This window comes from Rattus norvegicus, chromosome 17 (genome assembly GCF_036323735.1).
Source record: "Rattus norvegicus strain BN/NHsdMcwi chromosome 17, GRCr8, whole genome shotgun sequence".
NCBI lineage: Eukaryota > Metazoa > Chordata > Mammalia > Rodentia > Muridae > Rattus > Rattus norvegicus.
This window is the reverse complement of record NC_086035.1, coordinates 68,170,747-68,242,835: the sequence shown is the minus strand read 5'-3', so window position 1 is coordinate 68,242,835 and position 72,089 is coordinate 68,170,747. Positions and strand designations below refer to the sequence as shown.

Genomic DNA, 72,089 nt, shown 5'->3' with positions numbered 1-72,089 from the left:
GCATCTGTGGCTCACAGCAGAAGCTTACATTTCTCTAACTGCTTGTCTGGTGTTTCTACCAATATACTGAAAAATGTATTCATGTGTCACGTTCTTTGTTACTATACAAATCCAATATACTATACGCATACACTAAATGGCTATTTAAGAGTCTAGAGATAGCCCAAGGTAATTGCTCTCTAATCTGCAACATTTCAGCTCCTCACAATAACAGATTTAATCAGTCAATCAGCCTTGTATAAAGTAGAGCATAGAAGCTGCATAGGGATCAGGATGGGGGTGGGGATGGGACTTAAGTTGACTAAAGTAAGGAACAATCTTAAAAAGTTACAGCACTGGACTATGGTGTTTGTGGTAACCTGACCCTGTGTTCCAGGGCCATGTCATTTATTTGGCTTCAGAATAAAATATCTCCTAATTCCTTTGAGGGGAGAGATGTGGTTTTACATCATCAAAGCTCAAGGCATGACAAAATGACCTTTCTGTACATTTCTTGAGCTAAGCTCAAGGCTGTATACTTAATGCTATTTTAGTTTTGACAATTCACCATAACTTCAGGCTATGGATTAGTTTCTAGGCCTATTAACTCTGACTAGAATGTCTTGGGTTCACTTGGAAATAGAAATAGAGTATCTATCCTGCTTCTCTGAGAGATCCCTGAGTACCAGCGAAGGTTGTTCCCGTCAGATTTATGTTTCACCCATTCAAAAAATAGTTAAGATGTTTTGATTCTTCTCTGTGCAGGGGAGTAACAAAATGAAAGGGAATCATTGGCCTTCGTGAAATATCTGCACAGTGGGGGAGAATGGCCTTTCAAAGAGAAACAAACACACCACGATACAGGAATGAATACAGTCCCTTTCCTCAGAGTGAGGCAGTGAGCAAGGACTCCAGAAGAGGTTATAACTCACATAAATGTGACAGATGAGGCACAGTATTGACAAGAAGGGCAAGTGAGACTTCTAAGTAAAACAATGATCATGGAGTTTCAGGAGTATGACTTCTCCCTAAGCCGCTGCAGGATCAGCTTCCGGTGTAGCTGACTGCCATCTTAATGAGTGCCTTGTGCAAAGGAAGAGGGATGGGGTTTGGGTGGTCCTTATGGACCATTAAATGTTGTGTTCCTTATAGAGATAGGGGTTAGGTTTCTGAATTTTAAAGGAAGGGAAGAGAAAATGATTGAGTACCCACAATTGGAATATGGCAAGACAATTTAACCAATGAGTGGGGCGTTGGGGGGAAAAGAAAAACAATAACAATCATCCCACGAAGACCCACCTTTTATGTGTAGTGAGAAGAATGTTTGCATATGATAATGCCATCATGACTCCTCTATTCCTCATCAAAGATAATAAACTCACTTCTTTATAGATTTTTGAGAAGTTGTATAGTTGTTTGTTTGTTTGTCTGTCCTGGGCTTAAGATTTGTTAAGAGAATACATTTATTTTGACTCCTTAGAGGTAAAAGGCAGAGAGATACCTATCTACTCAGTCTTGGGTCACTAGATGAAACATTTAGTAGTCCATCAGCTTCTAGGGAATCTTACCTACTCGTCCTCGGTCAGTATAAAGAAGCTTGTGCAGGAAAAGATATGTGGAAATGAAGTTAATGTCAGTTTTCTCAAATATCAAATGTAGAGGTTATGTCCTTCACCTTGGAGAATAGTTTGAATGATTCAGTTAAGTTGTTCAAATGAGATACTGATCTGACTTGGGAAAAACTCAATGGAAGTTGCTAGTGGTTATAATGTCACTCTTACAGAAGACTATAACCAAAAGCAAAGAAATTCATATAAATTAATATTTTTGTCTTAAAAACATAATCAACTGAAACACCATGGATTTTTCCAATTGTTCTATCAGGAAGACATTTGTTGAGCTTGAGCTTTAGAAAAGGTCTCTAACACAATGGAGTAAGTTCATGAAATGTTTTCAACAAACCACTAGGAAGGGAATGAATAAAAGAAAAAAGAAGGAGAGAGGTCAGTGGTTGATTGAAGGTAGCATTTTTCATGTCAAAAATAAAGAGTTCAGGGACTTTGATCCTATGCCTTATGAGTTTATCAAAATTCTCAGTGAGCTTTTAGCATCTTAAGAAATCTCAAGGAACTGTCTGTGGGAAATCACCAGGAAGCTGCATTCTGTGTTAGGGGGTATCAGGTTCAGTGACTGCCCACTGACACATTCAGAGCAGGCTGTCACATCTAAGGGAACAGTGTTCAAAGTGGCGGTATAAGAACGACAGGGATTTGCAGTCATGATCCTTTGTATGGTGGATATTAGTGAAACAAACATCTTCCAGTCTCCATCTCTTCTTGATACCTCTGACTGGAGAATATGTTGGTAAATTCCGCACGAGTGATTCACTTTGAATTTTCTCATTTTTGTCATCTTTAAAAAGCTAAGAGAACAACCTGAGAGATGGTTCAGTGGTTTTAAAGTGCGTGTTGCTCTTACTGAGGACCCGCAAACATCTTCAGCAGCTCACAACTGCCTGTAACTCTAGCTCCAGAGGATCTGACCCCCTCTTTTGGCTTCCATGAGGATCAGTACTTACATACAAATACCCTCACACCCCATACTCACATCCATAATCTGAAATAAAATACATCTTTAAATGATTTTTTTAAAATGTAGGCTGAATTTTTATAGAAGAAACACGATAAGATCTACAGCAAGATTAGAAATGTACATGTTTTTTGTTGTAAATATTTAATCTCAAGTCAGGGTTTCTACCCCACCTTTGATCATTCAGTTCCCAGATAAAAAACACACGTATTTATAATGAGCCTTAATCAGCACTAGACTTGGGCAGATATCTATTCACTAAGTTATTAGGATCTACTTCCCCTTCAACAACCCTCAATTATAACGTTACAACGTGCTATGTTCTGTTCTGGGCTGCTCTTAATTTCTTCTTTTTTTTATTAACTTGAGTATTTCATTTATTTATTTATTTATTTATTTATTTATTTATTTATTATTAACTCGAGTATTTCTTATATACATTTCGAGTGTTATTCCCTTTCCCGGTTTCCGGGCAAACATCCCCCTCTCCCCTCCCCTTCTATATGGGTGTTCCCATCCCCATCCTCCCCCCCTTGCCGCCCTCCCCCCAACAATCTAGTTCACTGGGGGTTCAGTCTTAGCAGGACCCAGGGCTTCCCCTTCCACTGGTGCTCTTACTAGGATATTCATTGCTACCTATGAGGTCAGAGTCCAGGGTCAGTCCATGTATAGTCTTTAGGTAGTGGCTTAGTCCCTGGAAGCTCTGGTTGCTTGGCATTGTTGTACATATGGGTCACGAGCCCCTTCAAGCTCTTCCAGTTCTTTCTCTGATTCCTTCAACGGGGGTCCTATTCTCAATTCGGTGGTTTGCTGCTGGCATACGCCAACTTGAGTATTTCTTATATACATTTCGAGTGTTATTCCCTTTCCCGGTTTCCGGGCAATCATCCCCCTGCCCCCTCCCCTTTATTATGGGTGTTCCCCTCCCCATCCTCCCCCCCTTGTTGCCCTCCCCCCAACAATCTAGTTCACTACCTAAAGACTATACATGGACTGACCCTGGACTCTGACCTCATAGGTAGCAATGAATATCCTAGTAAGTGCTCTTAATTTCAATTGGCCAACCCTCATGTCATATATTCATAACTCAGCCCATAGCATCTATCCTTTCTACATATTTTTCTCTTCTCTTTCCTCATGCTTTCCTCAGACCCCAAGCACAGGAACCCAAAAATCTCTTCTGTCCAGCTATTGGCTGTATGCATCACTATTCACTTCTCCAACCAGGAATAAACTTGTTGGGGCAAGGTTATATAGTGTCACTTGTGTATCAGCAGATTTCTTCATCCATGGGACCAACCAGGCCTTGGGGGACAGTATTTAGCATTAACACTGTACTACATAGTAAAAGACCAAACTTCAACAAATGTTTATGTGTTTTTATATTTAATATGTTTGACAAGTTATTCTTACTTAAAATCTCAACCCTGTATTAGCTTTATCTGTTTGAGTCTCAAGTTTCAAAGAGGACACCATAAGTTTCTCATGGGCATCTGATAAACAGAAATGCCTAAGTAGACGCAGAACCCAGGTATTTACAGGACAGTGCCACCCCCCACCCCCCGTTGCTTGACCCCTGATTCTTTCTCTCACAGTTACTTTTTTCTTTTCTTTGAAAAATAAGTCACTAAAAGAAGACTTTATCCTTAGAGGCTTCTCTAGTGGGTGTCTTAGCTTGGGTTTTATTGCTGTGAAGAGATACCATAACCAAGGCAACTTTTATAAAGGAAAATGTTTAATTGAGGATGGCTTATAGTTTTAGAGGTTCAGTTTATTATCATCATGGTGGAAGCATGGCTGCCTGTAGGAAGACAATGGTGCTGGAGAAGGAGCTGAGAGGTCTACATGCTGATCTGAAGACAGCCAGGAGACTGTCCCTGCAGGCAGCCAGGAGAAGGTTCTCTTCCGTAGTGGGCAGAGCTTGAGTGCTAGGAGACCTCAAAACCTGTCTACATAGTGACACACTTTCTCTGACAAGGCCACACCTATTCCATGAAGGCGACACCTCCTAATAGTGCCACATCCCATGGGCCAACCATGTGCAAACCACCACCATGGTACATTGTATTTGGCTATACTTTTGTCAGGTTTTATCATGTGACAGTACTAATGCAGACATGTTCACTCTTTTTCAGTTGACCAATACTTATATAACTGACTACTTTGTGTCAGCCACTTGTTTTGTGACCAACAGCTGATTTCAAACAAAAAGTAAGAGTTGCACTAAAGTTACACTTAGTTAATCACTCCATTTCCCACACTGTGTAATTCTGCAGAGGGCCTCTCGGTCCAGGCCAATTTCAGGACATGCTTGAATACAGTATAAAAGAACAGACTTTGCTGTGGGATTATTTTGAGTAAATGTGAGATTGTTTGAGCATACCTAAGAGTTTCTGACATAGGAAACCACTAATATTATAAGGAAACATTTTTTAAGCATTTTAAAAAACGTAATCAGAACCCTGAAGGAAGGGGGTCCTGATTCTAGTATCCATTATAAACGATAATACTTCAAAAACTCTGGCTAGTATGACACAGTAAGTTTGCTGTGAAAGGAGTGATAAAGACATTAATGAGTTAGTGATTTCCTCTTAAGGCTAATAAGCTTTGAGATGCGGCTAACATCTCATAAAATTTCCTATGTTCTAATAACCTTATTGTAGCCTATGACTAAGTCATGTTGTTAAAAAGGCCTCGGGAAAAATCTTTTGATGGGAAAATATGCAATTAATACTCTGAGAGGTCCCATACCACTGGAAACATATTTGCAAAGTCCTTAGACAGAGTTCAAAGGTAGAAATAAATTGTGATACTCACTTCTCTGAAAAATTATAGACAATGAGTCAATTTAGCTTGTATTTTAAGTCAGCTTTATTCTTAGTAATGAAAATCTCTTATCAAATACCTTACATAGAATTGGAAAGATTTAGCAAAAACTTTTCTTTCCTTTTTTAAAAACCATCACATTATCTTCCTTGGAACTGTAGCTAAGACAAATTTAAGGCTACTTGTAGTTTTCATTAGTCTAATAATGAGGTTTTTCCTTGCATTTTAGAGCAGAGGGTTTTATAGCATGATGTGCCAAACAGAATTTCAATGTTCTTAGTGAGTCTAATGATAATGTCACATTTAGAAGCAGAGAGTGACTGACTGGATTCTAAGCAGAGCAATTTTCAAACCTAAATTTTAAGTCGAACCTCACATTGCAATCTTTTGCTCTGCTCTAAAGCAACTTACTTGCATCTAAATCTAGCCTTGCTGGTTTTCCTGGCCATATCTGCAGAAGGATAGATCTTTTTTCCATAAACACATCTTCTGGTAAATTGTTCTGACTCCCAGCTTTTCTTTTAAGGGGAAGTGTCAAGTGGTCAAATTGATGCTATTTTGACCCCCTTTACAATGATTGACATAAAGACAAGTCACTCAAAGAAAGCGGATGTGGACCATTTATCGAATTCGAGAACTGTAACTTTAAATATATGTCAAGATGCTTAGATATGTTAGGAGGACAAGGTCACCCTTCCTTGAGATTTCCATGCTAATTATTTTGGGCACTATATGACCGCGAGGAAGCAGAAAGTTGGAAGACTGCAAATACTGACAGAGAACCAGAGACAAGGGTCTTCATTGAGAGAAGTTAACACAAAGAGGCTATGCCTGTCTGGGGGCATCTTGGAAGTCCCCAGACCAGTCTTCCTTCAAACCCTGTTGTGCCTCTCTGTGAGGTACACACACACACACACACACATACACACATACCACACACAAACACACATGCATACACACACACACATGTGTGCACGTGCACTACATTATTGATTGTGCTTTTTTTTAATATAATATTTTTTATTGATTGGGAATTTTACATTATGAATCCTGATCACAATCACTACCTAGTCATGCAGGTCTACTCCATCTCCCACCCACATGCAAGAAGAAGAAGAGGAGGAGGAGGAGGAGGAGGAGGAGGAGGAGGAGGAGGAGGAGAAGAAGAAGAAGAAGAAGAAGAAGAAGAAGAAGAAGAAGAAGAAGAAGAAGAAGAAGAAGAAGAAGAAGAAGAAGAGGAAGAAGAAAGGGAGGACAAGTTGGAAGAAGAGGAGGAGGAGGAGAAGGAGCAGGAGAAAGGAAGAAAGGAACAAAGGAACAAAGGAAGAAAAAAGAAACAAAGAAAGAAGTCCAATTGATGTCACTAGAGCATGGCTAAACTCCCAGTGGCGAGACCCTCCAAAGAAAACTAAGTCCTTCCCCATCCCTACTTCTGTCAATAACCAACAGTCGTGGAGACCTACATTTTATCATCCTTATCACAACTTTTTATTGGATTTTTAAACTTACATTTCAAATGTTATCCCCTTATCACAATTTTTAAAGTTCTCATGCGTGGCTTTCTGTCTAGGCTGTTAATGTTTTTTAGGGTGGGGGGCTGGGGTAGGGTGGAGGTAGGGACTGTCACAGAAGTCTTCAATGTCCCTCTTTCTTAGCTGAGAGTCATAGATACTTCTGCAAAAGTCACTTTCCCGCCCTTGCCAGTGAGCAGAAGCACAAATCGTGGACTTCCACATGGTTTCTGGTGGCAGCACAGACCACAAACTCCCATGTGGTCTCCTACATCAGCATGTGCCATGGACCTCAGTAGGATCTCTGGTGGCAGTACAGACCATGAACATCAACAATACTATCTATTACAGCGTGGGCTTCAGACATCATTGTAGCCCTTGGAGGGAGCATAGGCCCAAAACATCAACATGACTTCAAGTGGCAGTACAGGCCACTCACATCAACACGCTCCACCTCCTCCCAACCCCGACCCCAGCAGCATGGACATCTACAGCATAGCTTCAGGCAGTAGGAAGACCAGAAACATCAAAATGGAATTCCATGATAACATGGACCATGGACATCAACGAGGTCCTTGACCGAGGCATGGTCCTCAGTGACAACATGGCCCATGGACATTCACATGGCCTCAGGTGGCTGCACAGGCCACTAATATTGGGCTTCAACATGGCCTGAAACTGCTGACCACAGATACCAACAGGGCCTCTCAAGGCAGCATGGATCCTAGAGGCCTTTTGAGGAGATCTAATCCAGAAAATTAGCCTTTTCTTCATCTCAGACATCCTGTGGCTCAGAATCAGGGCAATTTTTCAACTGAGAAGCATGGTTCACAGCTGACTCAGAGCAAGCTCCAGGCTGCTACACACCACCCTCTTGGTTCTACTTAGCAAGAGGATTTTTCCCTTCAGTCTTCTCTCACATCTGGAACTACTATGGCACCACTAGTTCCGTCTCTCTCCACTGCAGTCACCATTTCATTCAGCCATCTTCCCTACCTCTCTATTGCATATGTGTTTGTCATAGTGACATTAGAAACTGCACTGTGTCACAAAGTATACATCTATGGCCCAAACAGCTCTATTGCGTATATTCCCTGCAACATGCATACATTTATCACAACAGTTCATTGGTCTGGTTCAATGTTTCTGGTTTCTGAAGCACTGTAAATACTGTATCATTGCCAAGAGTCGCCTCGGATATCCTGTTGTTGCCCAGAGATAAAACGATGTTGTAGCTAAGCAGGGTTTCTAGGGGCAGATTCTGTGTGAGCTACTGGCTAGTACATACATACATCCTACCCTCTCCCTTGACATCTGCTGTCCCAAGGCTCACCTGGCTGGACCTTTGTGCTTGTAGACTGTGAATAGTGCTGCTGCTCCACATTCTCCATCTCCCAGCAGGACAAGCATCTCATAGCAGTGGTGGCTCCATCCTGGGGCCTACTGGGCCCAAGGCTCTCCAGGCAGTTGCACATTTCCCTGTCAGAGATGTAAGCAACACAGGGCTCATTAGGTGTGACCTTGTGCTTGTAGAGTGCTGGCTGACATGCTGCTCCAAATAGTATAGATTCGTCATTATTCAAGAACTGTTCTGTTCTACCATAGTAATTCCAGATGTGAGAGAAGGCTGCAGTGGATGGGGACATATCCACTTGCTAAGTAGAGCCAACAGGGTGGTGTGCAGCAACCTGGAGTTTTGTGAGTCCACGTCTTAGAAACATCTTCCCCTAAGATGAGTCAGCTGTGAACCATGCTTCTCAGTTGAACAGTTGCCCTGATTCTGAGCAACAGGATGTCTGAGATGAAGAAAAGGCTAATTTTCTGGATTGGACCTCCTCAAAAGGCCTCTAGGATCCATGCTGCCCTGGAGGCCATGTTAGTATCTGAGATCAACAGTTTCAGGCCATCCCTCAATCCCCACCTTAGTTGTTCCGGAGTTATTGCAGGCTCTGCAGACTCCTTTTCTGCTGCCACACCATCCTTTAGAGCCTATATGGATCTCTTAGACTCCTCCGAGCTCCATCTGCTGCAGCCACCACCATCTTTGTTTTCTCCCTGATTGCGCTGTTCTTATCCTTAAAAATTGTGAAAGAACCTATTTTTAAGTGGTAGTTTATCTGTCTGTCCTTTTGTTTTTCTGTCCATCTGTCTGTCCATCTACCCACCCATGCATCCATCCATCCATCCACCCATCCATGCATCCATCCATCCATCCATCCATCCATCCATCCATCCATCCATCCATCCATCCATTCTTTTCAGGAGGTGCTTCAAGAGGTATTTGCATTTGATAACCAAGCACTACCAGAAAGGTTAGTATAACTATGTAAATGGTGAACTTATGCTAGAGAGATAGCATTTTCTACCACTAAGACAAAAAATAAAAAGCAATTGCACCTCACAGTATCAGTCATTTATTTGCAATTTCATTTTGCAGTTTATTCAGCAGCTGGAATCTGGGCATACAATACAAACCTCTAGTAACATTAACCTTCTGTGAATACCAGGCTTGGTGAAGTGGGACTAAAACAATTAGTGACTTTGGTCTTGATAAGAGGTAAACCCTTTTTCTCTTTGGGGAAAAATTATAAGCACCGATGAAGGACTAGCAAAACAGGAATGCTAAGATAATTCTGGACGTAATAAAAATTGCAACTATGTTGCTTAGTTTAGTTGAAAAAAAGTTCTCTATATAAACCAGAAGCTGCAACACCTTTAATATTGTTGGACCAAGAGGACTTTATTTATATAGGTCGATACAAGAAGGTATTCTGAAGTTTAGAATACAAATTATATACCAGTTTTTTTAATGGAATCATTTGGTGCAGTAGCCAGGAAAATCTCTCCTACAAAACATCATATACCCTGGGCGCTTGCAATGGTCCACTCAGAAGGAAGATTGCTGTGAATTCCAGGTGAACTTAGGTTACAAGGGATGCTGAGGCTTGCCAGGGTGTGTGATATCCTGCCACAGCAACAATAACACAAAAAAGGAAACAAAAAACAAAAACGTAGAATTGTGAAATCAAAGAAATGATTGCACATTAGGCAACTTGAAATGGCCACTTGGGAAAATTTGTAAATTACATGCTTATAATTACAAATGTCTCATAAATAGCACCCCCACTGACAATAGTGTTAGTACAGGACATTCCTCCAAGGGGTGATTTTCAGTTATCTCTGATTTGTAGTTTAAAAGAATACATTCATTTTCATATACATGCATATATACCATACATGCATACATACATACATACATACATACATACATACATACACATATACAAGATACACACCCATGCTTTTATTTACATTTCTATAGAATGTGTTATTTTACACATGAAAATATGCACTTGATTCCTTATCTTCACACATATACATATCATTCTTACCATTAATATGAAACTCCATTTATTCAAACATAAAAGTAGGAACACAAGAAGTATAAAAAAGATTTTTATGAAAAAAAATTGCCCTTGTCTCTAGTTTCTCCTGAAATAATTTGTGCACCAGGATACTAAAAGCATTGTCTGAACAAAGGCAAGAGTCCAGCTTGCCCCTGGCAGTCACTACTGCTCATTAGAAACTCCAAATATTTGCAATGAAAACTTCTTCTTCCAGTTCAGCATAACCTTTTTTTTCTAACCAGCTTGGTCAAGACATCAGCAAAGACCTTGAGTTTTTGAGAGATATCCTCAGGGTGAATTTTCAATGTTCTAAGTAAGTAAGATTTCAGATAAAATTATCAAGAAGTTGGGAGTGTTTGGTGCTATTCTAGTTTGTTTTTCTTTTATTATTATTTTAGAAGTCTATACTTTAATGAGAGGGGAGGGAGGGAGGAAGAGAGAGGTGGGTTTGAATGGCTGGGGAATATTGAGTGAAAGAATTTATTTTCAATAAAAAAGAGGTTGGGGCATATTGTCTTAGATTCCTAAAGAAGTATTTCTTCTCTAGTTATAGTAGTGTACGTAGTTCATAGTTTATTAAGTAAGTGCTTTGGGAGAAATGATTTTACCATCTTCATCTTAGGATTTTGTTTTGAGGAATTCCTGCATTTTGCCTTTTAATTGTTCTTTAAATTGAGAACAGTTACCCTCTCTAAGGGGCAAGTTGACCATTTCTAAGTACAAAACAGGTGCATTGAGTTCGAAGGGGCATAATGTTTCTATCTTTTGGCTGTTCCCTAAAGTAAAACAAAACAAACAAACAAAAAACAAAAACAACCACGCAAAGCCTAATTATTTTGACAATGGTTCAGAAAATGTGCTGTGGACACTCTTATAAATAAACAGTGTACTAAGGCTAGGGTACACTTAAAGCTTAGGGTGTATTATGCTGGACTTGCACTCACGGAGTGCTGGGTTCAAATTTCAACATTGCAAAAGGAAAAAATAAAAGAATTTGCCAGAGGACAGAAGAGTACCTACATGAGAATACAGCTTATCCCTTCCAAAGAACTTGTATTATGAGTTTGAATTGTCTTTCTAGTTTAGAGCCAAGCAGCAGCATCTGCAGGAGTGGTAGGGTGATATTACAAATGTCTTTTCGAAAAGTTGTCTGGCTTTAGATCAATAACTAAAAACATCACAACTCTTTAGCATGCTGGAAGGCATTGGGTATATATATTACATTATACTTTTTCTTCTACCTAAATAGGTATGGTCGCCATGGGCAATGTGCTCGTCCTCCTCAACACCCATTTTTCAGACTCCTCTTTTGGTACTGGTTGGATATTTGAATAATGATTAAGTCTCATATACACACTCCCACTCTTGTTTGCCTGGCAAGCATCCTGGGATACGTATGAATTCATAAATAAGATGGCAAATTACTTTTACTACTTCATTTTTTTTTTACTTGTGATGTATTTCTCCAGTAGAGCATCAACTGTCAAAGTTGTTTCTTTCCTTAAAACAAGCTCACAAATGCTCCCCTCCTTTCCTTTTCTCTATATACACGAACGCACAGAATAATGAGGCTTTGTTGTCACAGAAATCTACTTAATCACACAGTTCTCATTTCTTAGGTTAAGGAAAAGAACATAGAAGTGTCAGGGGGAAAATTGAATTAAAAACCCTGGGAGCATATTGTCTGATTATTAGAACCCAGAGCTTCTAAGACTGCATTTCTTACGAGAAGTTGGGAGACAGTTCTGAAGAATTTTCATAGATCTTCCAGGCAGAATTCTTATTTTGCCTGAAGTCTGAAATTGCAAATTGTTCTGCAATGTAATGTCATTGACTGCATATTGCTTCATGAGAGTTCCTTGAAAAATATGACTGGGAACCAGAGGGGCTATGAGTTCTGCCTAAATTACCATTGTAACTCTGTCATGATCTTTCAGAAACTTGTACTGCTTATAAAGAGACCTCTGAAATATACAGGAGACCACTGAGGAACTTCCCATGCCATAGGCATATGTAGGAGATGGAAGTTTAAAATATCTGTAAATTATTTGATATAGCTATTTTCAAAGTGATTGCACACGTACAGGGTATCCATAGCAACTGGTGTAACAAGTGAGATATATGTAAGAAAGTCTTAACAAGGTAAAAGCCGTTCTGTAATCAGCAGATCTCACTAGCCCTAAGACCCCTGCTGGCCTCAAAGTAAAAAAGAATTGACGATACAACACTGGGAAAAACCTGGCAAAGTATATTTATTTCTCTTTTGATTCTCCTGATAATGCCAACTCTGTTATGATCATAATCTCAACTGGAGAAAAATGCTGCTGAGTATTTAAATTTCTCTTAGTATTTTTCTACTCCTCTGATGTTGCCAAGTTTTCATATGTCATGAGCCCTTTTCCTTACCCTGTCAAACACAAACAGGCATACAAAAGCACACAATCGGCATTATAATAATTTGTTGAAGAAGAGGTGGAAACATACACACGACTATGCATCATTTAATTTTATTCTTAGTTAAATCTATAGGATCCAATCATTTATTTTCCACATTCTTCAAGTCCATGAGAATAGACAACTCATTTTTTAAATACTCACAAGATATTTGTACATATATTTACTTTACTATTACAAATATATATATATATATATATGTATATACCTTAAATTTACGTGTGTGTACATACCATGTCATTCATGTAGAGATCAGAGGACAACTTACAAGAATGAGCTCACTTCTACCTTGTGAGCCCTGGGGATCAACCTCAGGCACTTAGGCACTGTAGTAAAGTGCCTTTACCTTCTTGCTGGCCCACCATTGCACTTACAAGAGATGTACAGATGTTATAATACACATCTGTATACTTTTGTACCTCTATCTTTTTTAATTCCTTTGCTTTTATGTAAAATATTCTATCAAGAGTGGAATTGGTTAATCGGGGGCTCACTTGCATCTTTATAATATATAGTTTGAGATGACTTCCTTAAAAATTTTGTCTTAATGTCTCCCTTGATTAGTCAAATATGAAAAGATAGCTTTTGCTTTTGTTTTTATTTTTATTCTTTTGCCTCCACTGGAGATTATGGTACTTAAAAGGTAAACATTTGTTACCTGTCATGAAAATTTATTTCTCAGGATGAGTTCTATTGGTTTGATAAATTAAAGTGTTAATCATTTACTTTATTTGTAGTGGTGTTGTAATGTCATCTTTTCATTCAATTACTTAGTTTTTCTCCTTGGACAATCATTCCTGCCTTCTGTTTTCTTTTGTAGCTTTTTTGAATTATTGCTCATTAAAATCTAATATTGGAATTTTTAAACTTTCAGGAACATAGAGTTTGCAAAAGACAGGCTACATTAAGTCCATGTGCAACATGTTTTCAATACATACAGCAATAGTTTTATATAGTTTCTTTCTAAAGTTACCAATAGGAATTATATTTATTATTAAGTTTTTTTGGTGAATTCAAACCACATCAATCAATTCTCTCTCCTAAGCGCATTTTCTCTCTCTCTCTCTCTCTCTCTCTCTCTCTCTCTCTCTCTCTGTGTGTGTGTGTGTGTCTTTGTCTTTCTCTGTCTCTGTCTATCTTTGTGTATCTCTCTGTGTCTCTCTCTGCCTCTCTCTTTTTCTCTCTATCTCCTCCTTCAAATATATTTGATGTTTGATTGTCATCATTGCTATCCACAGTTCAAGTTACAGTCAATGTATAAACACACAACCGTGTGCCTAAGAAGGTCCCCTGATGGTAGCTGCACTGTCTTCCCCGCTTCAGGTTGGCCATAGTGCGATGTCCTCATGCTCCTGAAGCCTCGTCCTGAAGTCAGTTGTACAGTACACCAGTGTTAGAACATGTGCATCTTATGCTGTACCCACTCCCACCTACATGTGCATCACTGAGTTGCCGGGGGGCGGGTACTGTGGCCACCCCCACCTCCTTGTGCAGATGTCTTGCTCAGCAAACTTGCAGAATCTATGAATAACAGTTCAGCCAAAGATGCTGTTTTGCATATGTTGTGCCAGTGCCTTACTTAGGTTTTATATAACAATGATAAAACACCATGACCGAAAGCCATATGGAGAGGAATGTAGTTATTTCAGCTTACGGTCCATTATAAAGGGAAATCAGGGCAGGAATTCAAAGCAGGGCCTGGAGGTGGACAGGACCTGAAGCAGAAGCCACGGAGGAATGCTGCTTACTGGCTTGCACCCCATGGATTGCTCAGTTTGCTTTCTTATATTTTTGGTTGTGAGCCTAGCCTTTAATGGCTGAGCCATCTCTCCACCCCCCAGTTTGCTTTCTCAAGTACCCCAGCACTACCTGTCCAGAGATAGCATACCCACAATATCAGGGCTTTTTTATATTAATCATCAATCAGGAGAATGTCCTACCAGACTGCCTACAGACAAATCTCACAGAAGCATTTTCTCAATTGAGGGTTGCTTTCCCCCATTTTGAGTCTTGTGATAAGTTGATATCAAACTGACACAGCTGGCGTGGGACTTCAGGGCTGCAGCCTTCCTCTTATCTAAGCTTCTAGCCTTGATTGTTGCATTATTCTCCAGAGGAAATGAAGGAGGGAATTAGCAGGCAACACATCACCATTCTTTCTTGACTCTTATATGACCTATGGGAGACACTGTCCCAACGAAGTGATGGCCAATGCTATGGACAGCCCATACATCAGTCATGGGGCTACTGTGGTTTATGTTATCTTTGGAGAAGTAGTCACAGACAGGAGCAGAAGTGCCCTTGGTATATATGTTTAGCTCTTCACTCAATACACATTGCTTGTACTAATTTACTTCTCAGAATAATCTTCCATAACTAGAGATCATCACTAACCCCTTATGGACAGTTGAGGCCCAGAGCTACGGTATCCCCAGTGGCAGGGACTGGGACTAGGATTCAAAGCCAAGCAGCGTCGTTTCAGTGCTGGATCTGGGTCAGGATGTGACACTGGTCCATCTGGGGGCTAGTTGACTGCAAATGTTGGGAGGTGATTTGTGTTTCATTCGATTTATTCTTCCATCCCACAACCAATTAGTCTACTTCAGTAACAAGCACAGAGCTGGGTTTCCTTGCAGAATACATAGCTAAGTGGATTGTCATAAGCAGTGGTGGCGACTGCAGGAAGGCAGTATCAAGATGAATGTGTTTTCTTGCAATCAGGCACTTTTAGGTAATTGCTAATAGTAACTCCAGGGTGTGTATGTGCACTAAGGTTTTGCATCAGCATACGTTATTTTGAAAGGCCGGAATACATTTGAATTATTAATAGTTCTCTTATCCATGGCAGAAGCAACTTGGGGTTGGGGGTAAATTGTGCTCAGGGTTTCAGGAGAGAAGTCATTATGGAAGCTGCCCCCTCCCCCACCTGTTGTGCTGGCTTTACTACATTTCACACTTCCAGGTGGCAGCCAGCAGTGATAGCACTAAAGCAGGCCTGGGCCCAACCTTCAGCTCCACGTCTTGCAAACCCTCTCACCCAGCCATATCTTCTGCTTCAGAGCTTCTACAACAGGGAGCCACAACAGGGCTACTACCTAGGGAACAATTATTCCAACTCATAAAACCTGTTGGGAGGTATTTTATTTTAACTCGTAATAACACTATGAAGAAAATACTATTATTCTGATGGACAGAGGACTAAAGTACTAAAAATCCGTTGAAACTGATTCTTTTCAGTGTTACCGGGAGTCATGCAATATGACAAGGTGTAAAACATTTGCTCCAGTTATATATAGAAAAAAAAGGGGGCGGGGAAATCTCTTGGGAAGATTGTTTGCCTGCAATAGATCCTGAACTGAAGCTCTATTGAGAGATGTTTGAGAAAAGGCACAGGCAAAAAGGAAGAAGAATTACAGGTGAAAGAAGGAAGGTACTGGCGGAGGAAGAAAGGGAAGGAGGGAGGGAGAGGAGAGAGGATATGAGAGGAAGGGGAAGGGAAGAAAAGGCTGAGGAAGGAAGGAAGGAAGGAAGGAAGGAAGGAAGGAAGGAAGGAAGGAAGGAAGGAAGAATGGATAGAGGGTAGTGGCATGAAGAGAAACAAAGCAAGGGCGAGTGAGTTCCACTGTGCTTTCAGGATGCAGGCCATTTCCTCATCAAACCACAAAACAATGAAGGATCGAAGAGTGTCTGAGAATGTCTGGAGGCTGCCCGCACTAATCAGCCGTCTTGAGTGGAGATAAGATAGCTCGCAGTGAGGAACAAATGAACAACATGTCATGCACGTGTCCTGAGTAATTAATATCACAGGGACTGGAGTGCTAGCATTATTGCCTGCCTGGCTCTCTCTCTATTTCCTCACTACACTATTAAGAAATGAATCACACACACCTAACATTGCATGTTGTCAGGATAATGATAAGCCCTTTTAGAATTACTCACTGTAAGACTGGGTCAGCCACACAGGCTGCCCTGTGTACCATGGAAGAGGAGAAATGTCCTTGTCACATCTTTATTGTGCCGAGAGGCATTCAGGGTGGAGAGATGGTTTGCTTTTTGCAAAAGGTGACAGTTTCCTGAAAAGCAAGAAGTGCATCTAATGTGTCGAAAACTTCGATTCTATTCCCGACTCAATGCATCTCTCTCTGTTGAATAAATAATGTGGTCCATTATGCATGTTATTTAAATATATTTTGGCAAGGGGAGAGGTAACAACCTTAAGGACTCCCCCCCCCTCTTAATTAAAGGTTTATTTCCAAAATGACCTATTACAATGTTATTATTGAAGTTAATTTTTTCTCGAAAGGTGGCTATGGACATTTTCAATAAAATTTATAGAATGTGTGTGTGTGTGTGTGTGTGTGTGTGTGTATGAGAGAGAGAGGGGGAGAGAGAGAGAGAGAGAGAGAGAGAGAGAGAGAGAGAGAGAGAGAGAGAGAGAGAGAGAACTGGGACTTTTGGGCTGTTAAGGTTTTTATTGTAAGTTTGCTATTCTTATTTTAAATTCACAGTGGGATTTGTAACATGCATTTATGCATAGCAAAATAAGTACACCGAGGGAGATAACTTTATTTGCATTGCTTTGTCCTAATTGGAAAATTACATTCTTAGCCATGGAAACGCTGAGCAGGACCGCAGCCATCCCTATTCTGTCCCTCGAGTTTCACAATTTATGCCAAATGTGCTCACTATAGAGAGAAAGTGGGGAGCAAGAGAAGTCACAAATTAGACATGCAGCAGCTCACAAATGAGGGTACAACATGTTATAGCGGGGGCATACATAAATGCTACCTATCTTCTACTGAATGCCGTCATCAGGCTCTACTACCAAGGGGTCAGGCTCTAGAGGGGTTCCCTCACTGATGACTTTCTTTCTGAGTTTAGGAAATTCAGCTCATCAATGAATTAGCCTATTTAAGGACTGCAGTCTGAGGCCCATGCTGGTTGATGGTGTGAGGGCACAGAACAGAAATGACAGGTTGAATTATACCATTCCCCCAGAGTTGGATAGATGAAAAATAACCGCAATTCCAAGGGAATGAGACAAATATCTGCATGGAAACAAAGTCACACAGCTGAGAAAGGAAGGAAGGAAGGCGCAGTTAAATGTGACCAGACAGTGCTGAAAGACATCAAGGGTGGAGTCAAAACTGAACTTTCCTCTTTTTAATTACTTTCTTTGTATAGCCATTTGTTCAGGAAGGTCTTTCCACCTTTCTTGAAGTTCTCTGTCACTGCCCTTTTGGTCTACCTTTCCTTCTCCCTCTCTATCTCCATCCCTTTTCCTTACTTACCTCTTCCTTTTCCTCCTTTACATTCCCTTCACTACTTGCTAGACTGCCCACATAGTTGTGCCCGTCTTTTGGAGTCTGGTTTTCCACCGTTGTAGCTATATTTCTCAAGAACTGTACTCAGGGTAGCCCTGTTCTATGTGCTAGAGTCAGTACAGTGCTTCTCTGCTGGATCTTAATTGTTCCTACCTTTTGCCTAACACCCTTCACATGTCAAATAAAGATTATTTCTTGGCAGAGGCTTCAGTAACTTCCCTGTATTAACAGAATGCATTACTTACATTTATTCTTAATGACAAGATCAAACAATTTAAGGAAAGAACAGCTTAATTTGGTTGCCAATTTAAGGACCTAGTACCTTATGGTGAGAAAGGCATGCTGGCATGAGCGTGTGGCAGCAGCTGGTCAAATGCATTCCCAGGAAATGGCGAGAATACTCAGCTAATACCCCCTTCTTCTAGTCTTATTTAATCTGGTACCCCTCTTGTTAGGATGGTGCTTCCCATTTTCAAGTTGGGTCTTCTGTTTTCAGTTAAACACTTCTGGACATGCCTTCCAAATCTTCTAGGTGATTTCAATTCTCACCATCTAACAATGAAAATTAACCATCACATGGAATGATTAAAGACTCAGTCTCAATCTTCCCCCTCCTGCTCATCCATCATCCCATATAACCAATATGTCAATATGGGCCCTCTACTGTATCTGAGAGTGGTACTATTTCAAAAAGATCTGTGGAACAAGCAGCTGTGGGGTCCATCTGATGGACATTGAGTCATTGCAGAGAGACCTTTAAAGGTGGTGTCTTGGCCCCATTTCCTTTCCCACTCTCTGCTTCTTGGTCTCTTGTCGTCTGAGAACCCTTTGCCATATGCTCTTTCTTTCATGGTCACGATGAACTGAACCCTCTGAAACCATGAGACCAAGCAAGTGCTCCCCCCAAGCTGTTTCTGCCAGGCATTTTGTCACAGTGCTTATCACAGGTGGATCTTTCTTTTTTCCTTGGATTTTGAGGTACAGTATTAGCAGGAAGAGGTTGCACAGCTGGGGATTCCAGGAGGCAAGGAATAACAGTGGAATAAAGAGCCAGGAAGGGGAGCAAGTTGAGAGGGATCATGGGAAAAGACAGAGAGAGAACAGGGAAGATGGAAATTATGTAATTATATTTAAACTTCAAAACATCAAAGAAACATAGGCAAAAGGTTAGACACAAGTAAGACCCAGGAAGGAAGTATGGCACTGGCTCTAGCACATAGGACAGGACTACTCTGAGTGGCCTGGAGAGATCCCTGCTATGTAAGGATGGAAAGCATGAGGGACTAGGTTAGGGACTGGAAACAAATAACACATAGATTGTATCTGCAACCTCAGTGCTAGGGGTACAGGGGCAGTCAAGGGAAATACTTGGAGCACACTGACTGGTCAGGTAAGCTGAATTCATGTTTAGTGAAAGAAAGATGAATATGAACACACACACATAAAACATTAAACACACACACACACACACACACACACACACACACACACACATTGCTGCGCTTAAAGTTTCTTTCCAGCCAATCTGCGCCAAGCACATTGCTACCTCCTACAAGATTCTGAACTCAGACTCAAAAATAATTCTCAAGCTCAGGAAGAAGTACAAAAAGCACATGGTACAGCCTACTCTGCTCTTAAGAGATAGTCTCTTCTCTTTTATGATCCCTAAACTTAAGACACGCTTTCATGTAACAGCACTGCCTGGAGATTAGCTACATCTTTGCCTTGCCTTTGATAACGAGGGCACTTTTACTCAGTATCCTCTTGAAAGGATAAGGAATTGCCTTCCTCCTCTACCCTGGTCCCTAATTTCACGCTGCCTGGGCTTCTGCTGAATGTTCCTTTTCTCCTGCACACTAATTGCTTAGTTCCTAATAATTGATCTCTTACAGAGGTGCTGGGTAAATTAATTGGGCAATGTTCAAGAAAGGATGTGATCCTCAGATAGAAGATGATATAAAATGAGAGTCTCATTCAGTATTTGCACTGAACCTTGATTTACGCTTCCTTGTTGTCTTTATATCTCTACTGGACTGAGTGTGTCCTGCCAGTGTGTGTGTGTGTGTGTGTGTGTGTATGTGTGTGTGTGTGTGTGTGTGTGTGTGTGTGTGTGTGTGTGTGTGTGTGTAGTTTGCTAGCTTGATTTACAGGCAGGCACAGGATGCAATGAGCTTGTTGATAGTACTTAAGAAGGAGCCACCTGAATGTGTAACTTTCTGTCCTATTGCTCTCTAATGAAAGTATCTAGTTATTCCTTTGATTTCTCTGTTCCTCTTAAAGACAAGCCCTCCCTTAGTATGCAGGTAACTTATTAAAAGGGTTGCATGACTGATCAAATCTGTCCAGTGCTAACGCCTCACTCTTTCTCCATTGGGAAATAGCAGCCAGCTGAGAATGACAGGAGCTGAAGGGTAGAGAGACATTGAGAATGCCAAGTTCTACAAGGAAATTCACTTGTTACTCATGTTGAACAGAGCACAAACCCCCTCCTGGGGTCCTTTAGATCTCTTCCACTGGCATGTGGTTCCCAGTAAAAGTGACAAAAGTAAATGTCTAGATGGCTCTTGTGTTTTTTATGTTTTATGTTTCTTTATCAACCTTCAAGGTTAAAATCATGTGATGTTCTTCTGAAATAAATATTTATTACATTGTATTTATGTATGCACTTATTTATGCATATGTATATACATGTGTGTGCGTCTGTGTACATGTGCTCACAATCACATGCCCATGCTACAGCACATGTGTTTAGATCTGAGGACATCTTGCCCAAATAGTTTCCTTCCTTTCACCCTATGGATCCTGGGTGTCGAATTCATGTTCCCAGGCTTGGCAGCAAGTGCCTTCGCATGCTTGGCTGCTTCCCTGGCCTTGCAATGACTAAACACGTATGCTTATTTTTCTATCATCTAGAATGCATTCAAGAAGCCAAAGCATCAAGTGCTAGCCAGTCTGTAGACTCACTAGAAAATGTATTATAAACATACCCAGGATACTGCAACTGATAGAAGATGTCACTCTTGAGGAGGTCAGGAGAAGACAGGCTCTCAAGTCTAAGTTCCTCTATAGAGAAGGAAAAGTTCTGAGATTGTTTTGATTTTGGAGTTTGACTTAGATCTAGGTAGCCCTCGACTATAAGAGGAGTACACTGTTCCTTAAAGTGACAGTCATTTTGTGCCCACTTGAGATGTTTGGAATCGTCTCCTCCAGTACTGCACTCCGTAGATCAACTTCCTTGTTTGCTGCCCTCAGATTTAACCTGCCGTGAACTTCACTTCTTAACAGTTTCTCATGGAACAAAACCTGAAACGCCACTTATTTTATGAATATAATCACTTATTGATTGCTCTTTTTCTCAGGGAAGTAAAATTGGTGTGTAAGCATTAACAAAGAGAGTCCGAGGATGGCATTTATACCCCATATTTAGTTCCAATCTATTCAAGCACATTTTGTAAAAGTAGCATCTCAGGCATTGTGCTGTAGATAATCATTACTTTTAGAAAGGATTCATCATGCGGCTTGTGAGAAAAATTCTCACTAGGCAGACAATATTTAATAAGTAAATCAATAATGTTCATTTCAGGGAAAAATTAGGTATAGAATATAGCCGGGGAAGATAATAAAACAAGATTGAATACTAAATCTCAGAGCTGATGAGCCATTAGAGATAATGCGATTTGCTGGGGTATCATGCAGTGGTACTGAGTGCGGACAGCTTCCCAAAGCCCTGGGAATGCAAATTCAAACCGACGTATCATATGATTAAAAGACATGGGGAAAGAAGTCCGGTGTAATTGAATATAACAGTTTTTAACTCTGTTGATTTCCTGCTGAGGAAGAGAACTTACTGGGTTCAGAAAAGGTTCTCTAGCGAGAACGTGCCCACCGAGCAGAACAGTGAACTTCTTAGAGGACTCTGATAGTTAAGGGTGCCAACTTTACATGATCTGGGATGGTCTGGGAGAACGAAACCTTAGGACAGTTCTTTGAGGTTATTCTGAGATAGATGGGAAGGCACACCCTCACTGTGTGCTGTTCTGTGCTGATGGAAACAGCGACAGTGAGATGGGTACCTCATTGTCCTCCGTACTGGGTGTGGGTGCAATGCCTCCTGTTCCCAATGCCCTGCCTTCCTTGTCACCTCGGTAACTTCAAACTGGGAGCTGAAGCAAACCCTCCATTTTAAAATGCTTGCTGTCTGCTATTTGCTCACTCACATAAACTGTAAGAGAAAGGCATCTGATGTAAGGACTAAAAACATTATTCACAAGTTCCCCTAAATGTAATGAAATTCAATTAAAAATTAAAGTCAGGATAACTCTTCATCTTACTTACCCTTTAATCTCTTCTCCTTCTACCAGGGCAGCACTGTTGAGTGATCGGCTTGATTCTTCTGGTTTTATTTTTATTCATTTTCAGTCACAATCTCAGGCTGACCTCAGAAGTTGAAGCTGGCCTCACACCCTGAACATTCAACTTCTACCTTCTGAGTACTGGGCTTGTCATCACAAAACACCATATTCAACTAAGTCTTTTTCTTCTGAAATGAGAAAGGAGTAGTTTGGCCACTGTTCCAAGCTGATATACTCTGGGATGGAAAGATATTTCACCACCTACTCTAGTATTAGCACCTCTTGGCACTTGTCTGTGGCTTACATACTTTATATGGATTTTAATGTAGCTATTTTCTCTCCCTTCAACCTTTCCCCTCAAGATAAACAGCTGCATATCTGTCAATAGTTTTTCATTTAATGTGAATTCCAGATTTTCACAAGCTTTCATATTCTGGACATGTTAACCACCAGAGACCGTGCTCCTAATTCTCGTGTATTCCAGAAGTCTGTTCATCCACAATCCTAGCATTACCTCATGTCTTTTGCCAGTCCTCCTCTTAAAGATACTCAACGTTCTCCTAGCTAACAACACTGTAGAACACTGTTCAGAAGAAAAGGGAAGGTAGAGTTGGTATAACCCTGTATGGTTGCGCTGGTGGTTGATCTGTGCCTTTTCCCCTTTGAGGCATTTTATGGATGATTGGCCTGCTGTGCTATATTATACTATGAAGATATTTGGTTGCTTCTGGGTAATTTAACTTTCCATGAGAATTTTAATTGCCCAACTTTTTCTATCTACTGGAGAAAGATTCCCTTTTTAGCCTGTTCAAGTGGAAGCAGAAACATGTCAATTAAGTGGTTGGCCTGATTGCTGAGGGTTTTATGGAAAATCAGCACTGCGCGCTGATGAATATTTTAATGATGGGCATATATTAACTGGTGCAGAGCTGTGGTTACCTAAAAACGTACACTTAACATTTACCTGAACATCTTCTTGTAGGGCCTGGCAGTCTTTATTTAAATATAAACTTTAAATGTGTGGGTTTTTTTTTTAGAATTTTGTATATGAGTTGTTGTCTCATTTATACCCTCCTTCCCCCACATTCCCTCTCAAATCCATTGCCTTTTCTTTAATTACTATTGTTGTACATATAGGTATATACATCATACGCCACATATATACACATATTTATATATTCATATATATTATATAAAATCTATGATAGATCGTATATAAATATATGTGCATTCATATATAAATTTAATTGTATAGTCATGAATATATTACTACAACACGTTGAGTCTACTTAGGGTTGGGCATATATGCTCAAGAATGACAACTCAGAATTGGATAACCAATAAGGGGTCCTATCCTGGAAGATTCTTTCTGTCTTAGCAGCCATTATTTGACTGTAGCTCTCAATTTATGACTAAGGTCTTGTAAGATTTCCCCCATGCACACTGGCATATCAACTGGTGTTATCAGTGTGCTGGTCTTGTGTAGGCAATTCTATTACTGAGATTTTATGGGTATAGCTTCCCTATAATATATAGAAAACAATACCTCATAAAAGATATCTTAGTTCTTGGGGTCTTACAATATTTCTGCCTATTCTTCCATGAACTTCCTTGAGCCTCACATGTGTATAGTTTGTGTTATAGAAGTATCTTAAGGAATGGCTAGTTTATATAGATTATGCAAGACTTTTATTTATGTATTAATTCTGTAGGACACTGGAACATAAAACAGCAGAATCCCAGAACTGTATTTGTCTCATCAAACCCCTTTATATACTGTAATTGGTGAACTGCTCAATCCTGCAGAAACATTTGTTTGTTCGTTACACGTTCTTAGACACTTATTACATAAATGAGGAGAGCTACTGCTTGGAAAGGTTGTAGAGCCTTTAGGAAGTGAAGCTTGCTGGAGGAAGTGAATCACTTCAGATTCACTTTCAGTGATATAGCCCAGCCACACTTCTTGTACTCTCTCTCCTCCCTGATTACGGACATGATGTCATCAGTTTCTTCACATACCTGTCACCGTGTCTTCTCTGCCACAATAGACTGTATCGTCACAAATCATAGGACCAAACAGATTCTCTAAATTATTTCTTGTTGCAACAACTTGGAAATTAACTAATTACTGTTACTGCATAGAATAGGCTTTTAATATTTTTTTAACTTCAAAATGCTTCCGATGTGTAAGTGCCATTGCTTAAATGTAAGACAGTTAGAAAAGCCACTTAGGACATTTTTTGGATGTCAAGCTTTGAGGACAACCTGGTATAGATGAATAAATGTGATTTTTAGAAACAAGAAGTCTGGTTTTAAGCTTTAGAAATGTCACATGCTGCATTTCTGTGATTTGTAAAAAGATAAACATCAAAGCAGTATTCCTATCTTATAGAAGGGTCACATTGGACAAATTAATTTATTGGGAATTCTTCTCTAATTTATTAAAGATTTCGATAGTAGTGCCTTATGATTGCTTTGGTGATGTTACACTTGACGTACTTATAACAGTAAGCCAGTGCCAAGACAAGTAAAAGGAAAATAAATTGACTGCAGTTACCCTGGCGTTTCCCATGATCCTCTTCATCCAGCTGTTTATGCAGCAACCCTGTCACTCAAAATCCACCTGTAACTGTAATGTACAGAAGAGGCACCACATGACATATAGACAGCACTTTTGACATGGTAGTGAGGCTCTTAGAGTATCTCTAACTGTGCTGTATTGGACGCATCTTTAAGTTAAAGAAAGCATACTACTTTCTATAATTGCAGTTCATGCAATGCCTGTGTGTCATCACTCCTCTGCTCAACACAGGCTCTTTGACTCCAATCAAGACGTTCATCATATAAACAATAAAGTATTCTACATCTGCTCTCTCTTGGATTTCCTTTCCTTAGCTTCCTCATGCAATGAAATAAAATAATTTTTTACATGTAGTAAAAAAATAACTACATGCTAAAAGAGCTTACAAAGAGCATAGTAAACTAAATGTGGCGAGGGAATTGTTACACATAATGCATAGAGCGCAACTTTATTTTTAATAGGAATTTCTCTGTTGTTTGACACTGATGACAATCTGAAGCAATGCAATTAGAGACAATTATCCTTATTTTTAGTAATAAAATAATGGCTTGCAACAATAAGTGAAAAAATACGACAATGGTTCACTGTATATTAACCAGGTGTCTTAGTTAGGGTTTTACTGCTGTGAACAGACACTAAGAACAAGGCAACTGTTACAAGGACAGCATTTCATTGGGGCTGGTCTTACAGGTTTAGGGGTTCAGTCCATTAGCCTCAAGGCAGGAACATGGCAACATCCAGGCAGACATGGTGCAGCAGGAGCTAAGAGTTCTACATCCTCATCTGAAGGCTGCTAGCAGAATACTTACTGGCTTTTAGGCAGCTAGGATGAGGGTCTTAAAGCCCACAATGACACACTTACTCAAACAGGACCACACCTTCTAATAATGCCACTTCCTGGGTTGAGCATATACGAACCGTCACACCAGGTAACTTATATGATTGAAGAAATTATTTTACCATAAAAATTCTGTATAACCCCTGTTTTACTGAAATATTCCTTTCAGATTTAATTTAATATTTTTAATTTAATTAAAGTTTAACTTAATTAAGTTTTCAAATTTAATTTCTTCACAGCATTTTTAGAAATTGGTTGATTTTCTGACATTGGGTTACAGTTGAATGAGACTCAGATAGAAACTAAAGAAAAATATGTGTATTACACTACCCATTTACTTATCCATGCAAAAGATTTCAATATCATTTTCCTGGTTTATATTTTTGGTCTGGATGGAGGAACCATGTCCTATAGCAGTTGCTATGTATCATACAGTAGCTGTGTGATCATAGTTTACTTGGCTTCCCCACTTTTCTCCTTCTTTACCATAAAATAGATAGTATTGGTTACCTATCACTGTGATTACTGGTCTGTAGGCCCATCATCAATTCTTCATGGGCCGTGTTAAAGGCATCAGCTTAAAGACAGAGAATTCTCCCTTTGGAGACCAAGCTGCCATTTTCTCCTATGAGCACATATACAGGGGGGATTGGAACAACTGGTGCTCCTGAATATGGCTTCTTCATCCTGTTCATATAAACTTGGGGATGCAGAGGTTAATTTAGATCCCAGACAGTGACAATTTAGTTTAATTAAGGCTAGTGATAAAACTATTTCCCTCTCCCTGACGTGAGCAAGCAATATGTACCAACAAAATTTTTTCTGAGATTCATAGTTCTTTTTAAAAACTATGTTTGTGTGAGTATATGATGTGTGTGTGTGTGTGTGTGGTTCGTATGTAGAGATCAGCTGACAACACTACAGAGACAGTCTTCTTACACATCTACGTGGGTTACAGAGACTGAACTCTTGTAAACAAAGCTTTGAGACATGTGCCTTTATCCTCTGAGCCACTTCGTCTGCCAGGCCTTGTCAGGCATCTACAGAACCTTGTCATCATGCATTTTTCTCAAACTCATGTTAAGTAGAGGGGTTTAAGAAAAGACATATGAAACAAGCCCCAAAATTCCTCTTTGCTTCAACCCAATGCTTTAATTGACTCTTAGTCAAATTTACTTGGTCAAAGATGTTCTTAATTTTATTTTATTTTTAGCAATGAGAACAGTTCCTCTTCTAAGCCCCCTTTTTGATATCTAAAAATTTCTTTCCGATTTATCATTTTGAAAAAGATTTATTTGTTTATTATGTATAAGTATACTGTAGCTGCCTTCAGACACACCAGAAGAAGGTATCAGATTCCGTTACAGATGGTTGTGAGACACCATGTGGTTGCTGGGATTTGAACTCAGGATCTCTGGAAGAGCAGTCAGTGCTCTTAACCACCAAGCCAGTTCTTCAGGCCCTATTTATCATTTTTTATATAGAAATATATTCTCTTTCTGAGCTCCTACTCCTTATATTATTTTAACTTCTGTGCTAACATCTACAATCATGTTAATATCACTGTCTCAAAATTCTCTTTGACCAAGTCTTTTTTTAAATAATTTTTAAAATTTTATTTTTCTTGGATATTTTATGTATTTACATTTCAAATGTTATCCCTTTCCTCCCTCTCCTATACTCCCTTCTCCCCCACTTCTATGAATGCTCCCATTCTCACCACCCACTTCAACCTCAATGTCTGGCATTCGCTTACACTGGGGAAACGAGCCTTCAAGGACCAAGGGCTTTTCCTCCTATTGATGCTGGACAATGCCATCCTCTGCCACATATGTGACTGGAATCATGGGTTCCTCCATTCGTACTCATTGGTTGGTGGTTTAGTCCCTGGAGCTCTTGACCAAGTCTTGAGTTAACTAGTTATGTTTTCTGTGTCCTTGTTACATATTAAAGTTTCACCAAATGTATTACAATGGACTGATTCTTTCCAAATATGAAAAAAATAGTTCTAGCTTTGTCAAACTGATTCTGAAACCAGTCTCAGCATTTTAACTTCTGTGTTTCATCAACATCCTTCTTTAATACTAATTTAGAGAGTTATTTATTTTTTATTTAGGCCTGTGCAAGTTTACCTTTTTACTCCTTGTGACTAGAAGACAATATCAGATCCCCAGAATTGAAGTTATGTAGATGGCTGTCAGCTGTCATGCGGGTGCTGGAAACCGAATCTGGGTCTTCTCTAATAGCAGAAATGATCTTAACCATTGAGGCATTTCTCTCAATTTTTATGTTATTTGGCTTTGCTCAGCCTCTTGTCTTTGTTTTTTGGATTGCAATTTAATTATGTTTCCCCTACACTTCTCTTCCCCAAATATACTTCCCTAGTCCTCCCATATATTCTTCACTGCTTTCCTTCAAACTCACGACCACTGCCTTTCATTCATTGTTATTGCGTGCCTGTATGTTCATCCTCTTGACACCATGCAACTCTGGGCATTATTCAACAATGCACATTTCTGTCTCAGGAGTGCCTGGGTTGACTGTGGGTCTCTTCTGGTTTGGGGTTCTGTGCTGCATAAATGGAAGGTTCGTTTTTCTTTTGCCTGTTCTCAGATCTTCATGTGCGTCCCTGTTCAGGGACACAACGTGGAAGACCAGCCCTATACTGCAACGTAAGCATCTTGTGGCAGGAGGGGAGAACAGCAACTAAATCAATACACTATATGTGGACACACTGTTACCCACTATATGGATAGAACTGTGTACTGCTTGCTCCCATTTCATAGGCCAAGCTACACCACCACATTGTTTCTTCACTTAAGAACTTTTGTTCACATGGTCTTCTTCCAGGCAGGGTTTACATTGTTAAGAACAGCTTGCTGTTTTTCATGTGTTTAATTTTAAAGATGTATAAACTTGAGTTTATGTTGCCATTTCTAGTTGTTATTAATCCAAATTTACTCTATAATTGTAATACCACTGTCCACTATTTCCAAAGCTAGTATAACTTCCCAAGATTAGTAGACCTGTAATGTCCTTCACTCTTACCCCAAATTGTACCTGGGAGTGAATTCTGTAATATTTACTGTCTCAGACTCAGCAGAACTTGCCTATATTATATTGTTTCAGGTACTAAAAATAAAAATTTTGGTTTTCTTTTTCTTGCCGTCGCCCTCTTGCTTCCACACTTCACAGAAGAAAGTATCCACATGTACTTTTAGCAGGCTTGACCTAATGATTCTCAGTGGGCTTAGTTTCAGACTGTGTATTTCTTCTGTAAACAGTGGGCCAAATGTGCATTACATGCTTTGGTCAAAACCTTCATCTTCCCCTCTAGCTAATGTCATAGCGAATCACACTGGACTCAAAGCAAGGTCTTTTGTCTGCAGAAGCTTCTTGAGAAAGCTCAAAAAACTTTCTGTACTTTATTTTTCATTTTGTGCCTTCAAGACAAGTCCAGGGGAAGTGCATCCCTTTTGTTTCAGAGCACATTAAAACTTCTGTTTACTTCTCCATAATTCTGTTCCGGAAATGCCACGTGGGAAGTAGTTGCAGCTGATGCTACTTAATAAAGAAGAGGTCATGAACAAAGGGGAGGATCCTGAGGGGAACTGGAGGGGTACAGTGAGATGGGATGGATAGGATATAAAATATTATACATAGGAATGGAATTTTCAAATAAATAAAATATCAGTAAAGGTGATCTAAATTGTGGGAAGTATTATGCACAGTGGGTAAATATGACAATAAGCATGGCTATAATAATCATCATGAAAACAGCTAATAGCTATTGATGATACTGTGCCAAGCTTGTAGATGGCCAAATAAGATCTCACAGAATAGGAAGCATATTGAAACGTTCCTGAAAGTCATAGGAATATAATGATAAACACGTTCTTGGCAGAACTCCAATCCTCTTCTACTTAAAAAGAAAACATCTCAAAATTCTTATAATTTGTAGAAAAATATCTCAAAAGTATATGAGAGAAATTTTTGCAATGCACTAGTGCCAGGGCCTTTTTAAACTCTGGGATGGGCTCAAGCAAGAGGATATCTTTCAAGACAGATTACAGAAGGAGGGAAAACCTTTGAGATTTCTTTTCACCAATCCTCTACCTATAATGTAGTTAAATCTTTTCAAGTCCATGCTTGTTATGTTTATTGTAAATTGACGTTATAATTTCACAGGTAATGAATCTCCTTAATCAAACGCTAACTCATGTGTATATGCTCTGGTCTTTAACATCTTGATGTATTACAATAAGGCTGAATTTTGGATTTTCTAAGGCATACATTAGGAACCACAGACTTTACACAATAGTCCTTGAAAGTCACTGCTAGTAAGAAGTTCTTGTGAAATTCTTTGTGCTTAAGTGGAGGTGTCAGGAATAACATCCAGTAAAGGGATAGTATACATGCTAGGATTTGAGAATCCTAGACAAGACAGAAAGTGAAACAATTTAAGTAAGTATATATAGCTTGCATTCCTTGTAAACTTAAGTGGCAGGCTGGGCTGAACCTGGAATCTAAGTTCAAATGTTACCTGTATGGTTACTATAACCAAATGTACCACACATATTTATATTGGTGCAATATTCTTTAGTCTGTGTCTATTTACATAATTGATTCACTTTAAAAATATTAAGTTATTTAAAATAATACACTAATCCAACAGAAATAATTTTGGCTACCTTTCATGAGAGATATATTAAAATAAAATCCATAAACATTCAACTCTTCCTTATATATCATTTCTAAGTTAGTTCCATTATGAACAATTTCTATATCATTGTTATTTTTAACATTAATTACAGAAGATCTTTCTTTGGTGTTATTCACAGAGCATATTTCAAATTCTAAACTGTAATTGGGGAGGATTGGCTATTTTAACAAAAGCTGGAAATGAACCACTTCTGTCTCCAAGCCAGTCACTGAGTGCCTGAGTCAGTTTGCACATTATGAATTCTTCTTCTCCATGTGCCAGCATGTCTAAGAGAGAACTAACTTTCTGTATACTAGGGCCAATAAACTTTCTCCTCTTTACAGAGAAGATGCCTGCAAGCATCTTCTTTTCTTTTACACACACACACACACACACACACACACACACACACACACACACACACACACACACAGTAAAACCTGTGTGTGTGTGTGTGTGTGTGTGTGTAAATTACCCAAGACACTCAATATCAAATATCCACACTAAAGAAGGTCAACGAATGTAGGGATATGAGGCTCAGTTATAATCTGTTGAGATGTTTTGCTTTTCCTTTTATGCAAATGATCTGCATTCTTTTCTGCGATTTGTCAGTAAGGAAGGCTGTCATTGTTATGGAGATGATCCTTCCCCTTACCTGTCTTTCTATCAGTGTAGCTGAAGCTAATTCAGTGCACTGATGTAAGATTATTATCAGGTTGAGCACTTAGCTGACAAAATTTATGATGATGAGTCTAGCACACATTGGCTATGCCAGTGTTCTCTCATCATGGCTTTTTGTGCCATTCCCATTAGCTGGTGACAGCTGTCAAAAATACGGTTGCTATCGTTTTATTTACTTCTGACATTTGAAGGTCACTTATAGTTTTAATTAAATTTTTCCTTTGTCAACTCAGAAATACCACTCAATTTAGTTCTCGTTCGGACTTGACGCTGAAAATGGCATTCTAGGAGTCGGTTATGTCAAGATTGCATCGCATTGTTATTCCGATGATAATGATTACTGAATGCCACACATACATTTGTGAATTCAAAGAGTGGAGAAACAGGGAAAGCCTGGAGGGTGGACCACATCCCCCGGTAAGGGATATGTGCTCTTAGATCTGAGACATCAATGAAATCTTGCTGCTCTTCCTCTGGGTGACAATGTATGCCATGTTTTTCTGTTTGTTTTTCCTTCCAAGTGATGATTTTGTTGTTATGGTAGGAAGGTTTTCTTTTCCAATTCTGATGATATTGCTTATGGACTCCTCTCCAATGGAATACCTCTGGCCCCGGGTTGGAGATATAACACTCTGATCTCCTTCAAAGATTAAAATAAAGCACTGTCATCTCCTTCTTTAAGATTTAATCCAGGTGACCCTGTGAATCACCTGATCAAGAGACCACTACTCAGGAAGGCTGATTCACTAAAGCCATGTGAAAGAGATGTGAGGAATAATTATCTCATCAATTAGGTAATGAACCTGACACCAGTCCTCAGAACAGCCAAGACACTCTAGTAAGACTGCCTGCTTTTCTGCGTCTTAATTCAGAAATGCATAATCTTTTTCTTTCCTATTTCTGATATTTTCCAAAGCATGGTACTTTGGATTTCTCACTTTTCTTTAAGGCTGTGTTCTTTTCCCTGTTGGGCTACTTGTCTATCATGTGGATACTTCCAGAAGATCGTGACTTCTTGTTTTCCAGCATTTACAGCTTGCTTGCCCTATTGTTTCTCTCTTAAACTGTAATGAAAGTTTCATTCTGACTCTATTACATGTTTTTTAAACAAGAATAAGAACCCAAAATGAGAGGTTCCTATTTTCCTGGTAACATATGATGTCCAGTGTGGACCTCTCAAAATTCTTAGTGACTATTTCCTCTCCTGCATTATCTGAGAACAGTGAGCAATGCGAGTCTCAAATGCAAGTTTAAGATTTTATTGAGGCCAGAGGATTTTGACCTTGTGGTTTACAGCAACAGATATTGTACAAGTAATTGATTCATGGTTGTGGTGTTAGACCACAAGGGCTGGTCAATATTTTTCATCTCAGGCAGCATTGGATTTTGTGGAAACTTTTAGCACATCTGAGTCATTTCTTGTAGTAGACTTAAACTAAAATTGGGTTGGAGCTCCTGAGAGTGCTGATTGTAGAACATACAAGTTCCTCTTTATTAAGCGAGTTAATCAAGAAAGATTTGACCATGGTGAGTGAGTGGGAGATAAAAGCCTCCCAACTACAGGACTGAAGCAATCTTTGTCAGCTTGTAATTGCAGTTGGCATTTCCCTGTTTTGCTCTCTGTTAGTTTTGCTTGTAAAGTTTTAAACCAAGGGTAGATTCCAGGTTATAGGGATTGCCACAAAGGATGCAAATGATAGGCTTCATTTGGAGGCAAGAGGGAAGTGAGGATGATTTACCATTAAATTCTTGTGCTCAAATGTCAGAATCTTGAGGAAACAGTTGATGCTGAATTAGGTAATAATATATGAGGAACTTTGGCCAAAGTATAGCTTCTCTTGGTCTGAATAATTCCAGATAAGGGAAAAAAGTGTTGGAAACTGAAGTTGTACTGCGCTTTAAATGCTTATATGTGAGAAGTGAGAATCAGGCTAGATTAGACAGAAGCTCTCTATCAGTCTTGTCCATACTCCCCTGTGACTGGGAACATAGTATTGTAGTTAAGATCTATACTGTATACAGGATTTTTTGAATGTCCATTGAGGATCACAGGGCATAGACCTCAAATTGTATTCTGTGCACCTCAAACTAAACCAATTCATTCCTTCTACTTCTTTCTGATCCATCCAATAAGATGAGCCAAGTGGAGTGTCTGAGAGATGTTTGTTCGTCTGCTCCAAACAGTTTAGACCATTCTCCTTAGTTAATTGTGCTAGGCAGTTCTCTACTACTTATCACACTTCTTACTTCTCTTGAGAACATTTTCCCAGTGAAGTAAACTGTCACAGAGAAAAGCAATTGGTTTCATCCTTGAAGGCATGAAGAGATCCAAAGACCTCTGCCAAGTCTTAGGGAGCGTGGAGAAGTTGGGTAAGTCTTCCCATTACAAAATGAACAGAAAGATACACATGTCATGTTTATTAATATTTTATTTATTTACATTTCAAATGTTGTCTACCTTCTCAGTCTCCCCTTCGCAAACTCTCCACCTTATCCCCCTTACCCTGTCCCTCTGAGAGGGCGCTACCCACTCACCCACTTCTGTTTCACCCCTTCACTGGGGTAACAAGCCTCCACAGGACCAAGCATATCTTTTTTTCTATTGATGCCAGATGAAGCAGTCCTCTTCTACATAGGTAAGTGGAGCTATGGACCAACTCATGTGTACTCTTTGGTTGGTAGTTTTGTCCATGGAAGTTCTGAGGGGTCTGGTTAGTTGATATTTTTGTTCTTTCATGAGGTACAATTCCCTTCAGCTCCTTCAGTCCCTTAACTCTTTTATTGGAGTCCTCTGGCTCAGTCCAATGGTTGGCTGTGAGTATCTGCCTCTGTCTTAGGTGCTGGCAGAGCCTCTCAGAGGACAGCTATACCAGACTCCTGTCTGTAAGCGATTCTTGGCATAAGCAATAGTGTTGGGGTTTGTTGTCTGCAGATGGGATGGTTCCCAATGGGGTGCAGTCTCTGGATGGCCTTTCCTTCAGTCTCTGCTCCATTTTTCTGTCCCTTAATTTCCATGTATGTCTTTTTGGGTCTGAGTTACCTTACTCGGGATGATATTTTCTAGTTCCATCCATTTGCCTGCAAGATTCATCAAGTTTTAGCCTTTAATAGCTGATTAGTATTCCACTGTGTAAATGTATCCCGTTTTCTGTGTCCATTCTGCTGTTAAGTGACATCTACCTTACATCAATCAGAATGGCTAAGATCAAAAACTCAGATGACAGCAGAGTATGCCAAGGATGTGGAGAAAGAGGAACACTCCTTCACTGCTGGTGGGATTGGAAGTTGGTAAAACACTTGGGAAATCAACCTGTCAGTTCCTCAGGAAATTGGAAATAGCTCTACTTGTAGACTCAGCTATACCAGTACTGGGCATGTCATATACCTAATAGATGCCCCAACATATATAACAAGGACACATGCTCCACTATGTTCATAGCAGACTTATTTATAATAGCCAGAAGCTGGAAACCCAGATGTCTCTCAATGGAAGAGATACCATTTCTATATTGGTTCTACTAGTATTGAACTCATCTTCTAATTCTCTTTTTGTACTCTGGTCACTGAATGTAAACGGAAAGTGGCAATTTGAGGATACTCTGGGTTTTATAATGATCCTTGAGGACACAACTTAGTTTAACTTTTGCTTGTTAGGTTAATGTGTATAGTGTTTGGTTCTGGAAACTTATTAAAATAGAAACCTTATATTGTCAAGAATGGAAGCAATATTTATTGATTCTTATTCTAAGCCGTATACATGGCTAATAAGATCACATGCTTTCTATGTAACAATTGTCCAAAATTTGACAAGCACAAGCTGCTATTATTCTAATTTACAGCCACAGTAGATAATCTGAGAGGTTAAATGAAGTATCCAACTCATAGGAAATGACAGAGTAGAATCCAGTGACCACAGCATGAAAATGATCTATGGAGTACACTATTAATACCATCTCTTTTCCATAGAGCTAAACTGGAATGCATTTAATGAATCTATAAATTATAATATACCTAAAAATCTATAATATACGTAGGTTAGGGGAAAGAGGGGTTGAAGTAAAAGGCAAATCAGAGAAGATGACAATTCTGTGTTTTATATAGCGATAACCCTCTTGATGTCAATCTAGTCCATATGAAGAGACAATACACAGAATGTGTTGGTGAATCCAAAGTACTGTGGTGTAGTAATAAACTTAATTTACCCGATACAATTTTTGCCTTGGAGGTTTACTGTCTCTGTTTGCTAACCTATACCTAATCCTGGAATCTTCTAGCTTCTGTACAATCTTGTCTAGGCCTAGAATGTTTTCAGCCTCTGAGATTTACTGATTAATAAGATAGCTCACCCTTCCCCTGTTCTAGCTGATCTCTGACTAGCTGATTTGACTCAGTTTTTCTGGCTCAAACTCCCTTCCAAGCTAACTGATCCAATCTGGTTTCTCTTGGCTTCTCCTGAATTGCTTTTCTTGACCTAAAACTATCTCTGGCTATCTGTCTTAATCTTCTGGCTTCTTCTCATTCTCTGACTCTTTCTTTCTTCATCTATGTCTAGCTTGTTCTCTCTCTGGAACCCATCTCTCTACAACTGTCCCTGTAAAACTGCCTTTTCTTCTCTGTATTGCTCTCTCTTAAGCTACTTCTCTTGCTTCTCTATTCTCATGAGCATTAGACACAACCTATTCTGTCAAATCTTTCTCTGATTCATCACTTTGTCTGCCACTCAATTATACATTGCTTTCAAATATGAGGATGTCCTTCTACAAACTAACTTCACCTTCATTGTTTGGGATTACCAGGTATGTGCTGGTAAGGGTGTGTCTGTATTTCCAGCCAGAGAGATGAATGTTAAGGCTGACCCACACCACAACTAGAAACAAGTTTTTCCGGTAGGAAACAATCTCTTGGTTTTCAGGGTGATAAAATATTCTGCAACACTTTTGAGGGTCTGAAAAGATGGTTCAACAGTTAAGATCTGTAGAGAGAAGGTAAAGTTATGAGTATATTTGTCTTGTTGACAAATTTCGAGGACCCTAATGCCTCAGCTCCAAGGGAATGACAAAGCCTTCTCTGGGTCTAAGTACGGATACTGACAAGCAATTTGGTCTTTAACTGAAATCGCTGTATATAGGATTTATCAACCCCAGCTTCTTTTGGATGACTGCAACCTGAGACTGCTCCCTTACAGAGACTTCCCACCAACATTAGCTAATCTCCCCCCTACCTTCTTGCAAATAAATAAATAAATACATAAATACACAAATAAATACATAAAACAGTGCTGAGTTTCCAAGTTCTTATTATCACATCTCCATCACAGTGCACTGCCTACCCAGTCTCAGTTTTCTATACATGTGTCTGTAATTCCTCTATTTCTCATCACCCCAATCAGGTTGGTTCCAAAGCTGACAAAGAATTCTCACGTTAGGCAGCTCCAACCTCAGGTGATTCCAACTCCAGGGATCTGACACCCTCCTTTGGCATTTTCAGACACCTAGATGAAAACGTGTACATATATATGCTTATTCACTCATGCAGATACAATTGCACATACATAAAAATAATACTTGGGGATGGGCAATTTTTTAGTAATGAGCACCCAAGTTTAATCCTCAATGCTACAATGTTAATTGAAATTAAAAAAATAACAAAATGATATGAGTTATCTGAAAGAAATTTCTTGGACCAGAGTCCTAAGGCTCTGCCTTCACAGCAGCTGGTCAGCAGCAATGCTTATGATACTTGAATCTACTGACATCCAGGGGGATGTTTTATGTGGTGGAAAGAAAAGGTAGGGATGTAGAGCAAGTCATTCTAAGAGCGAAGTGCTGACAGGAACCCCTAAGACTGTACAACAGGAAACAGGTTCCCAGTGAGTCATATTGTATCTGAAAACTTCTAAATGACAATACAGGTAATTTCCTATCCCATTAGTATTGAGGTGCAGCCTTCCAGGTTTTAGAGAACAAAATTTAAAGTACGATTTGGTTATCCTTTCTGTTAAGTAGCCATCTCATATTTGAGTCACTGGGTCTGAAAATAAATAAGGTAGAGTTATTAATGTAGGAAACATGTGACCTAGAATGCTTAAATTAAAAAATGTTAGCAAGAAAGTAGATCATGAAGAAAAGGAGTCACAATGAGAGACTGAACCGTGTATGGGCAAGGTGCTCAAATTTTAGCATCATCTGAGCTCTGGGGTGATATGGTGAAATCGCCTATGCCTAGCTTTTTAAAATTGCATTCTGAAAGCAAATGAGTCACAGTCTACGGAAGCCTCATGGGTACACTTGCTTCATGATCTCTAACGAGCCTTCTGCTTCAGTAATTTGGAGACTGTCATATTGGTGCCAGCCCAATTGTTTTTACTCTTAAATGCTGTGTTATGCTTTAGTGCTTCAAGCACTCTTTCTAATATTGGTTACATTTAAATATTTGTTTATCTAACAGACATTCAGACAGATGCAATCGTCTCTCTGAATATGCAAGCCTCTGAGGAGCTCAGAGTCAGAAGAAAGCGGCTCAAATCTGTTTCTCTAATGTGAAGTACATGCAGGTGTATTGGCAGACATGGGGACAGATACATGCACACACATGCATATACCACACGAAAGGTACCTCTGAGCAACAACTTCCCCATCTGAAATGAACAATAGGTTTGTCCTGGTAATTTCTATAACTGCTAATTATCATAATAATTACCTGTAGAAGTTAGGAGGTGATGGACAACTGGTAGTTATACTGTAGCTGGAAGACAGGGAAAGTGTGAAGGGATTAATTACACCATGTTCGGTGGGCAATGACATCTCTGTCTAAAGAGAGCTGTGAGTGTTTAGAGTGGGAGCTTTGCATTCTGATCATATTATTCGGGATTTCCAAAAGTAGATTATAAAGAGCAGAGATATTTTTTCGACTCAATGCTTATCAGAATCAAGTAAGTCTGCAATAGGACTCAAATGGGTAAATAAAATATGATTATTTGAATGTGCTGATCGTGCACATTACATTCCAATTTATTGTATTTTAACTCAAGCATCACATTTTGCCTCAATCTTCTTTTGAGTCGGTACTAAAGTTTTCAGGAGACAGGAAAGTATGCTCTCATTAGGCAACCTAGTGAGGTAGTAAAATGAAAGTCACGCTCTTGTACCAATGTCAATACTTTTACACAGCTATTGTTTTTCAAAGCAAATAAATCATGTAGAGTTGGGTGTATTCTTGTCCTGACATAAACTTTATTTGTACTTAAGCAGTTTCTCTGTTACCAGGCAGCTTCTCCCCATGTCTGGGTAAGTGTGCCAGGCATACCTGAAAGGACTTCACAGCATGGTGAGGATGTAGTCTATGTTGAAGGATGTGTCGGAGACGTTGCAGGTTGTTTGATAAGACAAGCTTTGTGTTTGTAGTTTGAATTCCAGTCCTTGGATTTGAGACTTGTGATTCTGGCATGGAGAGGGACACAGGACCTCACTGTGCTGGCAAGAATAGTATATATCCACTCTCCTGAGTCACAGTCACATTTGCTCCTGAGAACCTGAGTGACAGCCTCAGAACCATATCTATGGCCAGCACTAATAGGACCCAGTGGGTTATAAAAGAAAAGAACCTGAAAGAGGAAAGGTGTGTGTGTGTGTGTGTGTGTGTGTGTGTGCGCGCGCGCGCGCACGCGCGCGCGCGTGAACCAGTGCATGTACTCTGGATGGAACTGGAGAAAAAGTGGGGAATGTATTATCAAAATACATTGTGTGCAGGTGTGAGATGTTCAAAGAGTAATAAAAATCTGAAAAAACCCATATATAAGTACTTTCAATACAGAAATATTTTTTAAAGTAAAATAAAATCACTTTGCCTTTAAAGTGGTTTGAAAGTTTTCAGAGTAATCCAGACAGGTTAATATGATTTAGAGGCTAAGACTTCTGGTTTGCCTTTTAAAAAAGATATGACGAGCTGATAAAAAAAATACAGATGTATGACATCTGCTGGCTACATTACTCTTCCCATTAGAACACATTTACAAATAGTCCAGAATGCCAAGTACATACATCATACAGCCAGAGCTCTAGAACATTCAGTAGCAGGCATTTTGTCCTTACTGTCCATTCCCTGCATATTTTCCCCTTTATAGGGTCCAACTTGCTTACAGTCTCCTGTTTCTCTTGCCTCACTGACCTACTATCATTGGGTGACTAGATAAATTAACTAACTTTTATTTAAAATATGAATCCTGTTAACAAGTAGTGAAAAATATTTGAAGGAGTGGAGGTTTAAATATTGACAAGTCTAAAGGGGGTGGGAACCACAGCCATAAAAGCAGACAGAAATCATATCTTTTTATTTAAAAAAATGATGGTTGCTTTAGATTATCAGCTTGACACAACCTAGGGTAACCTGGGAGGGATTATAGTTGGGAGTCACTATAACACGAGGTACTGTATTAGAGAGTAGCAGCATTAGAAAGGTCGAGAACCACTGTAATAGAAGATGACCTTCTAGGGTCTAGAAAGTAAAATTCTTTCATGAAGTAACTATATTTTTGCTGCTGTTACTCAGTAGATATAATGCAAATATCTTACGTTCAGGATATCTGATATGTTACCTCTATGAATGGGTTATTTGACCTTCAAAGGGGTCTCAACCCATAATCTGCGAACCAGTGTTCTAGAATCTAGAATAACCAAAGCACTTTCTGGGATCAGTCTTGAAAACATAGACTTTCCATGGCTTACTGGGGTCAATCAAAAAACAAATAGAGATTCTTCAAAGAGAACGACTCTAGTAGTGGCTGTGCATTTGCATGGAAAGATGAGAGCTATTTCTAGTTGCACATTTGAGGAAGTAAAAGAAGAGAGCTTTCCAAACGGAAATCAGAAGGGTTATTTGCGTTCTTTTGGAATGATAATTCGTGACTACAAGGACGGTGTTAGTCTAAGGCAGAATTCTTTTTCTGGACATATGGCCTGGCATGGGTATGAATATTTCCTGTTCAAGGTGTTGTTCTGGAGATTACCTTGTGGTCAGATGCCCAGAGTTGCCACCCCTGGTTATTAAGCACCAGATTTCCCTGTTGATAACCCCCTATCTTAAGTTAATGGATGTTTTTAGTAGCTTTTTACAGAAAGCACTCGAGTTTGATCCTAGCAAATTTCCCAGTTGCCAGATCTTAGGAGGACTAGGGGAGGTGTCCTTACTCATCCACCCCAAACACATACCTCCCAGCTTCCAGGACTCTTTAACATTTGCTAATTTTCTGACTGAAGCAGGTAATTCTGCCACTTGCTTCATTTAGTTTAAAACTTTCATGTCTTTAATCTCAGGACAGGGAAGCATTTTTCTTTGGAGCCACGTTGGTCTGTGCAATGTTCAGCTTTGAACTAGTGTAGAGCGTAGTTGTTCCGTGAGACCCTCCTCGGCTTTGGCTGCTCTTGACATCAAGTATAATTGAGTAGACAAATCATCCATGCTTCCCTGTGAATTCTTACTACACCTTTTATCTTCCTAGAGACATTGCAGGAAAAAAAATCTGACAAATGTGTGCTCGCCTTGGCTACTGTTCATAGACATTTTGTCTCCAATTCTTCCTTTGACAATGTGGTGAGAGATTTTTCTTCCCAACTCATGCTGATGCAAAGAGAATTTGAGATCTGCTCTTTTTGTCTTGCGCTGAGTTTAATTTGTGATCACCATCCCCCTCGCCCTGGAAGATGACTGGAAATTGGTCTTCTGGACATTGATGTTTGCTGACATTTTAAAAAGAAAAGCTGTCGAGACAGACAGAAATTTATTCACATTTAAAATAATCTCTAGATGATTCTGGACTTGACTTTTACCTTTTTTTAAAAAACTACTGTAATGTTGGAGGCCAACTGGAGATCATTTTAAAGTGACAGGGTAGTCTCTAAATCAAGAGCTCCTCACTGAGATTTTTTTCCATAGATCCTGTCATCTTGACAGGCCTACAGTGTTGAACGTCTGTTACAAGATTTGTAGGTACAGGTGATGATTTTCTTAGCAACCATTTAATGTTCTTATAGGAATATTTGCTTTTAAAACAAGCAACCTACAATCCCTTCTGTCTTCTTTGTGCGCCTATTTCAGGAACATACGGTGTCCCGTTCCTTTGTGTATCCATGAAGATTGACATTGGAGCATCTTTGGGAAGTTGAAGAGACAAAAGTCTTGTAGGAAGTAGTAATGAGACCGAAACTGAGTGTCTTAATTACTTTTCTCATTGCCTTGATAAAATACCATGACAAAAGCAACTTAAAGATGAAAAGCTTATTGTGAATCCCAGTTACAAAATACTGTCTCTCCTGGAGGAGATACTGAAGTAGCAGTAACTTGGAATATGCTATCCACAATCAAGAAGTAGAGAATGTGTTTGCTCCTAGTAAGTGCCTAAGCCACTAATAGTAGGCAAGGCTTCTTTTGTCAATTAACGTAATAAAGACAGTCTTCCAAAAATATGCCCACAATGACTCTAGATTCTGCTTAGCTGACAAATACCACACACAGTAATCACAGTGGGATATGTCGAACTTTTCTGTTCAGTGATTTAGTAATTATGAACCCATTTAAACATTTGTTAACTGTCTACCCATTTTCTAGAGTCTTCCTAAAAGTTCAAGGTGGGATGGAGAAGAGCCATTGGGATGCCACCGATGAGAGCATGGTATGGTACATCAAAGACCAAGGTTGACACTAGAGGGTAAATTAAGGCAGGCAGCAAGGTGTGGCATCAGTGAAGATAGGGAAAAATGCTGAAAGCGGCTGATGTGGTCAGTATGAGAAGGGCTGACAAGGGTTGGTGCTGAGAGCTACCAACAGGGACTGCTGCTTATGGCAGCCAGTGATTAGAGAAATTGCTCAGCAGACTTTTCTCTGAGCGAACAAAGCATGCTTCACTGAGGATAGCACGCCCTACGGCCAGTGAAAAACTGAGCTCTTCTAATTCTTTAGGGGCCAATGAGAAAGAAAAGAAAAGAGAACAAGATATATATATATATATATATATATATATATATATATATATATGTATATATATATATATATATATATATATATATATATGGATAGACATGTACACATTCACGAACACATTAAATGGATGGAACAAGCAGGCTCCAAATGTTTCACACATACACATATACATTTATACACACATAAACACAGTTAGCGGATGGAGCAAGCCCCAACACCAGTTTATATTTTCTTCCATTGCTTACATATCCCCACAAAATCCTTTAAGCAGTACAAAAATCACAATATGATTTTATTTCTATTTTTCTTCTAGTGAGTGATTATGAAAAAGACATTGTGTTTCCCAATATCTTTACAAGAAACAACATTACATAGTACAGGTAAAGAAAACAAGTTTTTCCAAAGAGCCCACATGTATTTGTAGCTAAGCAACTTTGTTAATAGACTGACAAAATGTGAACAAGCGAGTTTCTCAGCCAGTTTCTCTATTACTGGCAGATAGCGATTTGCAGTTACAAAGAAAAAATCAATTATTTTATTATTTATCTTAAAAGTAATCTTACAAGACTCTTAAAAGAGTCTCAAATCTAAACTTTTATATAAAAGCAATCATATCTACTTGAAATCCTCAGAATGTATATTTGCTCATCTGCAATTCTTATTAAATCATATCAGGAAGCTGAGAGCAAAAATGGGTACAAGAGAGTCACATCAGCCAGTGCTGCCATTGTTCTTGTCCCCTGACCTTAAAATTTCCATAGCTTACTTATTATAAATGTTTCTTTTTGAACGTCTAATTGTTCCCTAAGATTTCCTCCATCAGAGCTAGGAGTAAAAACATCTTAACCTAGCTTCACTAACAATTTTGTTTTTCCAAATGCTTTCTAAGGGTAGTGGCTGTTACTAACAATTAACATTCTAAATTTTTTTCCGAGGGTGGTGATTGAATCATTAATCTGCTCCGGACACGACACCTGAAATAGATCAAACACTATTACAGCGAGTACCAGTGATACAGATCAGAAAGGGGTTGGAAGCTCACTTGGAGTTCATGTGGGTGCCCTCAACAAGCTGAGCAGAACTCCACAGCAGCATGAAGTCCTTAGGATGTGTAATCCTGGGGTCATACATCACCCATGCTGGCTGTGCTCACCAGTGGGCCACATTCCATGAGTTCTAAAGCTGTTTGTGTTTCCTCCTTCCTGGCCCTCAGCACATGACCTAATAATTTTAATCTCCTTATGGCTTGCTTGAGTCCGAGTAGGTTATTTCTATGTAGGAGCACTTGTCTCTGGTTGCATTCAATTCTATCACTCAGGCTAATGGAATGCTCTTTATAACAGGTGACTTGGTCATGGTATCTGCTCACCTCAGTAACACCCTAACTAAGACAGCGGAAAGCTTCCAATGACTTTTCTCTCCTCTCCCGTCTCACAGTTGAAATACTGACATTACAGATGCCTGTCATTGCATCTAGATTTTTGTGAGAGCTCCAAGGATCAAACTTGGGTTGTCAGTCTTTTGCACACTAACATTTCCCTGCTGACCCATCTCTTTGTCCAGAGCTATATGATTCTTTGATCAAGATACTTGGTTTTGTTCCAGAATGTCAGGGACTTATGCTGCAAAAACGGCAATAAGATGTACAATAGACTGTATCTTTCCTCAACATTCTGATACCATATGTGCTCTGGATAATATAGAACGAGAGGAAGGGAGGCTGTTTTCATGATAGCCTACAACATCATCTTGTGTTCTGAGACCTATCCCTCAAGTGAATACAACATCTACAGTTTCCTAATATGAACTTTGATTTTTCAATCCAGGTATGGAAAATGGTGATTTCCAGTCCAAAGAAATCTAGCAAGTCCTCTGTGTCCTTGATTATAATGTAAAGTGCAAATTTCAATGGTTTATTTCTTATTCAGATAAGAGGTAAAAATGCCTCGCTGATTTGGCTCACCCCTGGGTCTTTACAGATTTAGTAGTCTCTTTGAAGCTCATGTGTTCAGCAAAGGGATTAGTAATGCCAGCTACTTTCTGGATACATTGTCCAATTGGTACATGATATGATGAGGGGTAGTCAGGTGGTATAGGATAGTATATGAGACAGAATTATATAACATTCTATAGTACAATATGGGATGGTTACAAGTCATTGTTTCAGACCCCCGTTGTATATAATAAAAATAAAAAAAGGCCATATGACCTACTGTGATAAGTAACTTTAGCAGAAATGATCTTTTTGGCAAGCTAACAGCTAATGAGATTTGTGGTTAAAAAACATTGTATTGTGACAGGAACTGGATATAGATCTCTTGTGAGAGACACAGTCAGAACATGACAAATTCAGAGGCAAATGCTAGCAGCAAACCATTGAGCTGAGGAAAGGACTGAAAGAGCTGAAGGAGCTTGCAACACCATAAGAACAACAATGCCAACCAACCAGAGCTTCCAGGGACTAAACCACTACCCAAGGACTATACATGGACTGACCCAGGGCTCCAACTGCATATGTAGCAGAGGATGGCCTTGTTGGGGCACTAGTGGAAGGGGAAGTCCTAAGTCCTGCCAAGGTTGGACCCCCAGTGTAGGGGATTGTAGGGGGAGGGCAGTAAGGTGTGTGGATGGGGCAGGAAACACCCTTATAGAAGGGGAGGGGAGGGGTTAGGGGCTGATGGATAGGAAACCGGGAAGGGGAACATTTGAAATGTAAATAAGAAATACCCAATTTAATAAAAATGGGAATAAAACAAAAAACCCCAAACAACAACAATAACAAAACAAATAAAACAAAAACAAAAACAAAAACAAACAAAGAAAACACATTGTATTGTGTTTCCAAGATCGATGTGATTTCTGGAGAGGTAGGATGTTTTTGCATCCATGAACACTTGAGTAAGAAATCAAGGTTACTTTATTGGGAAATTTGCTTGATGTATCATTTGTTGTCATTTGTTGTTGTTGTTAAAAAGCTGGAGGTCACCTTTGGTGCATGACCCTACTTTTTGCCCCTACTATCACCATATTCCCATAACCAGGCTCTTGACCCCTAGTGCGGTCCTCCCAGCCTTTGCCATCCTTGTAATAATTGTACTCACCTGGTTTCTAGCTGTTAAATGCTAAAATCTAGCCCTTAATACTTTATTGCAAGAATTTATGCTTTCTCTCACTAGCAATGATATATTTCAGCTTCATTCAAATAAAGGAGAAGAGTTTTCTTTTTTCAAGCACTTCCAGGAAGAAGAGTTTCGGTTTTGTCCTTGTAGCTGCTCTGACTTTTTCTCCTCTCCTTTCATTGTATTGAGAGGAGGACAGCTTTGAAAACGTCTTCCCATTGATTAATTTCCATTTTTCTATACATTTACATGAAATAACTTCCACCAATAAATGAATTATGTGTATTGTTACAAATTATTTTTTTCTATTATTTAAATATATTAACGTGTTTCCTGAAGTATAATACAACCATAATATTTGCATCACTAATGCGTGAGTACTAGTAATTAATATTTATGTCAGGTTTTTATATTTGCTTGTTTAATGTATATATAAATGCAGTTAACCCTTTTCCACTCTTAGTATAAGGTATAAAGAAGACAAAAGTCATGGAAAGTTATCTGAAGACTTCACAACTTATGTGAGTGGAGATATCCTAGATTGTGCAGCACTGCCTCCAATCCTCCTGTGCACTGTGTATATTGTTGAGAAAAATCTCTAGGTTGAAAATTTCCCTTCCTTGGAGTTATTACAAAAGGCAAGATCCAAATGCCAGTCAAATAATTGGCTCTATATTAAGTATCTTTCAGTGTTATTCTTTCCAGACGTACAGTCTTTTCACAGCTCATTACATCCTATCTTTTTTCTTCTCTTTTTAAATTAATATCTTTCTGAGCCCAGAGCTGAACTCACTCAAGTCAAAAGTTATGAAAAATCATAATGGGGTTTTCATTAGAAGCTGTGTTTCTAGCAAGTCATTTAAATGAAGGAGTTGATCATTTAAAGCCTGAGAACGAATAGATCATTTTGAACAATAAAAAAGAATGAGTTGAGTTTAAATGATTTCCTTGATCTTTGTAGTCCTTCAAACTTCTACTAAGAGGCAGAAGGCTGTTGGGCTAAAACCAGGAGGTATAATTTCATGAGTGACCATTGTCACCTCTGCTGCACAAACCAGGACTAGAACTCTTCATTTATACTGACTTGTTTTTGAAAATGTCATTTATTCTAATTTGCAAAGACACACTTTTTGTTTTCATATCATTAAAAGATACTTAATATTAGTCCAAACCAAAGAAATTTAAATGACTCTGTTGTAATATCCTTGGGCATACATCCAGATTTATGGGATTTTCTTGTCTCTTTCAATATCTTCATGCCCAAATCAAGATGAAAATTGTCACCGCTTACCTCTACTTACAAGAGGGTATACAAGGCTGCAACCAGAACTCCAGCTTCACAAAAACGAAGCATCCTCTTCTCTCCCTTCCTCCCTCTCCTAAGACTGCTGCTTATACACCCTTGCAATATCACATACATGCTCTTCTTTATACATGCACATGCTCGAAACTAACCATATAAATACATGTGTGTGAGCACACATGATACATATGTTTGGATACAAATAAACATGTCCATAAAAGCATGCATTTCTAAGAGAATATACCATATTCCTATATACATACACGTGTTAAGAAAACTTTCAGATAAGAAGAATGTAACCTCAGTCTAGGATTGGACTTTGACCTCTAAATCTGCTTCTCATGAGTTAAGCCTATAGCAGAAGCCCAAAGAATTTCGTTGATCTGTGCTCTTATTCTCACTAACCCTTTCTCATTCCTATTGTGGTAGAACCCAGGACTCTAACTCACCCCTTTGAAAACAGGGTGAAGAATCCGAAGGGAGGTGATTTTCCCAGAAACATCTTATTGTCATTTTTCTTAGTCAACACTTTGCTGTTGTTGTGTGGTGAAGCCTAGGACCTTCTTGAAATCTTCCTTGATGACTTTCAGAAGTCTCTAAAGAGCTTTTGCTTGTGTCTGGCATAATGGGAGCAGCCCAGTTCATGTAATTTCAGATTGATGAATTACATCTTGTTATACTCTTACTATTAACAAGCCATGCTAGGCTGGGCAGGCTTCTGTATATCACTCCAGGGTGTATCTGTTACCTGTAGAGGGCTTTCTATGAAGAGGTATGCTGAGTTTTGTCTGTATAGCCTTTCACTTGTGAAAACACACACCAGCTATCACAGCACTGCTTTTGGTAGGTGGGAAGCAGTGCAGTTTTTAATCATGCCCTGACCCAGACTGGAATCTAATATATTTGCTATGGTATGCCTTTGTCCTCACGTATATTTTGTTTCTCTTCTTTCTTTACTCATTTACTTTTATGGCAGTTTGTGATTTAAAGAATAATTGAGAAATTAGCATGGAGAGTTCTCAAGCAATTCCTCATGTTAGCTTCTTTTATGTATTAGTAAAGTATGCTTGTTGATGGCTGTGCAGTTTTCATTTGTCTGATAAAACACTTCATGTATTCAGATGTCTAGTCTCTCCTTGATGTCTTTTTCATATTTTGGAAACCCATCTAGAAGTCACCCTGGTTTTCAGTCAGAATGTCTATGGCAGTTTCTCACGCCTTACTTGGATAACTTTTTGTTTATATCAATACAGATATTTAGTTTATATTTTGGAGCATAGTCATTAACTCTTTGCTATTCCTTTGGTTATTCAAAATATTGAGCTTTGTCTGTTGAGAAACACTTCAACTTTGCTCCTTTGATATTGTATTGTCAACGAGGGAGTGTTTGTAATTTGAACACACCATATTTTCTGAGTCTACAAAATGTTCTATCTTCTTCTATATATTTCATGTCTCATTGCCAGAATTGGCCATATCTTCAAAAAACTGAGTTCTCTATCCTGGAAAATGGTATTAGAAAGCACTGTATGGCTTCTGAGTGGGTTCGTTGCTTTAGCATGATATATTTTTCAGGTCCATGGAAATAACAAGGTATAGAAATTCACATATATGATCTTGCCCTCTCTCTCTCTCTCTCTCTCTCTCTCTCTCTCTCTCACACACACACACACACACACACACACACACACACACACAAATACGCATACATAATAAATTTCCACAAGTATCCATATCCTGTGAGATAAACATGGGTTCTTCCTAATGCTGCCAATTCATATCTAACAGTTACCAATTCCTATCCATCACCGTATGGAACACTTTTGTCAGCCTTTTGCCTGTGCTGTTTTCTCAGCCCTCTTCCTTGGTCTCATTACATGACAAGGTAAAGAAGATTTTAAGCATTCTCAATACTTAAACATAACACATACAATTTCTGTCAACTAAAATCAATTGATAAAAATTCCTGCTACCATCATCCAGCTACTTAATTTCCAGTTTGTAAGTATACATGGAAGGTCATGGAATATGTTAATCTCCCTGCCATGGAGTTGGCAGTGCTGCTCATCTCAGAGAAGGAGCCTTGGAGGATACTTGACAAAAATGCATGGGTCTGAAATAAGGTGGACAGTCTCACTTTTGGGCCTGAATGAGGTAGGGAACCAGTTTCTGAGTTGTTTCCCAAACACACGACAATTTCCTAATATAATCACCTCCATTGTAACTTACCATAGAGTCTGTGTAGTCTTTGTCATGTACAAATTTTATGATACTTGCTATATTACACAATTCTCCCAAAGATATATAAACTGTGGTTGGTGGCGAATCAAACCCGGAGTTCTTAAATTTTATGTCAAGATACTGTTGAATGTTTTATTTGATTCATAATTTTGTCCAGGAAAATGCATGCCTACATATGTACAAAGATATACTCAAAATTTTGTAAGTTCATGAACAGTAGGTACCTAAATCTAGGTCAGTCCACTTACTTCACTGGTTAAAAAATTTTTTAACCTTTTATTTATTTTTTGTGAATTTCAAAACATGCACCCCAAACCAACTCACCTCCTTGACCTTTCATATCTACCCACCATCCTGTAACCTTCTCTCCAAAAGAAAATTTGAAAAAAACCACGAAAATTAAATTAAATTAAAAACACAAAACCAAAGAAAACAAAATTTCATCATGGAAGCTGTAGTCTGTTACAATGTGATAAGTGTGTTCTACAGCATACCCTTTTGTCCACACATTTTTATTTGCCAACATTCCTTGAAATGAGTCATTGGTCTGATTCAGAGCCTCTGGCTTCTGCTACACTATTAACACTGGATTATCAAGGGGACTCCTCTTGATTATCTTGCTGATGCTCTGTGTCATGGAGATCTTGCAGCTCCTTCAGAGACTCAACACTTCATATATATTGGGGTGGGCCGACTCAAAGTCCTGAATCTAGGCTTGAGTGGTAGCTGAGTTGGTGCAATCTTTCTTGTATACACCACCAGTGTGAGCTCTCTAGTGCTACCCTAGTTAGCCCAATGGCACAGCCATCAAGAGGCAAGGCCAGCTTTCTTACTCTCATGGCCTTAAGGCTGGCTCACCACCACCCATACCACCAGGGCCAACTCTACTTTGCTGCCCACACAAGGCACAGGGTCCACTCTCTAGGGTGTTGCCTCTAGCAAGAGGCAGGGCCAGCTCTGCTGCTCTTCTGATCCAGGGGCCAGTTCTTGGGCTGCTGCAGATGGAAAGGGGTGACATCTTTTCCTCTCCCATGCCACAGTCACCAGGGTCAGGTCTACTGTGCTGCCTAGGTGAGGTGCAGGGCCCACTCTCTGAGTGCTGAATCAGTCAGGGGTGTGGCTATCTCTACAGAGGCAGTGAGAGGTGTCCAGCTTTGCACAGCCATTGGACACAAACATGGTCTTCAGTGGCATCCCAATCAGGAATGTCCACATGCCTTTAATGGTAATATGAACCATAGACATCACACAGGCCCCCGCTGCTGCATAACCATAGACACAGCCATGCTGCTCATTGTCAACAAAGGATAGTACTTCACCATGGCTTCAGGTGGCAGGGAAGGCTAGTCACAACAGGCTGTTCCTCACCCTCCTTGAGTTTATAGTTCTGCCTTTCCTCATAGTGTTCTAATATTTGTTTCTCTTTCTCTCCCATTTCTCTCCCACATACTTGAATATCATTGCTGTTCCTGCTGTCAGTGCCCCACACATCTGGCAGGCCTCTTGGTGCTTCCAAGCAATGCATGGCATAGTGGTGGACTGGCCTCCAGTATCTTCCACCTGCGCCTGAATGTCTTCTGCCTGCCTACACTGTGTGGCATCTAGAAATATTTTCTTACTCAGAGCAATTGATTGATTTTACATTCTGCAATGCAAGAGTTGGATCATTATAACATACAGCAATTAACTGTTATAATAACAGTTAATAACGATTTACATCTCTTCTAAATTCTAATGGACTCTTTGAGACCTATTGCAAATGACCGAAGAAAACATTTATTATATTCTAGACCTAAAAAGGATCCTAGGGGTTGGGAAAACAGCTCAGTAGATAAGAGCATGTACTGTGCAAGAATGAAGGTGTGAGTTCAAATACCTAGCACACACATGAAATTTGACCTAACCATTAGTATGTTTGTAATGCCAGTGCCGTGTATAGACATGGGAAGATTGCTGGGCCTTGTTCACTGCCAGCCCAGTTACAGGGTCAATGAGAGGTTCTGCCTCAAGGCTATAATGTGGAATTAGAAGACACTCAAGGTCTTCCTCAGAGCCCTGGGCATGTATAATACTATATAGTTCATACAGTTTGAAAACAAGTCAAAGAATAAATAATAAGAGATGAATAGGTGACAGATGGACACACACATGTACCAAAATTTTCTGTTACAATCTAGTTTTTATTGCTCACAAATCTTTTATTTCTTTGTTATTGCTTTGAAGACTTAAATAGAGTCTGTTACCATCTCTGTGTGTGTACCCATTTTTCATGTGTTCATATGAGCATGTATTTATTTCAAGATGTAGTAGCATGCAATCTTAAAGGTTAGGCAAAAAATATAAAATAGGAAACTCTAAAATAATTAAAGTACCTATTATTAACTTTGATTAAAAATACAAAAAAGTCAAAATGCTTTATTAAAGCTACTTGATAACTCTCGTGTTCCCATATTTAATAAGATTTTAGTCTGCCAATAATCCTGTATTTGCTCTACTGTAGTGAAACTTTTCATTAGCATAATCTTTGGAAGACTTCTAGGAACTTGCACATTTACTTTTTAAAAAGCAATGGTCAAAATATTTTCTATAGTGTTGTATTCCACAGCATAGTATATACTTTTGAATAACTTATAAACCCATCCTTCAGAAAATCAAAGTATTCTTAAGTTCTCTTTTGTGTTTGGAGTAAGTTAGTGACTCAAGTTTCTTATTCTTGTCACCTAGATGAAATACCTTTAACTTCTTTCACACACAGAACGCACATAGCTTTATTAAAGATACATCCTCAGATACATCCTCACAGAAAAATGTGCATAGAGGAAGGAGTGGAACTTGAAATTAAGATTATCCCCCACAACACACACACACACACACACACACACACACACACACACACACACACACTTACACAGACACACAGACAGAAACACACACACACGTAGACACGGACACCCCGCCCACACCACACACACACACACACACAGACACACAGATACATACATACATACCACACACACACAGACACACACACAGATACACACACACACTCACTCACACACACACACACTCATACACACACACATACTCATACATACAGACACACACACACTCATACTGACACAGACACACACACAGACAGACACAGACACACACACACAGATAGACACAGACACACTCACACAAACACAAACACACAGATAGAAACACACACGCAGATAGACACAGACACCCACACCCACACCACACATACACACAGACCCACACACATATACACACACGCAGACACACACACACTCTCACACACACACAAACTCATACACGCACACACAGATACAGACACAGACAGACATAGACACAGACACAGACACACAAACATACACACATACTCACACACACACATACACACATGCACACACACATGCACATGCAGACAGATACAGACACACACACACACACATACACACACACACAGCTTATTTTCCGCAATAATAATTAATTCTTAGTTCAGGCTGGTCTTGAACTTACCGTGTAATTGAGGATGATCTTGAACGTCTGATCCTCCTGCCTCTGGTACCCAAGTTATGGAATTACTGTGTACTTAACCTTGACCAGTTTATGCAGTGGTTGGGGATGGTTTCATGCATGCCTGGCAAATACTCTCCCAACTGAGCTATGTTCCCCTCCTAATCTTGATCAACTTCTGTTGAAAGTTTTGAGTCAGTCAGGCCCCATGGTTATCAGGGATGATGGCTGGGACAGTGGAGCTATGAAGGACAATCGAGCAGAGGCCTTGTTAGGAGTTTACAAAGGCCTCCTAACTGAAACTTGGACAGAAAGGTCCATATTTCTTCTGTCTTTTCTTTTTTATAAATCTCAATTTATTTATGAAGTTATGTGTCTATATTTCTTCATTACTACTTACTGAAAGACTAATCACAGTTTGAAATGCAAACTGGTGAACAGGTAGCTTTAGGAGCCAGGGATTATAATCAGTGCATGTAGATTGTCGCTGAATTCAACAGGAAAAATGTGCAGTGCCCACAGCCCTTCAGAGGACAAGGTGCCAGCATCTATTGGTTGGTATATCAGTGGGCTTCTATGCCAAGAGATGGCCACTGAGAGCAATTATTTCTTCTAAAGTTGTACAAATTTATTTTCCCATTAGCCTCATCTAAAATCTTATATTTAGCCTAGTAAAGTTTATTGATGTATTGGTGTATGTATGCGTGACACATGTGTGTCCATCCCATGTTTTGAGAGTTGTTGTCTCTTTCTACCAACATGGGTCCTGAGAAATCAAATTCAGCTCCACTGTGTTGGGAAGAGACTCCTTTACCTGTTAAGCCATCTCCCAGACAAAGAGTTATAAAAAATAAAGGATGGTATAAACTGATATAAAATGTATATTGTTAAAGTGACAGCTTGATTAAACTCTTACTTATATCTAAACGACAACACTTAGAAATGACAAAATTTACATAAACATAAACCAACCGAGCAACAAAACTATAAACTAATGGAATGACCAAGTTTAAGAAAAATTTTAAAATTGCATGTAAACTCTGTTATGAATAAAAGTTGCAAAATACTGCAAGAGAATCTGGGAGGAAGTGAGCAGTTCTCCACACATAATTCTGGGTCAACCTCATAATAGGCAGTGACATTTGCAGATTCCTGCAAGAAATGCTTTCTTTATGGTCTGTTAACAAACTACATGTTGATTTCTTCAATAAGATATGTTACTAAATAGTCTTAATTAAGATAAAGTCAAATGATCTTTATCTTTCTTGAAAAAAAATCACCCATAAGTTCATGTAATTTATTTTTGCTTGGAACAAGATATTTAAAACATTCTCAAGGACATTATGTCTTCCGGCTTTAAAATATCAAGTAATTATCAAATCAATGATCGTTTGGGGGAAAGTAATGAAGTATGGAAAATAACCACTTCAAATTATATAAATCATTAAAGCTGATGTCATTAGGAAGATGTTTTAAGAGTGAGAGTGTTAAATGTCTTTAAAGTTTGATAGAAACTGAAATTATATTCAAAAGTAAATTTTAAGAAAACATATTTATATTTTTATACTTAATCTGTTATCGATTTATTTTTCTCCTAGAAATTATTTGATTAAATAAATAAGCACTATAATGTAAGCAGAACAGATTTTATCTCTATCATTTTTGTTTGACAAATATGTATTTCAAGTATTATGAAAAATAAATTCTTTCCATCATGTTTGGATCATTATAGAAGAACCTTTAAAATTAAATTTGCACTTTCCTCTTTTCACCCACATCTTAGAATTATCTATAAATTATTACTGATACTTTTTTGATGAAGGAAAATAACTTAGTCTTTTGGAATTTTTTGTGAATTCATCTGGGTCAGTTTGAGCACAGAAAGGTCTGCATTTGGTTTGTGGATCTTTACTTCACTCAGCCGGTTTGATTATTTTGTTTTGAGAGACTGAATGAGTTGAACTTGAACTCAATATGTAGCATTGGAGTGGTCGTGAATTTAGGATCCTCTCACCTTTAACTCCTTCTTGCTGGTATAACAGGAATGTGTTACCACCACACTTCGTTATATGTATTATGGGAGATTAAACCCAGGGCCTCATGCATGCTAGGTAAGCACTCTGGCATAAGGAACTGTATTAAAGGGCTGCAGCATTGGGTAGTTTAAAAACCACCGATCTAGAGGTTGACACAGTTCTCGAAATGTTTTGTGTACATCAACATGACGCTATATGTGCATATTCCTTTACTAGACTGTATTGTCTGTATGTGTGTCTATGACTTATGTATTGTACTAGTATACGTGTACATATGTATGTATAGCAAGTTTTGTCATATGTGTGTATAGTCTTTGTGTGAAATACACACACACACACACATATATATAGACAGAGACAGAGACAGAGACAGAGACAGAGACAGAGAGAATGAGAGACAGAGACACAGAGACACACAGAGAGAGACAGGGAGCAAGAATGAGAGAGAGAGGGAGAGGGAGAGAGAGAGGGAGAGGGAGAGAGAGAGAGAGAGAGAGAGAGAGAGAGAGAGAGAGAGAGAGAGAGGTATATCTATATTACTATTTTTTTTTCTGACTAGCTCTGGTAGTCCTGAAACTCTTTCTGTAGATAGGCTGGTCTCAGACTCAGAAATCCACATGCCTCTGCCTCCCAAGCACTGGGATTAAAGGCACGTGCCACCATGAGCTGCTATTACTTGTGTCTATGTATGTGTGTTTTTGTTGAAGAAACATGTCAAAATGAACGATGCAACAATAACTAAGAAACACATAGTTATTCCAAGCATTGTGGAGGTGCTTTACCCAGACTCATTCTTATGATTATTATAAATTTTAAACAATTGATCACCAATTTATGCGGTATTTCCAAACCCAAGCAAAATGCTCCTAGCCGTACTTTATGAGTTGAACAGGAGTTAACTGGTAAATCATCCTAGGTTTCTTTCCAACTTTTGTTTTTCATTTGGGAACATATTGAACTCCTCCAAAACAGAACAGACAAACAAAAGCAACCAAACAGAAGCCCTGAAGCCCACCTTTAATAGTTAATGCTTTACTCTAAGTATTGCATTGTTCATTATTATATTGTGTTCCCTGTGGAAGTTTGATGTGCTTTTGTCTTGTCAAATACGATGTGTCATACTGGGAAAGGGTAGTTCTGCCTCTACTAAAATGGGTGAGAAGGGAGAGCATGCATAGGGACATGAATGTGTGGACACTACAGGTCAGCTGCAGAGTCTTTTTACTGCTACTCCTACTTTTTAAAATTGCTTTGCAATACGTTCTCTCACTAGACCAGGAGTTCATTGATTTGGATAGGATGTCTGGCCATCAAGTACCTAAGATTCTCCTATATCCCCCTCAAGATTCATGTTGTTAAGGAATACATCCTTACACTTAGATTTTTATATGGTTCCTGGCGACCTGAATTTAGGTCATTTATTGACTGAATCATATCCCTGACCTGCCTATCTTAGCCAAAACAACATACTTCTAATTCCAAAGGTGAACAAAACATGAGAATAGTATTTTGGAATTCTCTTCTGTCTGTTTGCATATTAGAAGTGACAATCAGGATCTTTGGGGCAAGATAATCACTGTCCAACACCTGACTTAGTTGTATATCTAACTGCCCAAGGATTTAGGCTCCAAGTACAACCTGGGGAAAGGTTTCTAAATCAGCCTCCTACCTCCACTTTTAAGGTATCTCTCCATTCTCCATGCACAGCTTAACTTCTAACCTGGGTTCAGGCTCTGGTCTCTTTCCTTGTCTCAATGATGAGACTCTCTGCCTTGGCTTGTCTGTGTCACCGAGAGTATGTCTGTTTTGTTTCTGATAATCTCTTTTGACTAGCTCATTCCATTTTCCTGATGGCGGGTCTCTCTCGTCCCCTCCAAATCTAACATGATTTATGTAATTCCCTGGCAAGCATCCTCAGGCTAGGGGCTAGAACTGGCATCTATACCTACGAAGAAGTTGAGCAAATACATTCTACCTCTTTTCACACAAGGTAGATGAAAGAGGAATGGATAACCGAGTAAATGGATGTTACGTGTCAGCCACAATAATAAAATGAATCATACTTAACATTGCTGGTAAACGTTAGGATTGTCTGAATAGATATGAGCACTGGTCATTTTCTGATTTCAGGTAGGGATGTTGGAGCTCTCGGAGTTTTAAGAACAGGAAAGTTGAGTTGTGTTAGCTCTGACATTCATCCCGGATGGATTTCATTGCATTCTGCCTTCAGAAGGTCATTTGTTGACTCCTTTTGATCGTTCTGTCACCGATTGGACATAAGCCACCATTGTCTTTCCTAGCCTCCTTGTAAGCCTCCCCCGGGTTCCCTTTCTTTCTCATGCTCTCAGCCTGCCTTCCATGTGCTGTGGTTGAATTATCTAGGTGTTATTTTTAGAACATGAATTACAGCACTCTCTTGCCCAAAAGAATTCAATGAATTTACATCAAGCATGGGAAAAGACACAGCTTACAGTCCAATAACCATATAATTAATCATCTAACCCAAGACAACTCAGAGAACAAAAGAGAAAGTTATTAAAAAAAATATTGCCAAGACAAGACAAGCTGATGTTAACTGGGTGTTTTAGTCAATCGCACAAAATACCTAAGATAATCAAGAGTCAGAGTTTTTCTTGGGTCGGTGATTCAGACTGTGTTCGACTGGTCTTACTGCCTTTGGGTTTCCTGGGTGGCAGCTCTTTGTGGTAGGAGCATGTGGAGGATCAAGCTCATCAACTTATAGAAGGGAAATGACAAGAAAAAGAGACAAGGGTCCTATAATCCCTTTGGAAGGCATTTTCCTCAATGACATAAATACCTCCTACTGGACTGCATCACTAAAAGGAGATACCATCTCTAAATAGCTCCATAGAATGGGGACCACACCTCTTATTTGTGAACCATTAGGAGTCATATAAGATCCAAACTGCAACACTCATGTTTCTTAGGGAAGACCAGTGTGTGTGCTCTGGCATCCGTAGGCTCACCCAACTCCATGTCAATGGATTTTTTTTTCTGTATCCTGGACATTTGATCATTTTCCTCACTGTGGCCTGTATTGAAATTAAGATTGAAATAGCATACTCACTAAGCCCTACCCTCACTATAATAATTCATTTAAATCATGTTTCATTGCCTTTTCATGCTCTTACAACCTGCATTCTCTGCCACCCGTGAACTAGCTCCTTCAATCCTGGGTCCAACTAGAGTTGTTTCAAGTCCCTACCATGACCTACAGATTCACTACATCTTCTATTTCAAATAATCTACACAACCCAAGTATTTAATTTTTCTGAGTGAAATGATAAACTTCGCACTTTGAAATATGTTATGATTTCCATACACATGTTCTCTTCTTGAACATGTTGATAATGAATTGTTTTTCTCCTTACAGTACCAGGGTGGCTGACACCCTCCTAATGATAGGCAATTTTTATGGCCACCATCAATGATGCCATAGTGGTTTATAGTGATTGCCAATTTGGCAGGATCCAGAATCATCTTGGAGACAAATCTCCAAGTATGCCTATGGGAGAGATTTTGGTTAGTTTTATTGAAAGAGGAAATCCTAAGTGTGGACACTAAGTAACAAGCCAGCTTCCTGCTCCTCTTGTCCTTCCTTTCTGCTGTCATGTCACTTCCGTGAGAATGGAGTGATCCCCTCAAATGTAAACTCTTCCATTGTTAAGTTGCTGCTTGTCATGCATTTGTTCACAGTAACGACAAGAGTAACCAACGGACAAGATTTGACCTCTGAACTAGAAAACTTGTCTGCACATTATATTTCACCACATGTTACAAAGTCCAACTTCCTTTACTCCTTTAATACTTACCTACCATGGTTCCCATAACAGTTAATTAGTATTTATAAATTGTTTGACATAGTGCTAAAGAACATCGGTATTCCATTGTTCAGTATGTTATTTTACTAAGCATCTGTCGAATGGATAAACAGAAGAGATTGGTTACAAGTTTGGTTGAGTCTCAGCTGGCACCTTTGAACTTTATGTGCAACAGAAAATTGGTAGACAATGATACAGTTTTGGATCAGGACTTGGAGGTTTGAAGACAATAAGAGAAATGGCACCATGTAGTTCACAAATGGGCAGGTCATTTATAGAGATGCTGGAGAAGAATCAACCATCGGTAGCCTAATGCCACCTTTCCTACATCTCTCCTCAGGGGAAAAATACCAACTTAAATTTACATTACCCAGAATTTTTCACTAAACAATTTCCACTACTCTTGATGCTCACACAGAATAATTATATCTAGAGGTAGAGAGACAAGGTGATACACATCTATTTTGTTGTTGTTGTTTAGATGAGAATACTTTTCTGAATTTTCCTACACCCTGCATACATTTTGTTATTGTTAAAGTTCTCTGAATTTGATTGAAATGAAGAGAAAATAAAAATTACAAACATTATTTCATGTACAGTGGCTCAGTAGAAAGAGTTTTACTGGAGTGGATGGAGAGATGAATGTGAAGATGGGTTGATATATGGGTACTTAGAAGGGTAGATGAGACAATAGATGGATGCACAGATAGCAGTATGAATGGGTGTATGGGTAAATGAATGGGTAAGATTGTCTGTCAATGAAAAGATGGGTAAGAAAGTGGGTATGCCAGATAGTTATATGTGTATGTATGTATGTATGTATGTATGTATGTATGTATGTATGTATGTATGTATGTATGTATGTATCTGAAGATTGTTTTGTAAGGGAATAGGCAAATCAAGATGAGTTATAGCCTGTCCTATTGACTTCCACATGACTACCATTTGGACCATGGCTCCATCATTTCTTCCTTCATATTTAGGACTCACTTTTACATCCTCACACAAAGTCCTGAAAAGTTGACAAGAACTAGAAAGCTGGCCATGCTTTGGAAAGTCAACAGTGACGTTGAGAAGGATCTGGCTCTTCTATTGTTAAGTTCTGGAATTGGAAAGGACAGATGGAGTCACTTTATCCACACTGGTGTGCCCAAGAGTTACTGTCCAGACTTGGTGGTGCAAACTGCTGTTCAGGCAGTCATGACATGTGAGAGCTTCTATATCTGTTCTTCATATACTCTACTAAGGCAGGTGGCTATTAAGCTGGTAAAGAAATGGTAAATAGTTTATTGCAGGTGGCAGTTAGCAAGCGGTCAGAGAGTCGAAAGCATTTCCTTGCAATGGTACATGAGTAGTGACACTATGGATGTCCTAAAGGATTTCAAAGGAGCCATTTCAGGGATCAGTGGCCACTCCATTATGGTTTTCATGGTTAATCAATGAAGCACACACTGTGATTCCCCCACACTTCCCAGACACATGCCTGCGTCCCTCAACTGCAGTCCTCAGAAAAGGTATACCTTGGAGAAAAGAGGGGTCAGAAAACCAACGGAAAGGCTGCAGCAGTGCTTAGTAAATTCTCTCCTGCAGTGGAGAGGAAGCCAGAGCTCAGCATGTTTTACTTCACTACCCAGGGAAGATTAACACAGAATTGATGATATGCTTGGTAACACACTTATACTTGTCTTGGTGTGGCTGAACAATGCATATGTCATATTCAGAAATAAAAAGCCTTGTTTTAAAGAATAAAAAGCCAATGAAACCCAAACCAGGGTACATTTTGGATGTTACAGAGTGTGTAATTTTTAGAAGTTCTCTTTGTCTTTGTATTCACTTGGAAAGTAAGTCCCAATGTGAATTATGCTAAGGAACAAAGCGAAAGATACCATTTAAACACATATGACCACACAGAATCTAGCTCTTTTTTTTCCCATCCCAGTTACTATATAATTTGCTGTGGTAATTAATATCCAATTTTCTATTACATAGAGAATGCCAATTACTTTCAGATAATGGGATTTACTACAGAATTTGTTTTGGAAATTCTTAACTCTGCTTTTCAAAACATAAAGCAATACTACACAATGTCTTTTAATACCTTCTGCCTAGAATTTGTGCATATTTTCTGCAGCAATTCAAGCTTTACTCCCTCATTTTTACTTCGTTTCTTTTCCACTGAAATTAAACTCATGTATAGTATTTGGGTAAAAGTCAGGACAAAGCTATTTCTGACACTCTCACAAAGAGAGTTTAAATTTGTTTTGATAATTTCATAATCTACTTAAAAGAATTTATTAACTGTATCTATTAGGTCAATTAAACAATATTTAAAATGCTTAGACCTTGGCTGCATACAAGCTCAAATACAATGAATTATTCTATAAAATTCCCAGAAGGACTTGATGAGTTTGCTATTTATATGACACATGCTCTGGTTATGTCCATTTTGTAGAATATAGTAGTATGTTTGGCTCTGGGGGGGCTATGAGCTCTCCATCTATATGTGTGTTCTTTGGCATATTCGTGGTATCAGGCATGTGTTTCCTCCTTTGGAGTAAGTCTTATATGCAATCAGCTGTAGCACAATGGGTTCACAACTGGATAAGGTTATTGATATCCACCAGCACCCAGCATCTTGTATAACACATTATGTTAATATGAAAACTAGTCAGTAAGGGGTAAGCTGGACCTCATGGCTATTTCTATAAGATCCATTTTAATGAGACTATAAATAAGACTTGTTTTAAAACACACATTGCCCATGTGTTCTATATAGTTATGCCTACTAAGGTCTCTCTCTCTCTCTCTCTCTCTCTCTCTCTCTCTCTCTCTGTGTGTGTGTGTGTGTGTGTGTGAAATATATGAGACCTGGAGACATATTTTAAAAATTGCAAGGATTACCAATAAAACGTTATGCATGTATTCACATATTCTCTATTTAATGAGATTCTGAATAATTAGGAAATGATATATTTGTCTTGAAGCCTCAGTGACTGACTTCATGGCTCACTGAATTAGTTGGTCATTCTCACAAGTATCCCATTATTTCCTAACACAGCTGTTCTACTGAACAGAGTCTGTGGTCTGGTTTTTTTTTTTTTTTCTTCTTCTTGAATCTCTGCCATTTTCACCTCCAGAAACAGTCAACTGCAGAATGAGGAAGATATAAAGAGAGCCACATTCCATTTTTGAGCTTCAGTTTGAAGACTTTGGCCTCAAGCTATACCTCCCCAATTATCACTCTCTGATCACGTGATCATTCTATAAGAGGTCTGGGACATATTACTGAACATGTGGCTATACTATTAGCACTATCAATTGCTACATTCTAGAAGTGATTAGTATTGATAAATTGTGTCTAATGATCTACATGACTTTGCTGAATAAACACACCTAGAAATCAGACCATAAAAAAATGGCACAGAACTCTATGGTACCTTTTCTCACTTATTTTACTCCACTGACTCACTAATTTACTTCTTTATCCTTACTTTATTATAATAAAAATCATTATTAATTGAGTAAAAATGCTGCATACTTTTAATCCTAGCACTCAGGAGGGTGACAACATATTATGATTTTGTGCCAGCCTAGGCTGCACAGTAAGTTCCAGGCCAATCTTTGCCACAAAGCAAGCCCTTATATCAACAAACTGACAAACCCCTACAATTTTTAATGAATTCATATTAATTTGCTTTGCATATTTATAAATGTTTTCTTAAGAAATAAAATTAAATTTATTGTTAGATTAATGAGAAACAGTACTTGAAAATGACCAAGTGAAAAGATCCTGAAAAGCATGCAAAACACCCAGATTAATTATGTAGTTTGAACCTCATTGAGTTCTGTCCACAATTTCTTGGTGTCCCTTGGGGATTTCTGACCCTGCTACTTGAGCATAGTTCGTGTGAGCCAGGTCAGACTCTCATCTGGAAGAGCTTCCAAGACCTCCATTACTAAGTTCTACCAATGATCAATCTCGCTTTCTCCCCTCCCCCTCCCGTCCTTCCATGTATGTGTGTTTGTGTGTGTGTGTGTGTGTGTGTGTGTATGTGTGTGTGTGTATGTATATAAACTGAAATAGCTGCTCTTACAGAATAAACCTGTTCTGCCACTCAAGATTATAGAGAAGAAGCCCCCCAGAAGGAAGGAAAATGTCTATAAGAACTCGTATTACAAAGCAAAGCCTTAGTTGGCCTCAGTGGAAGAAGATGTGCTTAACCCCGCAGTGAGTTGATGTGCCTGGATACGTTGGTACCCAAGAAGATGGCGGGGGCGATGGGAGGGGGTACTGGAAGGGGAGCATGGGGTCTGTGATCAGAATGCAAAGTGAATAAATAAATAAGTTGGTGAAAAACTCGTATTACTGCTATACATGGAGGCAATAACTTTTGTTTTATTTTGCCTTTGCCTCTGTTCTGTTTACCTCTTGGAAGAAAGTCTGCTAAAGAAAATATGACATATCTTTTAACCAAAACTCTTCCTTTGTTGTGACCTGGGAGTATTCCTTCTCAACTTGTGATCATTCTTGCCCTGTTCTCTTGGAGAGTTGTAGCTGCCCACATTGAAAGCGTCAGTAGTCAGCTACTCTGAAGGATGTTAGGCAGAGTGAAGGAATCTGCTTCTCCCTTGATCACTCTTGGTTTATCAATCCTTTACCTACTTTGTTTCTTGCACAAAAATAGTTTTGCAGTGAAGGACAGTAGGGTGAAATCATTGAGAGTTAATATAGGATGATCAAGATTAATTATAATCATGTTAACTAGAGTGTTCCCCTTATAGTTGGTTTCTATGACATAGATTTATATGCACAATTATTTAGGGTCTGAATTTGGGAGAAAACCTGGCAAAGATTGTGTGTTGCAAAACAGTAGCTCGTGTGTAAGGAACACCCCTGCTCTAGACTAGATCAGTTCAAAGATTTACTACATCAAATTGGGACAGTAGCAACAACAAACCAAGTTTCTATTCTTAGTTCACACTATTTCTTTTTAATATTAGCATCACCAGATGAATTAAAGCAGAAACTCAGGGCAAGGACAGGGATATTGATGTCATCTCTGAATGTCTCAGTTATTTTTAAAGCATGTGGAGGGAGCATTCTCAGAGGAGTTTTGCTGAAATGAACAGCCTTGAATTGAAAGACGTTCCTCCAGAGACCTCCAGTCAGGTGGATTCTGACCTCCAGTGCTTCATTTGTCAGAAACATCTTTCCTTTGTCCTCTCTTGTCAGCAAGATTGCTTTTCTGACTTAGTTTTAACATGCGAGAACAACTTCTTAAGGTCCATATACTAGCATGCTCTTTGAGGGTGAAAGTCTAGTAAACTTGTCTCAGGGCACAGAGTGATGTCATGTCTACCTATAATTGAATTGCTCATCTTTACTTGTCTTGCAATTTTTTATTTTTCAAATTAATTAATTAGTCTGTTTATCTATCTGTCTGTCTCTCTGTCTACCTGTCCATCTGTCTGTCCATCTATATATCTTAGCTCTAAGCCATGTTGGGAAGAAGTTGGAGTGTTTTTATTCCTTTCCTTTTTTTCTCTCACACTATTTCATGAGTTTTCAGCAGTATCCAAGTGCATAGCCAAGCTCTCCTCTCTATCCTTCCCCATAGCCACCCTCCTGCACCCCACTTTATATACTGTGATTTATTTTTGGGCTCTAGAAATATGTTTTCTTTCCCCAGTCTCTTCTGTCAGCATGTAAGAAGCCTTACAAAGGGAATGAAACTAAATCCCTTCAGTGGGAACCCTTTGAGTGGGAGCATGGCTCCTCTAGCTTCACTTTCTCTCTCCATGAACTGATGAATGCCACCTTTGCTACTCCAATAAGGTGTAAGGTCCCAATGATTTAGCTACACGTATTGACTGCATTGGACTCTGCTGTACTATCCCAAACGTGTCTCGTTTGTGCACCTATTCATTCTATTAGCAATTTTAGTTGTTCACATATTTTGTATAATTGTTACTTCAGTGCAATCTGGTACACAAATGTGAAATAAATTAAAAAAATTCAAAGTAGTGCAGAAAATGAGAAAATAACATGGATATCACCTCTTCTTCTAAATTCTCACCTGGGAGCAATTTATGGGTTGGTGCCATTTGTAACAGAAGACAAGGCTGTCAAAAGGGCTGCAAATGGTTTCAAATGCTTTCTTGGCTATTCAACAGATGTTTCCTATCTATTGCAGCATGGCGACAAACATATTGCACACAACAAGTTACATACGGCAATTTAAAGAAAGTACAAATCATGTTAAGTGTTGAAGATAATGCTTTTATTTATCTAGTAGCTTGTCCACTTATTGAGAAAGTTTTGTACACAGATAGGAATAATAGACTCTATAACAATGTAGGGACTAGAGAGATGGCTTAGCAGTTAAGGTTAAACACATATTACTCTTGCCGAGAACACGAACTGAGTTACCAGACCCCAATTCAGATGACTCACAACTACCTATAACTTGAGCTCCAGGAGGGGCAATGGATAATTCTGGCCTTCATGAGCACATCACTCATGGTTGCGAATATCCCTGCACAGACAGGCATGCACCCAAATAATTAAAAATATAAAACTTTCAAAAAGAATAGGTTGGTCTTTTTTAACATTAAAATGTACATAAAATCTTTTCCTAATTTTTTTGTAGTTAGAGTGATGGCCTTGTTTATAAGATAAAGGGTTATGCAACAGTGAAGAGAACACGTTTTTATGATGCCTAAGCACATTGAGGGATGCTACTGGATTAGCCAGATTTCTCTTTTATGAACTAAGTATTAGATACAGAAACTTAGAGTATATATTTAGCTTACACAGTTTTGGAGGCTGGAATTCTAGATGGCATAGCACAGATGTTCTGGAGAAGACATCCCACGGCTACATCATCTCATGGCATGTGTAGCAACCATGAAAGTGTTTGCAAGAGAAAGGTAGCTGTGACAGAATCTTGAGCACAGATTAGTGTTGTATCGCTTACTCTAAGAGCATCCTTCCAATAGTCTATGTACCTGCTTCTAGGCCCATTACTTACAAGTCTCATACCAAATACCTACACTGTGGGGCGAACCACCAGGATCCTTCAGTGAATCCTTGGAGAGGTGTCAACACATCTAGACCATAGCAGGAACTTAATCCCCTAATCCACCCACATAAACACTGAACATGGCTACACATGAACTGACAACTTCAACTTTCCTGGGAGATGAACGTAAAAGGATTGGTGAGACGAGCTGGATCCCAGTATTGCTCCAAGTTCAGTCTGAGATCTTTATCTCCAAGGAATGAAGTAGTTAGTGAGAGAGCAAGAAACTCAGTTTGTTCCTCTGGCTTCATCTGCATGCACACCAAATACACCCCTCCTCTCTCTCTCTCTCTCTCTCTCTCTCTCTCTCTCTGTCTTCCTCCATCCCTCCCTCTGTCCCTCCCTCTTTCTCTCTTGAACTTTCTCATGCACACATGCATGCACGCACCCACACAAATTGATACATTCTCTGTAATGACTTGAATATAAATTATTGTTACCAGCAAATTCATTTTGAGGAAAAAGCAGCAAGAATCACATTTCCCTTTTCGACTACACAGTACATATTTTGCTGAAGGCTATGTTGAGTGGCTCCATGCTCTTGCTGAAATCAGCAAAACAAAAATTCTAATAATTAATTTTACACACATGATTAAAGAAATCGAGTTCTACCAACCTATAGATTCTAAGAATTAATGAACTGAAGTAAAAGCATGCTTTGCAAGAATGAATAATTTAAAATAGAGGAGTAAAACATAAATATACTTTTCTCTAACAAGTTGTTAGAGAATTCCTAGAAGCTTTCAAGATACTATTCAATAATTCTGTGAAAAAATAAGGTCCACCTTTTCGTCGAGCTTTTCAATTATAGTTTCCTATTTCCATGTTAGCAGAAAATCTCTTACAACTGCTTGTTGCTACTCTCAGCACCCTTATGAAAATCAATTAAATACTTTTTATATGAAAAACAGTTACCTCATTTAATTATAATCACACACCAACATATTTATCCAAATAAAATAAAAATTTTCTCTTCCTAATGATAAAAGTTACCTATGCCAGTTTTGTCCATACAGTTTCTTATTTTTTTTCTCCTTATACATCTCTAGAATGATAATAAACAGCCAATGGAATTCAAGTTTTGTTGCTGTGTGGATATTTAATACAAAAATGTATTGTTGGTTTCAACTATGCTTGACAGCATTCAGATGGATAACTAACACTTATTACATTCCCATCTTGTTATGTAAACCAATCTCTGATTCTTGCCCCTGCCATGAAGCTCAGGTAAAATTGATTGCTCCCATCTCTGCACCCTGTGTTTGGCTGTGAGGTACCAAGATCAACTCTTAATACTTTAAGCAGATATGGAAGCCCTTGATAAAGCCAGCATGGCTTTTCTTATAACTTACCACTGAGGTTTTTTCTTTTTCTTTTTTTCCACTGTTGATTCTTGATCATCTACCTGCCACCAAGAGCTCAGCTTTGCAGTAGACATGGCAGGTCACTTTACCAGTCTATACCTTTAGTACCTGGAAAAGTGATGCATTGGCTTATTCGGGATCAGACCTGATAGTGTAACCATTGATTCATAGAGAGAAGAAATAATTAACCTTGGGCTATATTGACTGAGTCTTCGCTTCTTATGCATTAAAACAAACAAACAAAAACCAAAGGAATGTATTTGTATACAGGAGTGTTACGAGCCAATGGTGACACAAGTTCAAATTCTGCCCAACACCCATGTAACCTCCTCTGTGAATTTAAACCAGTGCTTTTCTCTTTTGCTTAGGTGGCCACACATTTCACAGCCCTCCCAAGGGCAAATACAGATGTCGCTGTGGACATTTACTATTTCTTGAGTGCCCTTAGGATCTTTTTGAAACACGTAAGTTGAATTGTCACCAACGTACTTTATATAGAACGTCAGTAGACAGGCAAGACAAGGATGGTACACATTTGTCACATTGCATGAAAGTAATGAGTAAATTATTAACATTCTGAGTTTTATACCATGAGAAGTCCTAATATGCACCTTTTCCATTATAACCCAACAATATATCGGCATTTGCTTTTACAAACCTTCATGATTTGGGGGATAATTTTTCAGCAAAATAGCACAAATTTGTATTATTGCTGATTTCAGTAGTAATCCAATTATACTACATCGTCTTCTAGCAATGATTAGAACACTGGGCATTGCTTACAAAGATACACTTAGGAAATCACCTGGACAGCATTATTATTTCTCTTTTTTTTTCCTGTGTAGTAGCAACATGCTTGTTAAATCTTATCCATTTTTAGTTTGTTGGGAACACTCTTATGTTACATCACAAGAGAAGAACACAAAGTCCTCCCACATCTGTATGCAAGTCTACATATGGCTGATCTCCCAATGATGTGTAGCATCGACTATGCAACATTCTTGAATCTGAGCCGGCCTCCTGACTTGTTTTGGCATTGATGATGCTGCATACATAACAGGCTGAAGAGGATCTGACCACCTGCTCTCCCTTTCTTACTGTCACAAATTGTCATATGGCATTGGAGCTGACCTCTGGTCTTAAAGAAATTGATTTATTATGTGTATGAGTGTTTTGCATGTATGTATGTATGTCGACGTCATGCATATTTGGTTCCCACAAAAGGGGATCAGATTGGTCCCCTGAAATTGGAGTTATGGATAATAGCAACATCTGTGTAGATATTGGGACTGGCTATCCAAGTCCTATACAAGAACAACAAGTGATTTTAACTATGGAGTCAGGTCTTTAGACCTGATATTCTTATCAGTAATCCCCGGGGCAGGAAAACAGGTGTCCAAGGATTTTCTTGGAGGTCTGAACCATGATGGGAAGTTTGGCAGAAGGCTACTGATTTGTCTTCTTATTGTAGGTCAGGGTCCCATGTGTGCAGGCGGAGGAGCATACTGAGCCCCCTCAGCATTCTCCATTACCAGTGATTTCTTTAGCTTCAGGAGTCCCACCTCACAAACTCTTAGAACTCAAAACACCTCAACACATAAAACTGAAGGGTTCTTGCTCAGTCTTTAGGAAAGGACTGCTCTTAGCTCCTACATGTGAGACAGAGATACAGAGTTGGCAAGGTGTGTGTGTGTGTGTGTGTGTGTGTGTGTGTGTGTGTGTATGTGTGTGTGCATCCAAGCTTCTAGGTGAGCTCAAGCATCCAATGAGAGTCTACCCGTATAAAGTACTATATATAAGAGAAGTGCAGCCTCATGATCTTTTCTGACATCTGCTTGGCCACCACAGCAGGCAGAGACGATGTCTGTACAACTAAAATTGACCAAAGATAGGACAGCTGACAATTATAAGAGAAAACTAATTTTCCTTTAAGATTAATAATAGTGTTATCAAAACAATTCCCTATGACTTTGTTGCTGTACACAAACAAATATTAGTGATTGTTCAGTGTAGTATTAAATTTAACGACATCACTTTGAAATATTCAAATTTGTGACAAAAAAACAAGCAGAGAAGATTGATAAAGATGTAGACACCAGCGTCTAGGACGACAGAACCAGATGTGGGGGAAGTCTATAATTACAATGCTTAACCATCAAGAACAAGCCACTCACCTAAGGCAGAAGAGGGCGAACAAGAATTCTTCACAGTTTTTCCTTCTCATCTGTGGAAAATTGAAAAGACAAAGTTAATAAATGGCTCCTTCAACCCACCTCGAAATTGTTGTTCTTGACGCTAAAAATAAAATTGTACAATTTTCTTTAGGTCAGCTAAAGAATCACCTCAGTGGCTTGCATTTGCCTGCCAAGCATTCATAATAATCTGCTTATTTGTTTATTCTTAAACTGTGAGAAATACATGAGGACCCTTCCACAGCGTTTTGCATGCCTATGTATATGTGTTGCCCCTTTCTCTGTCTTTGCGATGATGATTATATGCCTATCAAAAGTGAGGGAAATCGGCAGTGCAAATATAACTGAGGGTCTTAGAACACGGCTGTCAGCAAGTTAAGGAGAATTACTGAGCAGGCACCGTTGTCTGAATGCATTAAACTGTAAGTGGATCAAAGTGGGAAATAGTTCACAAAGATTTGATTCTTAAGAAGCTCACGCGAAGAGCTGAGTTATCTCCCCGACCCTCACAGAAACTGCTGTGTTTGCACTGAAAGTTTTCTTGTGCATTTGTTGAAAGTTGCAGGGTGGCTCAGTTCAGGAGATTCACAGGATGTAGCTTTCTGTAGGAGTTTAAGGCTTGTGCTTAGACTCAAGACAGCACTGTTATTTTCTAAGACAAGTAGACTAGTTCCTACTGCGTTGTGGGACAGAGTTTCATCAACTGCAGTCGACTATGCTTTCTTTTCTTTTCTTTTCTTTTTTTTTCATTTTTGTCATTGACTGTTTTGTTGATTTTTTTTTTTTTTTTGGTCTCAGGCAATCCAAGTTATCCTCAACTGCACTATGCAGCTTGCATTGACTTTAAACTTCTGATTTATCCACCACAATCTTTTGAAAGCTGTAATTACAGACACATGTCACCATGCTGAGTTTACATGGCACTGGAAATTGAAGTCAGATCTCGTATGTTAGGCAAGTACCCTGCTAACTAGCTACATTTCTAACCCTATTAGGCTTTAATAAGTAAAAAATGGAAATTCAAACATTGAGATACCAAGGTGCTTGTTTCTTGCAATGGTTTGTTTAATATGCATTCATTCATTCATTCATTCATTCATTCTTTCATTCGTTTATTCAATTTTGTTGACCTCCTCTGCCTCCTTCACTTCCGCCTTCTTACAGTGTGGGGTAAAACTCTCTTTGGTTATTTCACTAGGTCATTTTATTCTCTCTCCTTGGTTGAAAACAGAAAGATTCATTAGATTAACTGTGGCAGGCAGGAAAGATAGAGTACGGTGAGGAATTCAGTTTCTCAGAATGTCTTTTAAGTTTTCTTTCTTGATTGACCAAAATACGGCTAACAAAACACACAAAAAAAGAATGTGAAAGTCACTCACTGTTTAGGGATTAAGCCTGGTTGTCTCGTTGGCTCTTCTAAAATCTAGAGACACAACAGGTAGCCCAGTCAGAATGTAGGTGGAGCAATTATTGCTTTCTTTTCAGAAGAGAGAGCATTTTTGGGGTAGGTGTTATAAATTGATTCATCTTGTGGCCCATTCAGCACCTAAACATTCTGAATGAGATATGGGATGCAGAGCTCAACTCTGATTCTGAAACATAGGACCAAACATCATGACCCGCGAGAGCCATCAGGAACACCAAACACGGCAGTTCGTGCCTTCTCTTCAGTATATTTCACTAGGCCTCTATGAAAATAATGGGACAGTCTCTTCTTAGAGTGAAGAGAGGGCATGGGGTAGAAAATAACCTTTAAATGTATAGACAAAAGTAGAATAAAAAAGTCCCAGACTGAACATCATTCTTCCCTTAAATGAGCCGTTCACACATTTTACATCATAGATGTACACAGGCTAATTGACAAGCACTGAAGGAAGACAGGTAGTACACTTTATAATAAGAAAACCTATCAAAAATATTTTAATTAAAACCTGGTGTAGTCACAGTTGTGATTCAAGGTGCCAGGATCAATGTGTTTTTTTTTTTCAAAGTCCCACAATAGATTTCTATTTTAATTTCTTTAAAATGTTTATATTATTACATTGTTTATATTATTACCTTTGAAAAGTTTTAAATATACTTATATCACACTCTTCTATTTCCTCCTTCAAATCCCTCCTACAGTTCTTCTTAACTGTCAACATCATTGGGTTAATAAACACCTTAAAAAACCCAACCATGTCTTCTTAAACCAGCCTGAGCACATCTTGAAGCACTCATGGATTGGGTACCTATGGGATTAATAGAAGGAAACCAAACCAGGCTCCACGCACAGGCGTCTTCTCTGCTTACTGATTAGCGTGATACAAGCTACTCTAATCTACTGTGTGCTCTCCACACACATAACCTGCTCATGCAACTAGAACTACTTAAAATGTTTCTAGAATCTTTGGAAAAAAGGTAAGATCGACATTTAAATTTATTATTATTATTTTCTTTGACCATGATATCATTACTGTCTGTGTATGTGTTTATATAAGTGTATGTTTGTGTGCTCATGCATGTGCACATGTTTAAGTACAGGGACATGCATTATACATTCTGTATATGGAGGTGAGAAGGTAAATTTCAGGAGTCCATTCTTTCTTTCCACTATGGGTTCTGGGGATGGAATTTAACTCAAAGGCATTTTTGTCTCTGTTTCTGACATTTAAAACTTTAAATATTTCTCTAATATTTACTGAGAAGCACATGGGTTTTGTTTTGTTTTCGAAATAGAATCTCACTATGTAGCCCAGGTTAGCTTTAAACTCATGATCTTGCTTCTTCAGCTTTCTGAGTGCTGGAGACACAGGCGTGTGTCAGTATGTTCTGATAAACATGGGGATTTTGAGAAGGATTTTTTTCTTACTGTTCAATGTGTCCAAGTGTTAACATGCAGACAAAGATTGCTTAGCTTAATTTGCTCAGTTTAATCAAAGTACATTGACAAATGCAAGGTGCATTCGTCAGGGCATATATCAGCACAGCGTGGTGAATATAGAGAGTGTTCTTAATTTTATATTTAAACAAAATGAGTGCGTAGACTTAACCAGACCGAGATGAGCATGAAATACCACTGCGATCTGAAAGACATAAAGACATCGTTTAAGTCTTTTGTAAAGTAGTCAGTGTCTTGCACAGACAAGGTGAAGGAAAAGTATTGTTGAGAGAAGAGATAACCAATTTTC

The 72,089-nt window shown here is 38.9% G+C and overlaps 1 long non-coding RNA gene across 1 annotated transcript; it reads right to left on the bottom strand.

The window, feature by feature from the left end:
• Nucleotides 1-36,523: 36,523 nt before the first annotated feature.
• Nucleotides 36,524-39,241, bottom strand: LOC108348614 (uncharacterized). Its single transcript, XR_001842017.3, has 3 exons — nucleotides 38,550-39,241; nucleotides 37,944-37,988; nucleotides 36,524-36,735 (listed from the first exon to the last, which is right to left on the bottom strand). It is a non-coding gene; the product is annotated as an uncharacterized LOC108348614 (long non-coding RNA).
• Between the last annotated feature and the right edge of the window lie 32,848 nt (nucleotides 39,242-72,089).